Source organism: Macrotis lagotis, chromosome X, assembly GCF_037893015.1.
Source record: "Macrotis lagotis isolate mMagLag1 chromosome X, bilby.v1.9.chrom.fasta, whole genome shotgun sequence".
Lineage (NCBI taxonomy): Eukaryota > Metazoa > Chordata > Mammalia > Peramelemorphia > Peramelidae > Macrotis > Macrotis lagotis.
The window spans coordinates 703,114,426-703,185,021 of NC_133666.1; the positions used below are offsets into that span (position 1 = coordinate 703,114,426).

At 45.7% G+C, this 70,596-nt stretch overlaps 3 protein-coding genes and 1 pseudogene across 4 annotated transcripts in view; 2 read left to right on the plus strand and 2 right to left on the minus strand.

The window, feature by feature from the left end:
- Positions 1 to 9,747: 9,747 nt before the first annotated feature.
- Positions 9,748 to 38,245, plus strand: LOC141497102 (uncharacterized). Of its 2 annotated transcripts, XM_074199698.1 has the most exons (5): positions 9,748 to 9,846; positions 10,385 to 10,479; positions 10,684 to 10,810; positions 11,055 to 11,150; positions 21,308 to 38,245. In XM_074199698.1, the coding sequence occupies exons 2-5, from the start codon at positions 10,438 to 10,440 to the stop codon at positions 23,251 to 23,253; spliced, it is 2,211 nt and encodes a 736-aa protein (XP_074055799.1). In that variant the 5' UTR covers positions 9,748 to 9,846; positions 10,385 to 10,437; the 3' UTR covers positions 23,254 to 38,245. The 2 variants fall into 2 exon arrangements, with proteins under 2 accessions (XP_074055799.1, XP_074055798.1); XM_074199697.1 differs by lacking the exons at positions 9,748 to 9,846; positions 10,385 to 10,479 and having other exon boundaries at positions 10,575 to 10,810.
- Positions 38,246 to 39,398: 1,153 nt separating this feature from the next.
- LOC141497201 (large ribosomal subunit protein uL29-like) lies at positions 39,399 to 39,773 on the minus strand (annotated as a pseudogene).
- Positions 39,774 to 49,013: 9,240 nt separating this feature from the next.
- On the minus strand, positions 49,014 to 56,283 carry LOC141497121 (uncharacterized). The gene is made up of 4 exons (XM_074199731.1): positions 56,076 to 56,283; positions 55,622 to 55,748; positions 55,215 to 55,310; positions 49,014 to 51,122 (listed from the first exon to the last, which is right to left on the minus strand). The coding sequence occupies exons 1-4, from the start codon at positions 56,109 to 56,111 to the stop codon at positions 49,561 to 49,563; spliced, it is 1,821 nt and encodes a 606-aa protein (XP_074055832.1). The 5' UTR covers positions 56,112 to 56,283; the 3' UTR covers positions 49,014 to 49,560.
- A 13,171-nt stretch (positions 56,284 to 69,454) lies between these two features.
- The window catches only part of LOC141497082 (uncharacterized), an 857,774-nt gene continuing 856,632 nt past the window's right edge, over positions 69,455 to 70,596 (plus strand). Inside the window, 2 exon segments of the mRNA XM_074199666.1 lie at positions 69,455 to 69,638; positions 69,765 to 69,863. Of these exon segments, the coding sequence (XP_074055767.1) occupies positions 69,464 to 69,638; positions 69,765 to 69,863 (274 nt within the window). The 5' untranslated portion in view covers positions 69,455 to 69,463.

Here is a 70,596-nt window from a genome sequence, read left to right on the forward strand (position 1 = left end):
CCTGGGCACCCCAGCAGCTCTCCCAGCGCTCAGCAGGGCGGCTCCGGGGAATCCGCAGAGAACAGCTGCGGAGCTGGCAGGACTGCTGCTCTCATCTCTCCACCTTTGTTTCTTCCTTAAGGATGTGATTTCTCTCTCTTCACACTCAAGCTGGACCAGTGTGACCATGGAAACAACCCGAAGCCTGGCAAATTGCCTTCCGTGGGGAGTGGGGGGAGGGAAGTAAGATCAGGGGAAAAATTGTAAAACTCAAAGTAAATAAAATAAAAAAAAAAGACATTCCCAAATGCAATTTTCTTTTTTTATTTTTCAGGTTTCTGCAAGGCAAACGGGGTTAAGTGGCTTGCCCAAGGCCACACCGCTAGGTCATGATGAAGTGTCTGAGGTCAAATTTGAACTCAGGTCCTCCTGACTCCAGGGCCCATGCTCCATCCAATGCACCACTTTAATCCAACAGGAACCAAGGGTGTAGGAACTGAAGACACCTTTTCTGTTTCCTTGGGATGGATAGGGATGGGATGGATCTAAGCAGGGTTTGCAAGGCTTTATCATGTGAGTTTTAAAATGTCTGGGGCGGGGGGCCAAGATGGCAACAAGAGAGGATCTCTTAGAAGCTCTCAGAAATCTTATAAACTAAGGACTGTAACTAAATTTTTGAGAGACAGAACCCACACAGGGACCCAGAGAGGCAGTTCTACTACTCAAGGTAACCTGGAAAAGAGCAGAAAGGCTCTGCTCCCCGGGGTCGGAGGGGCGGCCTGCCAGAGGGGTGGCCCCCAGAGCAAAAGAACTTCAGCCCCCCAGAGGCAGCCCTAGGGCACTGGGAGCTGAGGCTCCCAAAAGCAGGGGGAGAGGGGGAGTTTTCTGATCTATGCACCAGGGAGCACCAGGCAAAACTTGGGGGAACAGCTGGGGGACCTCCGCCAGAGTGAGCACATGAAATCCAGCCCTCAGGGCACACAGCCAGCAGCCTGGTCTTTTGGCAGGCCATATCCCGGAACTGAAGCAGGTGGAGCAGGTAAGCAGGAGCCCCCAGGGCATAAGCCCATTGAACCTAGGGAGGAAAGTGAAGAGAGACTACAGAGCTCTGTTCTCTGCCCCTGGAACAGGACTCTGGGGCTCTGACCACATTCAGATCCTGATCCCAGTCTAGGCCCCCCCATAGAACAGCAGGGTCCCCCCACCTCAGCCACGTGGCAGAGGGGGCACTTATGGTCATTCACAGACCAGGAGGGAGGACAGAGCCTCACACGTTGAGATCCTTGTGGGAGTATCCCAAAAGCTCAGGAAGCACCCCAAAACCAGGCTTAGGCTGGGAAAATGAGCAAGCAGAGAAATAAGAGGAAGACCATTGAGAAATGTTTTGCCTGTGAGCCCAAGAAGGATCAAAACACTCAGTCTGAAGAGGAGGAAGCACAAGCTCCTGCATCTAAAGACTCCAAGAAAAACAGAAATTGGGCTCAGGCTATGACAGAGCTCAAAAAAGACTTTGAAAATCAAATGAGAGAGTTAGAAGAAAAACTTGGAAAAGAAATGAGAGAGATGCAGGGAAAACATGAAAATGGAGTCAGCAGCCTAGTCAAGGAAATCCAAAAAAATGCTGAAGAAAATAGCATGCTAAAAACCAGCTTAGGTCAAATGGATAAAACAGTTCAAAAAGTTATTAAGGAGAAGAATGCTTTAAAAAGCAGAACTGGCTGGTTGGAAAAAGAGATAAGAAAACTCTCTGAGGAAAACAAATTCTTCAGACAAAGAATAGAACTTAGGGAGATTGTTGAATTTACAAGAAATCAGGACTCATTACTTTGAAACCAAAAGAATGAAAAATTAGAAGAAAATGTGAAACATCTCATTGAAAAAAACAACAGATATGGAAAACAGATTTAGGAAAGATAATTTAAAAATTATTGGAAAACCTGAAAGTCATGATCAGGAAAAGAGCCTTGACATCATTTTCAAAGAATTACTACAGGAAAATTGCCTTGATATTCTAGAAGCAGAGGGCAAAATAGAAATGGAGGGAATCCACCAATCTCCCCGAGAAAGAGATCCCCAAAAAAAACAACCCCCAGGAACATTATAGCCAAGTTCCAGAACTCCCAAGTCAAAGAGAAAATATTACAAGCAGCCAGAAGGACACAGTTCAAATATCGTGGAGCTGCAGTCAGGATCTCACAGGACTTAGCAGCAACTACATTGGAAGCCCGTAGGGCTTGGAATATAATATACTGGAAGGCAAAAGAGCTTAGAATGCAACCAAGAATCAGTTACCCAGCAAAACTGAATGTCCTTTTCCAGGGAAAAAGATGGACTTTCAATGAATCAGGGGAATTTCAAATGTTCCTGTTGGAATGGCCAGAGCTGAACAGAAGGTTTGATCTTCAGATACAGGACTCAGGTGAAGCATGGAGATTGGAGGAGAAGGGGAAAATATGAGGGACTTGATGATGATGAACTGCATGTATTCCTGTATAGAAAAATGACATTGACAATACTCATATGAACCTTCTCAGTTAATAGAGCTGGTAGAAGGAGATTTTATAGATGAAGCACAGGAGAAAGCTGAATTTGAAGATAAAATATGGTGTAAAAATGGAGTCCATAGAAAAAAGGGAAATGTAATGGGAGAAAAAAAAAAGGAGAGGGGGAATAGGCCAAGATGTTTCATATAATAAGATTTTTCTTTATTACAATGAGCTATTGCAATGATATGGAAGGGGAGAAGGCAAGGGGGAATGAGGAAACCTTTGTTCTCATCAGAGGTGGCTAGGAGAGGAAACAGCATATGTACTCAATGGGGTATAGACATCTGGAGTAAGAAGGAGGGGGGAGCAGGGGGAAGCGGGGGATGTCAGTGATGGACGAGAGGATGAACCATGGGGGGAGAGTGGTCAGACATAACACATTTTCTTTTTTACTTCTTGCAAGGGGCTGGGATTGGAAGGCCTGGCCGGGACCATAGGGCCAGGTAGATGCTGGGCTTAAGGGGTGGTATGGGGGCTCGGGGCCTCTTGGCCCCAGGACCAGGGATCTGCCTGCTGCACCACTCAGCTACCCTACAGCAGAGTCAGAGTGAAAGGAGAGAGAAAATATAGTACATGGTAGTGGAGAAATACGAAAGGAGGGAGTTGCGATCAGCAATGGCCACGATGGAAAAATATGGAAGTAACTTTTGCGATGAACTTATTATAAAGAATGTGATCCACCTGCAACAGTTGTTGGTGTTGGAACACTGAAGCACATTTTTTGTTATTATTATTTGGGGGAGGGTGCAGGGCAAATGGGGCTGGGTGGCCTGCCTGGGGCCATATGGCAGGGTGGTCATTGGGTGTCTGAGGCCGGATTTGGACCCTGGTGCTCCTGGCTCAAGGGCCAATGCTCTGTTCACCACCCAGCTGCCCCTACTATTATTACTATTTTATCTTGGGTCTTTTTTTTCTTTTTTTGGTTTTTGCAGGGCAGTGGGGTTGGGGTGGCTTGCATGTCACACAGCTGGGTGATTGTTGGTTGTAAGGAGCCAGATGTGGGCTTGGGCTCCTGGCTCCAGGGCTGGTGCTTAGTCCACTGCACCACCTGGCCATACCTACAATTATTACTATTATTTTTTTATTTCAATTTTAATTTTTTTCTCTCCCCTTTACTTTATCGCTCAAGCGAGTCTATATTTTTTTGGGGAAGGGGGTATTTTGTTTACTCTTAAACAAGAATATTTTATTAATGTACAAAAAAACATTATTGGGAGTGACTAGGTGGCATAGTGGAAAGAGCACTGGCCTTGGAGTCTGGAGTACCTGAGTTCAAATGTGGCCTCAGACACTTAATAATTACCTAGCCACATGGCCTTGGGCAAGCCATTTAACCCCGTTGCCTTGAAAAAAATCTAAAAACACAAAGCCTATGTGCTCCCAATATATTTAGGGGCAGCTAGTGGATAGAGCACCATCCCTGGAGTCAGGAGGACCTGAGTTCAAATCCGGCCTCAGACACTTCATAATGACCTAGCTGTGTGGCCTTGGGCAAGCCGCTTAACCCTGTTGCCTTGCACAAACCTAAAAAAAACAAAACAACAAAAAAAAAAACCCAACAAAACATTATTTGTACAAGATGAGAATAAATATTAAATAAAAAAATAAAATGTCAGAAGGGTCATGGTGTTCCAATCTGGCATGTGCCCCAAGGAGCATGGAGCAAACACCTTCAGAACTCTAGGCCAGCTCACTTTGTAAAGATGCCATCTATGAACCTGAACTTGGTGGGACCAATTGTATATGGAGACTGAGTTAGAGTAAGCCACTTTCCCCAGGGACTAAGGTTGTACACTCCAAGCCATTTTATTCTGTGTGACCCCTCTGTGTTCCCAACAAGCTGAAGACCTTCCTTCTTCACCTGAAAGTCACTAAAGAACACTTGGGTTATCCAATGGCTGACACTCACTCTTTTCTTATGACTGGCATGTTTCTTTTTCAAGTCCACATTTCTTAGATGATATGCTATTCTTTTTTTAAGGTTTTTGCAAGGCAACGGGGTTAAGTGCCTTGCCCAAGGCCACGTGGCTAGGTAATTATCAAGTATCTAAGGCCGGATTTGAACTCAGGTCCTCCTGACTCCAGGGCCGGTGCTCTATCCACTGCATCACCTAGCCGCCCCTGATGACATGCTATTCCTGACTGTTTCCTCATGTGTTGTGTATCTTAGACTGTTATCACTGTTTCTTCATTTTTCATTCTTCAGTGGCTGTAGTAGTCTATGCCATAGAGTACCACCTATAAAACGCTGGTCTTAAAACTATGAAGCTTTGTGCCCGGTAAAAGCTTGGGAGCCTTAAAAACACTGTACAGTTTCCATAGGTCTAGTCTATTCTTGTTTAATTATGAACCCATTTCACTGTCCATTTACATTGTCTGTCCTGACAGACATCTTCATTGAGAATAAACAAAGCACCAAGATCAACTACCACACTGATGGTAAATTCTTCAATTTGAAAAGGGTACAAATCAAGACCAAAATGGTGAGATGGTGCATGATTTTTTTCTTTGCAGATGATTGTGTGCTCAATGCAGTGTGGCGAATAAATTGTCTTCCTACAGTAAGAGACTGAGGCAGAACTCTGAGCCAATGGCACTTTGTTAGACTATCCACAAGCCCCTCTAATAATATGGACCTCAGACCTGAGATGCCCCTTCCTCTGGGACCTTGTTTTTAATAGGATTTGATACCCAAATATGCAAAAGAGGGATGGGGAAATACAGCTCATCTCAGGTGGAACTATGACTCGTAATTCTTTCTTTCTTGGATTTTCTACTGAAGATGTGTTTTGGTGTTTCCTAGATCTTTTTTGGAGTAATTGTGTTGAAGAGTTTCACTATCTTGGCTTGTCCCTCTGTTTACATATTTGTTGTCACATGGAGTCATCAATGTCTATTATGATCCATTCTAATTTTTTTTTTTTGTTTTTAGGTTTTGCAAGGCAGTGGGGTTAAGTGGCTTGCCCAAGGCCACACAGCTAGGTTTGAACTCAGGTCCTTCTGACTCCAGGGCCGGTGCTCTATCCACTGTGTCACCTAGCTGCCCTGTCCATTCTCATTTTTAAGGGACCTAGTGTTTGGGTAATGTTTTGTACTTATAATTCTCTTTCTAAATCTTTCCTCCATAAATTTATTTTTCCAGTTTCTTCTTCTATAATGCTCATTTCATTTACAAAATCAATTTTTTGTTTTTTCAAGGCAATGAGATTAAGTAACTTTCCAGAATCACACAGCTAAGTAATAATTAAGTGTCTGAGATCATATTTGAACTCAGGTTCTTCTGACTTTAGGGCTAGTATCCTATCCATTGTGTCACCTAGCTGCCCCCACAACATCAGTTTTTAAAAAAACGTATTTCAATTTTTCCCAAAAATTCTAGTTGAACTTGTGCCCAAACTATTTTCCTTTGAGCTTTTGCTTGAAGATGTTTTGGAGTTATTTCATCTTGTGGGACTTGTCTTAGGCATTCCTATCACTACAAAATCTCTTTAGAATGGACAATTGGCTGATAGAGAATTTGAATAGGGGTCCTCACTCATTAAATCATTTTTCTCAGTAGTCTTTGAAGCTGAAATTCAATGAAGTATGGATCAATTTTTTGCTACTTGTGCTATCACCAAGAAAACACTGGTTCTTCAGTCAGCACCACACCATTCACAAGTGGACTCATTGATTATAGATGATGGAGTTTTGAATATTGTGGATAAGTTCACTCCCCTTGGCAGTGTACTTTCCAAAGATGCACACATTGATAATGAGGTTGACATATTGTCCAGAAAAAACTCAGCAGGGGCAGCTGGGTGGCACAGTGGATAGAGCACCGGCCTTGAAATCAGGAGGACCTGAGTTCAAATGTGACCTCAGACACTTAATAATTAACAAGCTGTGTGGCCTTGGGCAAGTCCCCATTGCATTGGGGGGGAAAAGATAACTGCTTAGGAAGTGTGAGGTTTTTAGAGGACTTTACAAATTTTCTACCATATTATTCTCACAAGTCTGAGCAGTGGGTGCTACTATTCCAATTTTGCAGATGAAAAATGGAGGCAGAGGTTGAGATTTACCAAAAGTTAGCAAGCCTCTGAAGGAGACTTTGAATTCAAATTCCTAACTCTGGATTCAGTACTCTATTCATTGTACCACCTAACTGCTTCATGGTAAGATTCTTTTTTTTTTTCTTTATTCTCCCATCCTTACTTCCCAAATTTGAGCTCTGTGTTAGGGACAAATTCTGCCTACTTCAGGAGGGAATGTCTGGAGTTTAACTGGCTCTTTTGTATTCCTTTAGGTCTTGCTGTGGCTTTCTCTGAGCATAAAGCACTTTGCTTTTTAGGAATCTTGGGGGTGACTCAGAATGGTCACCCACAAACTTTAGTTTGTTCTGAGTTGAAATCTAATCTCTTTGTGTCCATTCTGAACTTTGCAAGCTCCTGACCCAGGTAGGGGCTTCCCCTCCTTTTCATCCCCTCTATGAGATTGTTGGTGTACCCAACCACATCAGCCAGTTGGAAGGTTCTGCAGGTTTGCAATGATACTACAGGCTCCCTCTTAGTCTGCAGTGCTTCCCTGCTTCTCATCAGTGTCCCCCCCACACCCCATTATTTCCCAGCAGGCCTCAGACTACATTGGGAAACCCCTGGTTTCCTAATCAGGAATCAGTCCAGTGCCCATTGTAGGATTTTGTGGAATAGTTAAGAGAGCTGGGCGCCATCATCTTGCCTGCTGTTCTCACTGGAGTCTGTATTTTTATTGATGTTTTTCATTTCTTAAATAATTATCCTATGCAATTTGTCCCTCCAGATCACATTCCCCTAACAGCCATCCCAGTGACAATTTTTTTTCCTTTAGAGAGAATTACAAGTACACACAATCGATACATTGTGAAAGTTCAAAACCATGTGCTATGTGCACATCTGTGGCCCTCCCACCTCAACCATAGGACAGGATGTAGTTTCTTTGCAGATGTGTCGTCATTCCAATCCCACTTGATCTGTGTATATTTGTTACATTTGCTTTTGATTTTTTGTAGTGTTATTCTTTCCAATTATTTTATTGTAGATACTGCTTTTGTTGATTTCCTTGATCTGCTGACTCTACTTCAGCTCACATGGATTTTTCTATTCTCAGGATTTATCACATGCATCATTTCTTACAGTAGAGAAAGAACATTATATTCACATACCACACTTTGTTGCTGGACTCCTAATTTACTTCCAAACTTAGTTATCACAAAAAGTACTGCTACAAAGATTCTGGAGTCAATATTAATGATTATCTTGGAGTAGAAGCCTCCAGTTCCAAGGGTTAGCACATCTTGATCTATACCAACATGGAAATATGTTTGCCTCGTTCCAATTTGCTTACCAATTTATTTTGAGTCTGTGGGCCCCAGCAGTTCTGAGCTCTGCACCATTGATTTTTCCGGGTTGCAGCACCCCTACAGGCTTTTGCTCCTGATGGGTTATCAAGGCTGTGGAGGCCTGAGAAAAATTCCACAGCCTAGAACCAGGGTCTTGATGGCACTAAAAAGATGGAAGAACAGGGTGCAGGGGTGAGTTTTGATGTAAGCCTGGGTGATGTCTTTGGGTCTGCGGGTGCAGTCTTGCTGTAGTTAGTGTGGAAGGTGGGAAAGGGGTCCTGGTCCTGAGTGAGCTCAGGATCAGTGAGATTCAACCCCTGGGCATGGGTTTTCTAATTTATTTTTTTTAAACTATTTTAGATTTTTGGTGTCCTAGACCAGGGGAAAAGCTGACATAGTTTTATCTTTTGTATATCATTTGTTAAGAGGTCCTGGGGATCAGAAAAAAGTCTAATCCATCGTCTTGTTCCTCATACTCACCAGGAACATTTTCATTCCAAAATGTTTCCAGAGTGGTCAGGGCTTAGGATGCAGATTTCTGGGCCAAAGGACATCAAGTCTTCAATTCAATCAACATTAAACAACCAGCATCTGCCAGGTACTTTACTGAGCATGGAAGAGACAAAGGCCCAATGGATGCTTCCGTTCCACTCACCGACAGACCCGGGCACAGATCCAGGAGCAGAGTCACTGGAGGAGAATTCTAAGAGCAGGTGACATTGGGGAGCTTGCCTAGAATGGGGCTGCTACCTTGGTCCTTGCCTTCCCAACCCACAAAGCAAATTCCACTGATAAAGGCCAGTGCAAAAGCAGGCGAGCTGTGCCGGGGGCAGGGGGTCCTGCAAATCACAAAGAAGAAGCATGGAGTCTCACCAGCGGTGGGATGGTCAGTTGACAAGGAACCTCCCTGTCACATTCTTTCCTAACAACTTTCCAAACTGGGTTAAGAATTTTAAGCCTAAAAAGTAAAAACCTTATGTTTTGGCTTAAAAAATTCTTAGTTAATCTAGCATTGCCAAATGGAAAGGCCGGTTGCGTTTGAATTTACCAGTAACGCTTGGACGGCAGAGCAAGCGTTTTGTTAGAGCTCGTTTCATCTATGGAGAATAGCATCTGTGTCCAGACAAAGAAGTGTGCAGTTTGAAGCGAGACCAAAGGACCGTTGCCTTTAATTTAGAAAAACCCTGCTACCTTATTGTCCGATCTGGCTCTCTCATACTTGATGTCTCTTCCTTAAGGATATGAGTTCTCTCTCATCACAATTTGGACCCATGCAAAGGCTGGCACGTTGCCTTCTGTGGGGGTGGGGGAGGGAAATAAGATTAGGGGAAAAACTGTAAAACTCAAAACGAAATCTTTACAACTCAAACACCTTTGGGGGCAGGTGTGGTCGCTCTGGACACTCCTTGTGCAGCAGGGACCGGCGGGCGCTCGGCCGGGGCTCCCACAAGTCCGGGGGAGAGCAGCACCGAGCAGGGGGCTCTCCGGGGGGCTCTAGGGAAGGGGGGACCCGGCGGGGCCCTGCGCCCCCGGGGGCCAGGCCCGGCCTCCCCGAGGGCGCCCCCTCTTTTCTCAGGGGAAGGACAAGGGCTGTGGGGCCTGAAACCATCCCTGCGGCCCCCCAAGCCGCTCCGGGCCCTCCAGGGCCTCCCTAGGGGCGCGGGCCTGGGCGGGAGTGGGCCCTGGGGCGCCCCGCACGTGGCTCTTCCTCCCTTTCCCGCCCGCACGCAGTGGGTGGGGCTCGGGGCCCCGCCCTGGTCTCCCTGGGTGACACACGGACTACATTTCCCAGAAGCCTTTTCACTCGACGCCAACGCTCCTTCGGCTCGGGACCGCAAGAAGGCGGGGCGCGTGACGTCACTTCCCGTTCCGACCTCTCGTCGCGTCCCGGCCGCGCGCTCGCCACCGTCTCGCCTCCTTCCTCAGCCGCCGCCGCGGCGGTCCGAACCCACGGCCCAGGTCCGGGTGAGTGGGAGCCGGGGGCTGGGGCCGCGGCGGCCACGGGAGCGCGCCGGGGGGCGGGACGTCCGGCGCCGGAGCCTCTGGGAGAGGGAGGACGCCCTAGGAGCGGAGCGGAGCGTCCGGGGGCGGGGCCGCGCCTGCGCGCCTCTCTCGGCCCCGCCCCCTGCTCCAGGCGCGCGCCCTCATTGGCTCCTCCGCCTCTCCAGCCCCGCCCTCCCGCAGCTAGGCGGGGCCACGGCTTCTGCTTCCAATCGGAGGGCTTCCCGAGGTGGGGGCGTGGCGCGTGAGCCTGGGGGCGGGGCCAGTGTGGAAAGTGCGGCCGGGAAGGGGGACCCCGAGCTGCAGCCCCCCCTGCTGTGCCCCCATCATCCACTGGCTCCCCGCACGCGCCATGCCCCCCACCTCTGCGCCCCGCACCCGCCGTCCTGTGACCCCCCACCCCCTCCCCACCGCGTCATCCCCCAGAAGAGGCGGGGAAGCCCCTCGAGCCCCCCACCTTCCCCGGCCGCCCCGGGGCCATCTGTCCCCTTTGTACCCCTAGGCGGTGGCAGGTCACCTGACTGCTCCCCGACTCGGGCCTCCCCCGGGGCGGAGATGAGGATGGCTCCTGTGTTCCCCGTGGCCGGCAGCCCCCAGGTGAGCCAGGGCGGGACAGGTGAGGAGCCCGGGGCCCCCGGACACCCCGCACAGGGCTCTCCCTCTAACCGGCCGGCCCGGGGTCCCCACGGGAGGAAGCCGGGGAGACCCCCGGCCTGGCCGCTTCCCCACATGGCCCCCGCGTTGTGCCAGGAGGGTCGGGGGCCCGTGCCAGGGCAGGTGCCAGGCTCTGCGGTTTTCCAGGGCTCCATGACCTTCCAGGATGTGGCCGTGGACTTCACTGCGGAGGAGTGGGGGCGCCTGGGCCCTGCCCAGAAGAGACTCTACCGCGAGGTGATGCTGGAGAACTACGGGCACCTGGTCTGCCTGGGTGAGGACCCCCCTTCCCGCCCGGAATGTGCCCCACCTCGGTGAAGGACTGCGCCCTGGGCGGCCCAGGAGCGGCTGCTCCTCCACCTCTGGGGCCCCCCTTCCCCCCCATCAGAGGATCCAGGAGACCTGTCTGGGAGCCTGAGCCAGCTCCCCCAGAGCACAGCTGCCTCAGGACCCTTTGGGGTGATCCAGGTTTTCCTGCCTCCCCAATGATCCCCCACTTTCTGATTCTCCACGAGCAGGACTTGCAGTGTCCAGTCCCGATGTGATCGGCCAGCTGGAGCGAGGGGACGCTCCATGGATGGCGGCCCGAGACCCCCCTAGAAGAAGCCACCCTGGTGAGTGAAGCAAACCATGTGGAATCAGGGTGGCTGACTGGGTGGTGGCCCCCAAAGCCCAAGCCCCACCTGGGACAGAGGACCCTGGATGCTGGCTCCTCCCCCTCCTTTCCCTTCCCCCCCCAGCTGTCCTCTTCTGCCCCTTGCATTTCAGGTGGGTGGGTAGGTGGATTGGCGCATCCCCAGGGTGCAGTCAGTCATTCAGTAGCTGCCTTTCCTGGCTCCATGGATGGTTGACAAGGTGTTGGTAGAAGAACAAGGTTTAAACCCCCCAGGCTGCCTAGAAGGCAGCGATGCTATCACTGCTATAAGAAGGGGGACCTGGGTGCAGGACCAGGCTGCCTCCCCCCCACTCCCACCCCAGCCTTCATTAGATGCAAGTCTTGAGAGACTGAGAAGAAGATCCCGGGTTCAGGATGGATCTCATGCCTCTATCTGTTGGGAGTGTGTATGGGGGGCTTGGCTGTGGCCTCCAGCGGTGTTGCTGCTGGCCAAGACCCGCTCTTCCCCAGCAGTCAGAAAGGGAGTGAAGGGGAGACTCACTGACCCATGCCGACTGAGAAGAGCGTGAGCTCTGGGCCCCAGAGGAGTCAGGGAGCCCCGCTGAGCAGCCTGCCAGGGGGAGGCCATTCTGCCTACCCACACCCCATGCCGTGGGGTCCCCTTGCTCAGTCTTCTGGCTGACCGGGAGTAGATGAGTCACCCTCCCTAGGTGGGACCCCCAAAGCCACCCTGCTTCTCCTCTGGCATCCTGGCAGGTTGGCGCTCCTTGTGGCCTCACTTGTCTCTGGGTGGCTCTCTTCCCTCCACGTGGACATGGCTTTGTCGCCGTGGAACAGTTTTTAGTCTCATCGTCCTAGTTGTCTCGGTGAGCTGGCCTTTGTCAGAAAATCACTGCTAAGAGTTTTTCCCTGCAAAGTTATTTCCCTTCTAATTTTAGCTGCATCTGATTTGTTTGTGTAAAACCTTCACAGTTTTGTATCATTGAAACTGTTCATTTTATCTTCTGTACTCCCCAGTCCCTTGGTGGCCAGGGATCTCCCTTTCTAGAGATTCAGAAGGGAAAGCTCCCTTGCTCCTGGTGTTGGGAGACCCCCGTGCCTGCCAGATAGCCTCCACCAGGGGCTTCTCCATTGTCTCTTCCCCGGTTGAATCCTGGTTTAATCACTCCCATGATGCTTTCTTCTTTAGAGGGAGGTTTGAGATCTCCTGCCGGGCCCCCTTCTTTCCCATTTTTCCTGAATTTTTGTTTCTCCAGCTGAGTTTTTCCCTCTTGCTCTTTAAAGTAATCTGTTGTTAGTTTGATCGGCAGAGCACTTAGAAAGGAAATGAATGGAGGCAGTGCTCCCATCCTGATTAGGTTGGCTCAGCCTGCCCAGTTAATATTTTTCTTTGTTGATTAGGTCTCTGTTTACATAAAACTTCTGCTCCTGTGGATGTTGACCTTGGATTTGCAAGTACTTTAAGCATTTTGTCACATTCCCTGAAATTTCCCTTCGTTTTGTTTCTATTTTGGTGTCGTGAAGAAACACTGATGACGTGGATTGATTTGATAGCTTCCAACTTCAGTGGAATTATTGTTTCACTTTATGGTTGACTGAGACCCAGCTATTGCTGGGAAGGCACTGATTTTGTTTTCTTAGTCTGCCAGTTTCTTTTTACCATCTTATTGCTATAGGTAGTTCTAATAGCACTGGTGAAATAGGACGTCTTTGCTTATCCCTAACCATCCTGGGAGGCCTCTGGTTTATCCCCATCATAAGCAGTGGTGGCTTTGGTTTTAGGGAGATATGACCTCTGCTGGGAAGGAAAAAATCTATTCCCGTTTTCAATTTCTCAGAAATTTGTTTTTAATGTGCCTTTTTAAGGTTTTACTTTGTTCAGTCCACAGGCACTGATCTGCTCTTCCACCTCCTCTTTCCCCTCCCCCTCCCTCCCTCTCCCTCCCTTGGGGAAAACAAAACAAACTCAGGTAGCCCATGTGCATAGTCACCAAAAGGCATCCTTCTATTGGCATTGAGCTCTCCTGGCTTGGTTGGCCCTCCTCCTGATCCTTGCTGCTCTCCTCAGTTCGGTCATCTTCTCATGGCCATCGTTAAGGTCATTGATCCAGCCTGGACCCTCATCTTGGCCTCTGCAGATCCAGAGCCGGGTCTTTGAACCTTTTGGATCCCCTTAGTTAGGGTTTATTTTGCCCAGAACTAGTCCCTCCCTTAATCCACCTGCATGGTCACTCCTTTGCCTTCTCAGTTTTCTTCCCAGCTCTCTTTTGAGTGAAATACCTGGCTCCGTGGGTGTAGGAGCGTATGTGTGTGTTTGGTGGGGGTGGAGTGAGCAGGTGTGAATGTGCCAGCAGTTAGAGGTGAGGCTGACTCAGAGGAAACTGAGGATCCCACCAACCCCTGGCCACCACCTGGGCATGGCATTGTTGGGCCCTTTGGGTGGGGCTGGCACTTCTGCCTACCCCGGGGCAAGGCTTCATATTCCATCCATGGCCACAGGTCTGCAGCCCATCTCTCTCCCCTCCTGGTGCCCTTTTGGTCTGGGGCTGCTTCCTGGACCTTCATATAAGAGTCCAGCAAGGGGCTCAGCTCCTCCCTGGTCCTGGTGGGCCTTGTCTTCCCCACCAAGCTTTTTCTGCACATTTCCGCAGCAGGTGCAATACATCCTAGTAGGTGCCCAGTGTGCCAACCCTGCCAGCCTGTGCACAGTGCACAGCCTTGATCCCTTCACTGAATGTGAATCCATGCTGTAGCCTTTTTACTAATATTTATCATGTTTGGATCAGTGTTCATTAGTGATAGCGGTTTATAGTTTTCTTTCTGTTTTGATGATTCCTGGCCTATGGATCATATCTGTATTTGTGTCACAATTGTGTCCCCTACCCCTTTTTCAAAGAATTGTAGAATTTTAATTTTTCTTTGAATGAGTGATAGAATTCACTTCTAAATTGATCTGGTCTTAGTTTTTTTTTTCCTTTATGACTTCATTTAGGGCTTAATCAGTTCCTTTTTCTGAGATTAGGATTATTTAAATTCCTATTTTGAGTTCTGTTAATTGAGACATTTTACATTTTTTGTAAATACTCGTTTTTTTTAAGTTGTCATTTTATTGGCAAAATAATTTCCAATAATTTCCTTCTTAATTTTTGTTGATAATTCTCTTAAAAATTTCTGATGCAGGGGCAGCTAGGTGGCACAGTGGATAGAGCACCAGCCCTGGAGTCAGGAGTTACCTAAGTTCAAATCCGGCCTCAAACGCTTAATAATTACCTAGCTGTGTGGCCTTGGGCAAGCCACTTAACCCCATTGCCTTGTAAAAAACAAAAACCTAAAAAAGATTTCTGATGCTGATAATTTAGTTTTCCTCTTTCTTCCATTTAATCAATTTAGTTAACAGTTAAACTCCCCTTGAACAGTGTCTCCCCTTGAAAAACCATTTTTTTTGTTTTTTTTAATTTAATAAGACTACAATGAATTTTTTTATCTTTTCTATGGCAGTCTCAATTGAATATAATTTTTCATTGTGTTCAATCAAGGTTGTGTTTAATAACTGCTTTTCTGCTTTCGTTGGAGGGTTTTTATGCCCTAGTTGGTGTGCCCTCCATTAGCTGAGAAACATGGACAGCGTTGAGGGGTTTGGTGGCATAGTAGGAAGAGCTCTGGGTCTGGACTCGGAAGAGCTGATTCCAAGGTAGCCTCAGAGGGGGGTCGAGTGCCTGGTGCGTGGCTGTAGCTATTTGTCCAGGGAGGTGCCACCTCACATGGATGCTTCTCCCCTGTTCAATGATGGGCAGGTGGGTGGCACCATGGCTCACAGAGCCAGTTGCCTCAGTTTCCTCACCTGTAAAATGTGAGCTGGAGAAGGAAGTGGCCAACCACTGGGGTCATGCCTTCAGGATTTACTAGATTCAGCTATTCCAGGGCTGAAAGGGGGTGAGCCTCCATCCTTAGCGTCCCACCCTGAAGCCCCGGGGGTTTAGCACTGATACCAGTTGTCCTTTGCCACCCTCTTCTCACGGGTTTTACGGGTTTTGCTCTCCTCTTGTCTGAGTCCATAATCGCTGCTCCTCCGACCCTCTGTTATCTCAAGGGTCTTTTTTATAAACAGCATCATTTTGGGTTCTTTCATTTTAGGAGAGAATTTGCAACGTTTTCCCTTTCAATCTCTCTTCTGACACTTCTCCCTCTCTTTCCCCTCATTTCCTTCCCAGAGGAAAGGTGAGGAGCGCTTAAGAGAGGGTCCCCAGGCTCCATCCTTGGAGCCTATCAACTGGCCTGCCAGGCTGGAAATACCATTATCCCTGGTGGTGGATGAGGAGATGGCTCAAGGTCACCTGACTGGGGATGTCTACTGGAGGCTCCCTGTCCCTCTTGTCCTCCCTGATCCTGACCCAAATGGAGTTCCGACTCCTCCCCTACCTTCTTTTTACCAGAACTTGACTTTGCTGTTCCCTCCTCCCCACTCGCCCACCCCCAGCCCCTTTTGTTTCCTATTGAGCTAAGATGGGATCTGGCCAGCCAAGCAGGGCTCCTGTGTTATCTCCCCTCAGAGGAGCAGAGAGGTGGGGTACTCACTTGGCATTTAGCCATGTTTAATTGACTCTTGATTTTATTTTTCCATTTACAGGCTATGCTAGTTTTTCAACATTCATCCATGTGCAAGACTTTGCTTTCTCCCACCCTCCCTTGCCTCCCCCTTCCCATGGCAGTGACCAGTCTGATTAGTCCAGTAGAAGTTGTCCATTTGTGTTTAACCCCTTTGTATATTAGCCATGTTGTGCGAGAAGAATTAGAGTTAAGGTGAAAGAGGAAACCATGAGAAAGAAAGGAAAACATACAGTTCGTGTTGGGAAGGTGGAGAGAGCATCCCTTGGGTGTGGATGGCACTGTCTGTGGTGGGCCTCCTGGGGTGCTCCTTGGTCTCCGCCACTCATCTTGCAGCCTGTGCATCCATGGTGACCATGTTTCTTGTGCTCGCTTTGCTCTCATCAGTATTCATGAAGGGCCCACCATGGACTTGTAGTCTTGGTGATTTCCTGATTTTCTGGTTCTTTCCTTGAACATTCTCATTTAGAAAAAAATTAAATTTCTTTTCTCTTTTAAAATTATACTTGCTTGACTTCTTTTTGGAATTTTAGTTGACCTGGTGGGCAAGATGTGTTTTTCCTTCATTCTTTGCTGGTTCCCTACATTTTGGACCTTTGGAGTCTCTGGAACCACAGCAGCTCTTCATGGTGGGAATGGACCCAAAGTGAGCATTATATGAGTTGGAGGGATGACCGGGTTCTGTGTGGTCCTTTTTCTGTTCCCTTTGGCTCTTCTGCAGCTTTCTGGGGAGGGGGGTGTTGGATTCTTCAGGGACCTCTGGGGGCTCAGCTTTGCTGTCTGGCAGCTGTCCTCCTAGTCTTGGCTGGTTAGGAGCCTGCTGATGACCCTACTCTGTCAGCCCGCTGGATAGTCCTGCAGGTCCAGAGTCAGTCCCCCAGCGGCCAGTCCACCCTGGATCCAGCTCCCTGCCCTGGTCACTCAGGCCAGGCCTGGGACTGTTGGGGCCCCCAGAGCTCTTGTGCTGGCTACAGCGTGGACTCAGGTCTCTACCCACATCCATGAGCAGGGGGAGTACTGACCGGCTGTGGCCAACTTTTGAGACGGCTCCCTGTGGGGTCTATGGTGGTCCATCTCCCCCCACATCCTCGGTCCACTGGTTCCTCCTGAACTGGGACTCTTCTTCAGTCCTAGAAGTAGTGTCTCAGGACCCAAGAGCTCTGGGTTCAAATCTCTTCTTAGACACTTACCAGTTGGGTGACTCTGGGCAAGCAAGTTGTTTCACTTCTCTCCACCTTGCTTTCCTCATTTATAAAATGGGGATAACAGCAGCCCCTCTTTTTTAGGATAATGTTGGTGAAGTGCATGCTATCCATTATTAATACTAGAGACTTTTTCTTAAATCTTGGTTTTATTTGGACAACTTTAATACATATGAAATACAGGTCCAGTGTACAACTATTGGGGTCCCTTTGGATGGCTGAGGAATATGGTCTCATCGCCCATCCCTTCTCCCACTTAAGAAATCAAAGGGAACAGTGGATAGAGCACCAGCCCTGGAGTCAGGCAGACCTGAGTTCAAATCTGGCCTCAGATACTTAATAATGACTTAGCTGTGTGGCCTTGGGCAAGCCACTTAACCCCATTGCCTTGCAAAAACCTTTAAAAAAAAAAGAAAGAAAAGAAATCAAAGGGAAGACCCAGGCAGGTGAGCGAAGTGTCTGCCTTCCTCTGGTGGGGGCAACATTTATTAAGTGCCTGCTGTGTACTTCCAGGTACTGGAGTCTGATGGGAAGCCACAAGCAAACAAAGTGGACAAACCAACTCTCTGTCAAATAAAGGGGGGTAGGGCCTGCCTGGAGGAAGTAGGACTTTAGGTGGCGCTTACCGGAAGCGGGGAGGTCAGTGGTCGGAGCAGAGGCCAGAGAACACTCGACAGATGGCCAGGAGGCCAGAGCACTGGATGGATGAGGGTCCTGGGGGGGCATTGGGAAAGGCTCTGAATCCTGGGGCACCAGAGAGCCCCTGGAAGTTTTTGGGGAGGGAGGTGAGTTGATTGGAGCTGGGCTTCAGGGAAATCACCTTAGTGGCTGCTTGGACAACGGACGGGAGTGAGGAGAGACTTGTCCAAATCCACATCTTTCTGCCCCTAGATTGAATAATGACAAAAGAAAAGAAAATCTCAGGGGTTCCTATTCTGCTTCCCCCAAAGTTATAAGGAGGAAGAGGGGAGGGGGCAGATTTACCAAGGGCCTGCCCAACTCTGGGCCAAGGATGAGGTTGAGGGTGGTCTGATTAAAGGGGACAAGTGCTCCCTAGACTTAGATGGAGAAACAGAGCATAAAATGTCAGAGATGGGCCTCCAGCCAGGCCAGGGTTCACACCTGGCCAGGCTGCTGCCACCCTCTTCCCAAGTCCAGAGATGCCAGGCCTAGGCCCTGATCAGGACCAGCTGTCTCCCCTAATATGGTGGGCAGTGGATGGATGGCATGTAGGACAGCACTGCTGGCAGGCAGGCAGTGCTGTGATCTTCCTCAAAGACAGGAGCCGCCATGTATTCTGTTTGCACCCCCAGGAACTTTATCAGGGCTTGCTTCCCTTATCTATTTGTCCCTCCCTCTTGTGCTCTCTTCTCCACCATTGCCTCTGTGCCACCTTGCCCGTGGGCAGACACAGCCCCCAAGCTACCAGCTTCCTAAATGCCAGTTGTCTGGGAACCATTTCTTTTATCAAGGGTCAAGAGGCAGACAGCTTCATGAGAATTCCCACCAGATGAAAGCTGGCATGGCCACGCTTGCTGGTCGTGAGGCTAGACGGTCATCTTCTCTACAGTGCCCCATGGGCCCCAGCTGCTGACTGTCCGAGGCTGTACCAGAAACATCTCAAGCCAAGCAGTGTTTCCCTGTAAGAGGTTTGAGCTGAGGCTGGTAATCCTGGAGCTGGGCAGTTGGGGGTGTGGCCCTAGGAAGGGAGGTGTCCCTAGGGAGAGAACCAGGGGACTCCTGGAAGGGAATGACCCAACCCTCTTGTTACAACTCTTGACTAGGCCCCATCTCTCCTCTGATGCCATCCCTGAACTAGGGCAGGCCCTTAGTGTCTCATTCTGGAATGAATGAAGCATCAATTAAATGCTTGCTGTTTACCAACAGTCCATCTTCCCTGGAAGCTTCCCTTCTGAGGAGTAAGATGCCTCCCAGGGAAGGATTCAGCCCCAAGTCAGAGGGAAAGGTCCAGGGTCCTGAAGGGGCTGCAGCAAAGCAGGTGGTCAGGCTACTCCCTCGCTCTTATTTCCACTGATAGAATCACAGCAGGTTCTGCTGTTGAATTGCTGGACAGGGCCAGGTCTTTTCCTTCCTGAGTTCTCCAAAGCTTGATGGTCTGCCCCCAGGCCGCCTCTCCAGAGTGACCTCTCAGGACAGTCTGGAAGCCTGGCTATTCTCAAGGCTTGAGGGTTTGGGGTCCTAGAGGAACTGGAGACAAAGTGGTGGGGGTGGTTTGGCTTGCTCCCCCCTTTAGAATGTATGCTTCTGTGGGTCAGGAACCTGCAGATCATGCCTAGTCAAGTCTTCCTGACTTAGCTTGTTCACATATTAATGCACACACACAAGGTTAAGACAAGATATTAAGGGGCGGCTAGGTGGCGCAGTGGGTAAAGCACTGGCCCCAGAGTCAGGAGTACCTGGGTTCAAATCCAGTCTCAGACACTTAATAATTACCTAGTCATGTGGCCTTGGGCAAGCCACTTAACCCCACTGCCTTGCAAAAACCTAAAAAAGAAAAAAAAGAAGATATTAAGTCATGGTTTGAGGGTGGCATTGACAGATCTTGTGTAGGTGATGGCAGCTGGGAAATCAGAGACAAGAAAGAGGCCATTCCAGGCCTGGGGACGGTGTTGCTGGGGACAGCCCAACAAATATGACTTATGGGGGGCTGTTGTGCATGAAGGACAAGTAGACAGGTTTGGGGATGCCCGAGCAAAGAACCTAGAAAGGTGGGTTGGTTGAGTTATAATGAGTTTGTGTTTTGTCCTTGACCCCTGGACCTCAGTGAGTGGGGGAGTGATGGAGTCAGATCATTTTGTTATCCTTCACATCTGCTTAGGGAGGCTGGTTAGGAGGTTGCTGCGGAGGTCACATGGGTAGTAGCATTTGAATGAAGAGAAGATCATAGAGTTGACAAGACAATTGATAGGACATGAAAGATGAGGGAGAGGGGAGATGCAAAAAAGACCAATCTGGCTGATGGTCTTGACAGAAAGAAAGATTAGGAAGAGTGTGGGGTGGGAGAAGATAGATTTTATTTTAGATATAGTGAGGTTGGTGTATCTATGGGGTACTAACCCCCGGAGGAACTAATGGGCAGTTGGTGATATGGAGAGGGGTGAAGACACAACATGTGGAAATCATCAGCATACAAATGGAAATTTACCCATTGGAGCTGATGAGATAATCCAGAAAGAGCCTTAGGGGATACACATAAATATGGGGAAGAACACGGTGGACAATATAGTGATGAAGACTGAGAAGAGATACCAGACCAATGGGAGGAAACTAGAGAACTCCCCAAACCATGTCATCCTGCTGAGAATCAAGTATACTTGACTCTGAGAATTTCCATGAACTAGAATCTGAACAGAAGTGAGGACAGTTCTGTGACCCCCCCCCCCCCCACATGAGAGTGTGATCTTATAGGCTGCTGTAGGTAAGGAGACCCCTATGCAGTTACGGTTAGGGTCTTCCTCCTGTGCTCAGCCTGTGCTCCCCCTCAGCTCACCATGGGCTTCTTAAAAGAACTCTGGTGGTTTATAGTGGAAAAGAGAAGACTTTTCTGTTTCTTAAAACAATTGATCTTAGACTTATAAATGCTTGGCCTCAGAAGACAGGAACCAGGAGTAAAGGTTGGAAGTTTCCAAAGGAACATTTGGACTTGGGTAAGTTGGAAATGTCTATCTGTTGGGATAGTCTCAGATTGAAATGAGGCTGCCTGGAGAGACAAGAGGTCTTTCCTTACCAGGGGTATTTGAGACCTGTTTTAGATGTGTAGAAATACTCCTCTTAAGCACTCAAACAAAACCAGTGCTGTGTCTGAGGGTTGGTGGGACATTTCCAGGGAAGGGAAGGAGGCACCTATGCTTATCTTTAGTCATGACAAGTTAACACCATTCTCTTTTATTGGTTGTTCCTTTCATTTCCTCGGTTGGAATTTTATAGATTGTTTTCCTGGTTCTGTTCACCCTTCATTTAGACAAGTCGTCTCATGTTTCTTTGTGAATCTTAAGGTGACATTCTATTATATTCTTCTCAATGGATGCATACTTTTTTTCCCTACCACTTCACACAATTCCTGCACATAGTAGATGCTGAAAAAGAAAATTCTTAACCTGGATTGGATGAAAGAGAAGCTTGAGGGGCAGCTAGATGGCACAGTGGATAGAGCACTGGTCCTAGAGTCAGAAGAACCTGAGTTCAAGTCTGGCCTCAGACACACATTTAATATTTACTTAGTGTGTGACCTTAGCAAGTCACTTAACGTCATTGCCTTAAAAAAATTTTTTTTAAAAAAGGAAAGCTGAAAGAATGGAGAATATTTATATTTTGCATTTTCTTTCAGATGGCGATACTAGGACTGAGACTAACGCATCATCTCCAAAGTTGGGTCTTTCTATGGAAGAAGCATCCTTTGAACAACTCCCAAAGGGAGTTACCTATATCTCTAGTTTCAGAAAAGCTGGAGCATGTACTTCAAGATTAGAGGGACAAATAAAGCAGGACAATAAAGAACAGAATCTTCCTAAACGTGATGGTCATCGAAAGAGCTTCAGGCTACATCCGGGACGAAGAAGATATCACCGAATATGCTTAAAGAAGATATTTTCCAAGTATAATGAATGTGGGAAACCCTTTGATTATAATTCAGGTCTTATTGACTATCAACTAATTCATGCTGCAGAGAAACCTTTTGAATGTAATGAATGTGGCAAAGGCTTCCGCTGGAGCACAGAACTTACCGTCCATCAGAGAATCCATACTGGAGAAAAGCCTTATGAATGTAATGACTGTGGGAAGGCCTTCCGCCAGAGCTCACAACTGACTATACATAAGAGAATCCATACTGGAGAGAAGCCGTATGAATGTCATGAATGTGGGAAGGCCTTTCACCAGAGTGCAGGACTTACGCAGCATCAGGCAATTCATTCTGGAGAGAAACCTTTTGAATGTAATGAATGTGGGAAAACCTTCCGCCGGAGTTCACAGCTTACAGGACATCAGAGAATTCACACTGGAGAGAAACCATATAAATGTAGCGAATGTGGAAAAGACTTCCGACAAAGCTCACAGCTTACAATACACAAGAGAATTCACACTGGAGAAAAGCCGTATGAATGTCAGGGATGTGGGAAGGCCTTCCACCAGAGTGCAGGACTTATGCAACATCAGAAGATTCATACCGGAGAGAAACCTTATGAGTGTAATGAATGTGGGAAAGCCTTCCATCAGAGCTCACAGCTTACTGTACATCAGAGAATTCATACTGGAGAGAAACCGTATGTATGTAAAGAATGTGGGAAGGCCTTCCACTGGAGTTCACGGCTCACACAACACCAGAGAATCCATACTGGAGAGAAACCTTATGAATGTAATGATTGTGGAAAAGCCTTCCGTCAGAGCTCACAACTCCTGGTGCACCAGAGAATTCATACGGGAGAGAAACCTTATGAATGTAAAGAATGTGGGAAGGCCTTTCATCGAAGCACAGGACTCACACAACATCAGAGAAGTCACACTGGAGAGAAACCTTATGAATGTAACGAGTGTGGGAAAACGTTCCTGCAAAAGTCTTGGCTTACTGTCCACCAGAGGATTCACACAGGAGAAAAACCTTATGGATGTAAAGAATGTGGAAAGGCCTTCCGCCGGAGCTCACAACTAACTCAACATCAGATAATTCATACCAGGGAAAAACCTTATGAATGTCAAGAATGTGGGAAGACTTTCCACCAGACATCTCAGCTTATTCGACATCAGATCATTCATACTGGAGAGAAACCTTATATATGTAATCAATGTGGGAAGGCTTTCCGACAGAGTAAACACCTTACTCGACATGAGATAATTCATACTGGAGAAAAACCCTATGAGTGCAATGAATGTGGAAAGGCCTTCCGCCGGAGCATAGAACTTAGCCGACATCAGACAATTCATAGTGGAGGGAAACCTTTTGAATGTAATGAGTGTGGGAAAGCCTTCCGCCTGAGAACAAGACTAACTGAACATGTGAGAATTCACACTGAAGAGAAGCCTTATGAATGTAATGAGTGTGGAAAGGCCTTTCGCCAGAGTGCAGGACTTATACAGCATCAGAGAATTCACACTGGAGAAAAGCCTTATGGATGCAGTATGTGTGGGAAGACCTTCCGCCAGAGCTCACAGCTTATGCGACACCAGAGAATTCACACTGGAGAGAAACCTTATGAATGCAACATCTGTGAGAATGCCCTCTGCCTGAGTAAACACCTTATTCCACAATATACTACACAAGTTGGAGAGAAGCCTTAGGAAGGTAAAAAAAAACCTTTTGAATGTAATGAATATGAGAATTTCAGCCAGATTACACACTATACTTTACCATAGAGAATTTAAACCAAAGGAAATCTAGTCAAAGCAAGTCAGTATCACATTTCCCATAATGGCCATTCCAAACCATTTTCTTTCTTGGGTCTCAGCTCATTCATTTCCCCCAGTGTCTACATTTACAGCAGATGACTTTGCCACACTTTCACCCCACCACCCCTCATTCTTCAGTTCCACATCTATACAGTTCTTTTAACAGTCAATTGCTTTCTCTTACACTTTCTAGAGACAGAAAATCACAAAATCACTTAAGTAGAGGCATGGCCTTCTGCTCATCTTGTCCAGTTTTTATGCTTAGAAGAATTTTAGCTAGAGCATATAAAAAAAAATGAAAATGCTTTCCCTATCAGAGAGCTCCAATGTTAGCATAAAGAACCTCAAAGAACCTATAAGTCCAACTTACACCTAAAGAACACCTTCTACAATAGACTTAATAAGTAGTCATTCATGCTTTGCTGGAAGACCTCTTGTGGAGGTAGGAACCAATTTCTCTCAATGCACTCCTTTCCTCTACAACTTCTGTTACTCTGGATTCTGTCCTTGGAGGTCAAACAGAAAAAGTCCATGTTATGGTCTTTTGAATATATGACTACATCTTGTTCACTGATTACTCAAATACTTGATGATATTACTAGTGTTTCCCTCTCCCCCAACCCAGGATCCAGTGACTTGCCTATTCTCTGCACATTCTCCAGTTTATCAGTGTCCTTACATCAATTCTCCACCATCTAAACTGAATAGAGTTCACCAAGTGGTATCTGACAATGGCAGAAACAAGGGCCAGATTATTATTATTACCAGATGCCTCTTCTAATCTCCCCACTAATCAAACAACTGAAAATGCCAATCCTTGAGACTCCAGCCTATCCAACACTGATCTCTTCTGTGTATCTCATAATCATCAAGCACTTTGGGCTCTCAAAGCTCACTAGGGAACCTCTTTATTGCTGTTCAATCCAAATCCTCCTTTACCTTTAGTAGGTAATTCATAGTGATGGTCACTATTTTCTTTTTGAAAATCTCTTACCATCTTCAGAGCTGAAAATTTTAGCTTAGATCTCTCAAATAAATAATATTATAAATAAAAAGCATGGCTTATAAAACCTCTAACAAACCTGTAAGGTAGGTGGGACAAATATCCTCATTTTATAGATGATATCAGGGAAGGAATTAAAGGATTTCTTGGTGGTCCAACAACTAGTCAGTGCTAATGTGTAATCCAGCTTGGTATTCTTTATATCCTATATCTTTCCTCCTTGATCTTTTCCCAGTCCCTAGAGCAGGGGTGGGAGCAACTGCAGGTAGGACTCAAAATTCAATAAATTTAGGAGTTTTTAGGGGTCATTTAATGTTTAACCAAATATAGCCTGTGAATGATGTCATAAGTATCCAAATGACCCTTGGCAGAAAAAAGGTTCCCCACTCCTATCCTAGAGGGAAAGCTGGGTTTTCTCCAAGATCCTCCCTTTGACTGTCTTCCTCTTATAATCTCCTTGGTGTCAGAGGACCACTTACTGTGTCATCCCTTTCTACTTGCTAGCTGTGACCATGGGCAATCACCTTTTGGGAGCCTGTTTCCTCTTCTGGGAAGGGGAGGGGTGGACTTTAGGGGATTTCTGTGTTTATGATCCCAAGTCTGGACTCTAAACAGATAACCCTTTAGTCTAGCCTTGTCTTGAGCTGTTATTTCTCCTAAAAGGACCATGATTCTCCAAGTGTCATTTTTGTCCTGTCTATCGAGTTTGAAAGGCTGGTTTTGGAAGCACTCTAGGAAATTTTTATTCAGTCTGATTTCTGCTTTACCTTTAGAGTTATTTCCTCTTCTTTAGGATACTCTCTCATTCTTTGCCTTTATAAACAACACACTATTCTTTTGGCCTGCCTCTTGGAAGGCAGAAATAGCAGGGGAAGTTGCAGAGAGGCCAGTTTCAGCTGGATGTCAGGAAAACATTGTCAAGTAGAGTTGTCCAAAAGTGGAGTGGGCCATCATGCAAGGCAGTAGCAACAATGGAAACCCCCCCACCCCCCACATGACTGGAGGAGCTCTATCAGACCCCTCTAAAGGGGATTCCTGTTCAGGGGCTGTTGAGGCTCCTTCAACTTATGTGAGCCCTGGTGAGTCACATGCAGAAATGATAAAGTGCCCACCTTAAGAAGCTTTATTTTCTACTGGGGGATACAACCTGTTTTCAGAGAAGCAATACAAGATCTCATGTTGGGGAACCTTCAAATGCTAAAGAGGACCTGGCATTTTGTTCTTTGTGGGGAAGGGGGCTCCTGAAGCTTTACTGGTGAGTGATGTGATCAGATCAGTACTTTAGGACTGTTTGGCAGCTCTGTGAAGGGTAGACTGGAGAAGGGAGAGTAATAGGATATGGGTTCCCAGTGATAGAGGGAATGGTTGAGTAAATGGTGATATGGGAGAGTGTGGGGATTATGATGTCATAAAAATGACAAGATTACAAATACATGAAAATGTTCAGGAAGTGACAGAGTAAAGAAAAATAAAAGTGGAAGAAGAGGGTTCATATTTACTGTAAATATGCTATCAACACCAAATCCAGAAGAAAAGAAGACAAGTAAAGAGCAAATTTTTTGTTAGAACTTTGTTAAATTTGGTGCGCAACTAACAAAAATTAAACAGTACATGATAGAAGTGTAGAGCATATGGCAGGACTGGGTCCTGTGTATCAATATTTTTTTGATTGTGTATTCAATTTAGAATATAAACCACTTTTCAGTTAAATGTAATTAATTAAATCACTATGGCACCTTAAGTTTTCAAAACGTTAAAAATAATGGGGTTCTTCAAGGTTCTCCAAATTGTTTCTGATGTACCAGTAATATCATTCCCAGCCTTAAGGCATGGACTAGATGGAGGTGGAATCAAGGATAGCAGAGAGAAGCTAGGAACTTTCTACCATTTTTTAAATTTTTTTTGCAAGGCAAATGGGGTTAAGTGGCTTGCCCAAGGCCACACAGCTAGGTCATTATTAAGTGTCTGAGACTGGATTTGAACCCAGGTACTCCTGACTCCAGGGCCAGTGCTTTATCCACTGCACCACCTGCCCACCCTGAGAAGCTAGGAGCTTTCATAAGCTCTCCCAGGTTCCCTCAGAAACATTAATCAAACCTCTAAACAGGTTTTAGAGTGGCAAAATCCACAAAAGAGCATCTTCCAGCAGGATCTGTCTCTGATGGAATGTGAGTGTATCCAGGACAGGGAACAAAACCAGTTTGTGTGCAGTGAGCTAAGGTGGGAACTGGAGGTTCTCAGCACACGAGAGATTTCCAGTGGAGGTGCCTGGAATCCAGGCTCAGCCAGTCAATGGCACAGCAGACAAACTGGGAAAACTCCCAACACAGCTACTTCAGACCCCCATTCAGCTGGTGTGACTAGACTGGATGACCCAGCTCAGCAAGCTGCTAGTTTTCCCAAACCAGAAGGTTTAACCCAATGAGCAAGCAACTGGTATTCCCAACATAGATGGCCCACAGAGCAAGCTGCTGGTGTTCACAACACTGAAAGCTCACTGAGGAACCCTCTGGTGGTTTTAACCTCAATGGCCTCAGGCCAGTGAGCAGGCCTCTAGAGTTCTCAGTGCAGAAAGTCTATGACCCCTCCCCCCAACACGAGAACCTTGGGCTAGTGCCCAGTAACAAAATTCAAAATGAGCAAGAAAGATCAGAGAAAAGCAAGGACTACAGAAAGTTACCTTTGGAGATAAGGATGGGCAAAATACCATCTTATGAGGGGATAGCAGAAAAGGCACTACATGTGAAGCTGCAGAGGAGAATATGAGTTGGTCTCTAAAAAAACTTACTGGAAGAGCTCAAAAATGATTTTAAAAATCAAGTAGAAAAATTGGGGGAAAGTATAGACTAATACAAGATGATTCTTAACTGCACTGGGGTGCCTAAAATCACCAGCCACCTAAAGAGTATTGGGTTTCTGAGTTCTTGGTTTGTGTGATGAAAGTTCTAACAATCACTTCTTTTCCCATTCATTTGGACACAAGTCAAAATGTGGATAACTAGGTGACATAGTGGGGGAGTCACTTAACCTGGATTGCCTTGCATCAAGGCCATCTCCAGTCCTGATCATAATTGACCACTGACCCAGATGTCTCTGGAGGAGAAAGTGAAGCTGGTGACTAGGGACAGCAGCCCAACACTCAAATCCAATTCACGTGCTTGTCATGACATCACCTCCCTGATATCAGGGTCTTCTTAGAGAATGAAGGACAAACATCAAGCCCTAGTCCCTTCCTGCAGTCTCTCTGAAGACTTAGTCTTAGTGAGAAGATGGCATTGAGAGAGCAGAATAGTAGAAAGAGGCAGATTTTGTCTTGCTCTCAGGAGAAACTTCCTAACAATGAAAGCTATCCCAAAGAAAAGTGGGTTACTTTAAGAGGAGCTGGGGATTTATGTTGTAGCTCCTTAATTAGCATATCTTCTAAACCCTTTCATCCCTCAGATCTGCCATAGTTCACCTTGGCTGAGAGTCTTATATTTCACTGAAAAATTCTTAGGCCATTTGCCAGCCTTCTGTCTCATGTCACCAAGATGCCATCTGCTGCCACCCTTCTTTAGCATGAAAACTGACCCTTCTCACCAGAGTGAATCATTCAACATGCACAGATGATCCCATTCCAACCCACCTTCTTCACCATGTTTCACCCTTTGTTATTTCTCTTTTTTACAAATCTTTCATTTCTTTTGTCTACTGGCTGTTTCCCTACTGCCTGCAAAACATTTCTCCTTCCCCACTCTCCACCATCCAAAGCTTACCTTTTGTTACTGAACTTATGAAGACCAAATACACTTCTTTCTCATTTTTTAATGCTGCAGTCTGGCTTCTGATTTCATCCAACAGAACTGTAGTGCTTTCTTTATTGCCAGATCCAGTGGTCTTTTCACCAAACTCCTCCTTGACCTCTGTAGCCTTTGACTCTGTCTGCTATCTTCTCCTTTCTTGGTTCTCCTGCCTTTCTGACCTTGCCTTGATCTGCTGCCAGATCAAAACTGTGGGCCTTGTCTGAAGCCCTCTTTTTCTATACTGTTTCACTTGGTGATTTCAATTCTTATGAATTCATCTATTTCTTTCAGATGATTCTACTGGCCCAGTCCTAATCTAACTCTTAACTCCTGTCTCACATCTCCAACTGCCTAGCCTACATCTTAAATGAAAGTCCCAAAGACATCTTCAACACAACCTGTAAAAACCCTCTCTCCTTAACTTCCCTATGGCTGTTGAAACCACAGCATTCCTTCCAATTGCCCCAGGATTGTAACCTAGGTGTTATCCTCAATTCTTTACTCTTACCCCTATCTCTGATCAATTGCCAAGACCTTCCAATTTCATCTCTAGTATCTCGCCAATATGCCCTCTTTTCTCCTCTGATGCTTCCCTACCGACAATGCTTTCATTACTTCTTCTGTGAATGATTCTACCTGCCACAAGTCTGCTCCATGTCACCTTCAGAGTGATTTCCTAAAGCAGCAGATCATGACTTTCGGTTACCTCCAGGATCAAATATAAAATCCTTTATTTTAAAGTCCTCCATAATGTTTGCCCACTTTTTTGTTTTACTTTACTTTATGCCTTTCTTCCATTATACCATTAGATACAGTGGCTTGGCTTCTTTGTTGTTCCTCACCAAGACATTCCATCTCCTAAATTCATTTTCATTGGCTATTCATTCCCCATCCCCCCCCCCCCATTATTGGAATTCTGTCCTTTCTCATCTCCATCTTCTATATTGCTTCCTTCTCACTTATAAAAAAAAAAACTTCTCCTGACTCCTCCTTAATACTAGTGGCTTCTTTCTGTTTATTATCTCCAACTCAGCCTGAATTCCAGCCTTAAACCCTAGCTATGTGACCTTGGGCAAGTCATTTCACCTTGTTTGCCTCAGTTTCTCATCTATAGAAATGACAAAGCACTCCAGTATCTCTGCCAAGAAATCCCCCAGTGGGACCATGAAGAATTGGATGCTACTGAAGGGATGGAACAATAACAGTAACAATCCTGTCTATATTGTGTTTGTGTATCGTGTTTGCATGCTTTCTCCGTTAGACTGTGAGCTCCTCGAGGGCAGGCATTCATGTTTTTGCCTTTGTCTCCACAGTGCTTAGCATATTGCCTGGCACACACTAGATGCTTAATAAATGCTTATCGACTGGCTGACTCACTGTCCACAACAGCTGCTCGTGTCTCCTTCCTAGGAAGGGTGAAAGTCAGTGAAATACTTGGTCTTAGATTCCTAAGAATTGCAGGCTTCCACTGAGGTGGAAGGGGTATCATTGGCTGTCTCATCCAAGCTAAAGCAGTCCTCAGGCTGGCATCTCAATCCTGGAAGATCACTTCAACCCTGGAGCTTGTGTGGGCAGCACACTTGTCTCCCGGGGACCCTTCCTCCATTTTTCTCCAGGCTGCATGTCTCAGAGGACTTCTCCACTCTTCCCCTATGCTAAGGATCTTCCCCCCTTTTGGCAGCTTCCCTTTGAATATAAGCTCCTTGAGTGCAGACTTTCTTTTTGCTTGTCCCAGGATTTTTGCATGTACTTCATGCCTAATGAATGTATCTTGTCTGCCTTGGCCACCTAACCTCATCATGGAAGCTTGGGGAGTATGGGACTAGGCAGGATGTAGGAGATGTGACTCCACTTGAGTGGAGGACGAATTCAGAAGCCAGCTCCCAGCAGAAGACCACTTCTAGCTGGCATTCCTAGAAACTGACTCTGAAACCCTCCAAAAAGCATCCAGATCAGTTTTAGTCTGGCTAAGTCTAGGGCCAGGCAGCAGTTTAATCTCTGTTTCTCCTTTCAGATCCTTAATCCATCACAGCCACTTTCTGCTTGCTAGGTTCTGGGCTCTCAAGGAGCTCACATTCTAATGGAGGAGACAACATGCACAAAATAGGGATGGGCAGAATACTGAGTTTAAAATCAGATCTCTTATAGAAAGGCACCCAGAAGCCATTGAGTTCAACACCTTAACTGAGGAGACTAAGGCTTTTGGAAATTGGGATGTGTTTGAGGTCACAGCAAAGTGATTTATACCCAAGTCCTCTGACACCAGAGCCAATGACTTTCCACTGGAACAGACTAGAAGGAAGCCAGGAACTTGAAGGAAGAATTGAGGACATTCTAAGTGTGGGGGCCAACAAGGGAAGGCTCAAAGCTTGAAGTACAAGTATTGAGTGTGAAGGAGAGCAAATGGGCTATCTGGCAGGATTGTAGTGTTTGTAGAGGAGACGTGGATAAGAAGGCTAGAACTATAGGGAGGGACCAATGTGCTAAGTTTTAGGTGCCAAGGGGTAAATGGTGCCACTAGAGTTGATGGGGCTTGGGGAGATGAAAAGGTCAAACCTCTCATTTTTATAGCCATAGGGAGGATAGGTTCAGGTAAATAAAGATGAAGCAAGGAGACCAATTAGCAGTCCAGAAAGGAGCAATAGGGACCATAATTAGGATAGTGGTTACATGAGAGGAGAGAATATTCTATGCCTAGAAAAGGTGTGAAAATAAAAGTCACGAGATATGAAAATGGCCATGTGGGATGAATGAGAGTGAGGAGGGCATGATGACACTGAGATTGGAACCAGAGTGTCTGGGAGGGTGGCGGGGCCCTTCATGGTGAGGGAAGGTTAGAAGAAGGCACAGTCAATCACACCCTGGACTTGGGGCCAGAAATCTATGGGCTCAGATCCTACACCAGACCCTTTCTAGTTTTATGAGCCTGAGCAAGTCCCTTCACTTCTCTGTGCTCCAGTTTCCTCACTTCTCTAGATAAACAGCTTCAGTTGCTTCAAGTAGTGATGAGGACACAAGGCTCTTCACTTCCTGGGTCCCCCTCTTTTACATGCTTCCCAGCTGGTCATTGTTCAGTTGTTTTCAGTCAAATTTGACTCTTTGTGACATCATCTGGGGCTTCTTGGCGTGATTTGTCATTTCTTTCTCCAGTTCATTTTACAGATGAAGAAACAGAGGCAGAGTTAAGTGACTTGCCTAGGGAGGGACACAGCTATTAAGTGTCTGAACTCACACTTGAACTCAGGTCTTCTGACTCCAGTGATGGTGCTTTGCCCATTGCACTACCTCGCTGCCCTAGCTGGTCCATTTCCAGCCACATATCTGTGAAGCCCAGACTGGAATTCAGTATTCCAGGTGTGCCTGCCTCTTCCTAGATACTCTGTCTCTCTTCATAATCCACCCTCCCCCACCATGATAACTTCACCTTTGGGGCATACCTGGATAAAATCGGGATCTAGGTTACCATCCAGGTGCTAGTGATGAAGTTCCTATAGCCCAGAGTCCAGGCTGGATTCCCGGGGCACTGTTTTAGAGATTCCCTCCCAAGCTGACATCAAACCATGTGTGCTGACTCTTGGAGGACTTTCGGGTGGCCATTGAGGTGCTTGCTGAGTTTCAGATTCATATTACAGTTCTATAAACCAACCTACACCTCTCCATCTTTTCCATGGAAGACATGTTGTCAAATACTTTGCTAAAATGGAGGAACAACTGGAGCTTCTACATTTCCCTGATCTGCTAGCTGAGTAACTATAGAAAGTCTGGCGACTCTGCAATGACTACTTCTTTCCTAAATATTCACTAATTGTCCCTTAAATGACTTCCTAAGTGTTCCCCAGGATGTGAATTCAAATTCAGTAACTGGTAATTTACAGAACTCCATTTATTTGCCTGGGTTGGAGTTTTTGTTTTTTAAATTGGGAAAACTTGTAATAATTGTAGAGTTGCAGTAGGATGCAATGGTCAAGCTAGAAACTTTGGTCTGAGGAACCCTGGCAAAAGCTCCACCTCTCTGGGATACCATGCTCTCATCAGGATAATGGAGTTAAAAATGCCTGCTATCCATAAGACCCCACCCCAATGGTGACTTCTTGGAGGATGGTCCTTCCACAAGTTGGGCTAGACATTGTGACATGGAGTTGACCTTTGGACATTGAAGGCTGGTGTAGCAGCAGAACATGAGCTCTAGAAGGTTCTGCTGGGTCAATAGAAAAAGACTTCCTGAGATTGCTGGGGACTGACGTGAAATTGGAGACAATTTTCAATGTTAATGAGTGAAATCACACAAAAAAAGGAACTTGAGAGGAATAAAATTTAAAGAGAAAGAGAGAAGGGGGCTGTTAGAGAAATTATCCTTCTCTTGCCCAGTGGCATTCAGTGGAATTCAGTGGAATTCAGGCATTTCCAGTTCACAGGTACCTAGAAGGCTAGTTGTCATAACAAAGTAGTCAAGAGGGGAGGCTGGGTGTTGAAGTGGATAGAGCACTGGCCCTGGAGTGAGGAGTACAGGAGTTGGAATCAGACCTCAGACACTTAATTACCTAGCTGTGTAGCCTTGGGCAAGCCACTTAACCTCATTTGCCTTGCAAAAACCTAAAAAAAAAAAAGTAGTCAAGGTTTGGGGCTTTTCCTGGACACGTGCTTCTAACAACTGCCACTATGCTTTTGGGTAGGAGAAACAAACCCTCTCTTCGCCTCTTTGCTGGAAATACAAGGGAAGAATGAATATAAAAGGCTCTGAGTCTGAGAAGGTCCAGGAAGCTGCATTTATACATGTCAAGACCCAACCTCTCAGTTGGGGGGCCCAAGCCATCTACAAGTGCATCATGGCTGTGTCATCCCAGCAAAGGATTCCTTGACTCAAAGCCAACAGATCACCCCAGTTTTACATGAGAGTCTAACTAAAGGCAGAGAAAACCCTAGAGGGGATGAAAACTCCTTTTCTCTTTGCCACAGCAGGCTGTTCCAAACTCTTCCTTCTCTAGGTCCCCAGTCTTTCAACCTTTGAGGTTTACAAGTCTTTCTCAGGTCAAAGGGAAGGGGTTGGGAGGACACAGAAGCCCCCCCAACTCCCAGGGATTCTCCCATAGGAGAACATAGGCTGAAGTTGTTCCACCCCAGGCAGGCCCAGGCCTAGAATTTCTAATTGTGAACTACTTTGAGGTTTTGATCCCATTCCACAGGGGATAACTGACTCCTAGTGCATGTCCTGCAAAGTACCTATCCCCCAAGTCCTCCCTTATTATGGAAATATGTTAAACATGATTGTACATATATAACTATATTTGATTACTCGATGTCCTGGGGAGGGGGGAGGGAGAAAAGTGTGGAGCTTATAAAGAGGTGAATGTTGAAAATTATCTTTACATGTAATTGAAAAATAACATTCAAAAAAAATCCTCCCCCATTACTGCAAAGGGTAACATCGTCCTCCCATTTCCCAGGGTCCCAACTTGGGGGTCCTCCTGGACTCCTCCTTGTCTCTCACCCCCAGATCCAATATGGTGCCAAGGCCTGTGGATTTCAGTTCTTCAGCATTTCTTATTGATTCCTCATCAATCCCCCCCCCCCCCAATCTCTCCTATATGTCTCCTCTTCCCCTCTGACACAGCCCGACCCTGGGGTAGACCCTCATCACCTCTCTCCTGGACTGCAATGGTAGCTGCTGGGGGTGGGGTAGGGGTAGGGGTCTGCCTGCTTCAGGTCTCTTCTACTCTAATCCATTCAGCCACCAAAGGGATTTTCCTAAAGTGTAGGAAGGATACACATATCTCTTGATACACTCCACTGGCTCCCTATTGCCTGGGTTCCCAGTGATGATGTTTGTCCTTTATTCTCGAAGGGGTACAGGAGGAAGTGAGAGGGCTGGGAGCACGTGGAAAGGAGGCAGCTCCCACCGAGGGCAGGAGTCCTGGGCCCAGGCCCCCAGCCCCTTCCAAGTTGTCCAGTTAAACTAAATAGCTAATGGTGAGAAAGGAATTCAAAAATTATACATGTGTTACTATGCCGTGAGAATGGGTGGAGAGGGAGGGAGGGGAGCCAAGCAGGGGAAGGGGCTGCAGAAAAGAGTGATGGGAGAAGAGCACCTTGGGTCACCCGGAGCTCTGCTCCATGCCACAACAACCCCAGAGGCCAAAAGAACAAAAATAAAATATCCCACTCGCCTCTCCTCCACCAAGAGGGGGGTGAAGTCAAATTATAGAGACATACATTTCTGACCATGCCAAACTATGCAGCTGTGGATTGAAGCCTTTATTTTTTTAGATTAAATGGGTTTTGTGTTTGGTTTCTAAAATGTGGTTTGTGTGCATGAACTAATTTTTTTCACATTTAAGTTTTATTCAATGGAAGCTAACAAAGGGGAGAATTTGAAGGAGCCAATGGTTTTAATAAATCCCCCACAAGAGAAACTCTGGCAGGGGCACCTCATCCATTAGTCTATTCTTAGCAGATTGGAGGCATGAGTGAGAACAGGGGTGTGCTTTTCTCCCCAGCTACATGCCCCATTCGGGGTTCTAAAAGGAAGGTATCTTCTGGAGGGCAGCTAGGTGGCACAGTGGATAAAGCACCGGCCCTGGATTCAGGAGTACCTGGGTTCAAATCTGATCTCAGACACTTAATAATGACCTAGCTGTGTGGCCTTGAGCAAGTCACTTAACCCCATTGCCTTGCAAAAAACCTAAAAAAAATATGTCAAACCTGAAATAGCACTGGAGAGGTTGGGGGTGGAGAGTAGTAGTCAAGCCTTAGGGATTGCTGGTGAGGTACAGGTTGGGTTCTAAACTTGGGTACAGAAGCCAGAAGATCCTGGGGGATGCATTTGGGGTGAGGCCTAGGAGTCCCCTTTGTAGCACTGTTCCTGAGAAGATTGGTCCAAGGGGAACAAATTAATTTTGGGGGGGGGGTTTGCAAGGCAAATGGAGTTAAGTGGCTTGCCAAGGCCACACATCTAGGTAAGTATTAAGTGGTCTGAGACTGGATTTGAACTCAGGTCCTCCTGGCTCCAGGGCCAGTGCTCTATCCATTGCGCCACCTAGCTGCCCCATAAAAGCTATTTTTTGAAAGAGAAATTAAATATAGTTGACTTTGATAGTGTAGACTTGAAACTAGATCAAAAGATGAGGTACCAAGATGCACTTGAAAGTGGAGCATTTTGTAAATCTAACCGTGCACAAAGTTGTAACTATTTAGATTATAGATGAGTGACTTCCATTTCTCAATCTACTAATGACATCACTTAAATAGGGATCACCAAAAGGTACTCGTTTTTTTTCATCAGAAGCTCATTAGCAGAGGGTAGGACCTTGGCTTGTCTTTAGACTGAATTTTACTATAAGAAATATTTGTGGGGCAGGTAGGTAGCACAGTGGATAAAGCACCATCCCTGGAGTCAGAAGTCCCTGAGTTCAAATCTGACCTCAGGTACTTAATAATGACCTAGCTGTGTGGCCTTGGGCAAGCCACTTAACCCCATTGCCTTGCAAAAACCTAAAAAAAAAAACCCAAAAAGAAATATTTCCCTCTTCTCTGGGGAGGCTGAAATTAGTTTTGAAAATTTTGATTTCCAAGAGTTGTTCCCTGGTACAAAAAAATAGCTTATTTCAATCTAGGATCAGTTGATTAGTTAGCAAGCATTTGTGGGGATTAAAATTGTCCCACCTACAATAAAAGAGAGTAAGGTAGAGAGTATGAGCCAATGAATGTTTATTAAAGGGTCCATGGTCCCCTTTAATGAAGTGGACCTCAGATCTTCCTCATGATCTGAGATCTCTCCTTCCTCCAAGACCTTGTTTTGATAGGTTTTGATACCAAATATGTAAAAGAGGCATGGTGAAATACAGAATCTCATTGGTTGAAAGACCTTGTTCTTGAGGGCCAAAAATGACATATTAGCAGGGGGATCGTGGATTGGGTGAAGCATGGAGCATCTCCACTGACTATCAGTTCATAAGATAGTTTAAGCAGGAGGAGATGGCCCAGGATATATATACATCCTGACTAGGTGGTCATTTGCTTGATCCAGAGATAAAAAAAATAAATTGGGATTTTCTAAGCAGTTGAGTCACCTCTGCCACCATCTTGGGCACCAAGACAAGAAAACAAGGGTGGAAGGCCTCTAACTAGCTTCTCATGATTGTGTAGGTGATTTTACTATCTAGATTTCCTAGCTTTCAAATTGATTGATACTAATTAGAATTTGAGTAGGGGTCCTCACTCTGCTGCCATGAGAAACCCCAAGAGTGCAGCCGGGGAAATAACCAAATGGCTAGCCTGTGTTCTTTTCAAATGGTGGTTCAAGAAGGATCTCTCCACTCTCCAACCCAAATGAGGCAGTGTCAACTGAAGAGGCATGAGGACCAGCTGCTGTGATCCTTCAGGATGAAGAGGTTCCTGGGCACAATCGAGTCGTCCAAGAAGATGCAGAGAGGGTCATGCTATTGCTCTCCAAGTTCCACTTCTCTTCAAGCTGTGAGAGGTGACTGGAGATGCAAAGTTCTGGTTCTGGACAAATCCCCAGTGGAGGTGGAACTCTGTATAACTTGACCATTATTTCTATGTCTTGAGACAAACAAGTTTACTGGAAATATTTGGAAGATGAAACAGTCGATTTCATATTAAAGATGCCTCCAGTTGATCCCATAGGTACCTTACACCTATATAAGGGAGGGACTGTTATCTAGGAGGAAATGCCTTGTTCTCGATGGCACTGGACCACCTTTTTTAAGTCCTAGGTCCCCTTCTAAGTGCTTGCCAGCCATCACCCAGGAGAGTCCTTCTAACATTTACCCTGGATAAAAAGTCAGTCTCATTGCCTATAGTTTATACCATTCTCTTCCCTTTTTTGAAGGCCAAGACAACATTCACTATTTTCCTGTGTTGTGGTATTGATCCCATTTTTGTTCACTCAGTAGTTAGGTCTGTTGGCTGTTTATGGACCCAAGGGTGTAGTTCTTCAGATATTTTTATCATTTGTTTTATTTCTCCCAGGGAGCCTACCTGGGTTTCCTTTGAACTCTTTAAAGCCTGCTTTCCCCAAGTTGAGGACCTCTGGCTGAGAATGCCCATACTTCCTCTATTCTATCACCGACTTGAAGTGGTCACTTAATTTCTCCCAAAATTTTTACCTATTTTCCCCTCTTTGTGAAGAGGAGCTCAAGAATAGAATTTCCCATTGTGGGTTCCTCCATCTTCTGAAGGATGCAATCATTAAAGCAAGTCAGGGAGTCATTAACTTCCCAGCTTTTGGCAGAGTCTAGACTATTATCATAGAGGACTGAGAAGAAAGTACAAAAGTGCCCCCAAAACTATGTTTTTAGGTGCAATGAAAATGAACTCAGAAAAAAATGGCAATGATACTACATTTACAGAAAATTACATATTAATAGTGTCATGGGGTGGCTAGGTGGTACAGTGGATAGAGCACCGGCCCTGGAGTCAGGAGGACCTGAGTTCAAATCCAGCCTCAGACACTTAATAATTACCTAGCTGTGTGGCCTTGGGCAAGCCACTTAACCCCATTTGCATTGCAAAAGCCTAAAAAAATAGTTTCAGACTTTTAAAAATGATTCAGAAATTAAGTGAGAAATTTGTGGTCCTATTGGTGTTAAGCAATTTTTATTCTTGCCCCCCCCAACTTGATAGTTTCATAAACAGTCCTTTTTTGTTTGTATTTTGAAATGTCTTTTTGATGACTTTGTTCTGAATAAAAAAGATAAGTTTTAAAAAATCCTGGTTTTTTTTGAATAGTGTCTATCTGTCCCTGGCACAAGACTGCCCAGCATACTGTGCCCTCATCAGTGAGGAGGCCATGCTCTATGAAGAAGGCAGATTTGAAGCAGCTCAAAGGAAACCTGACATCTGTAGAGGACCCACCCCAGGGGTTCCATGAACCATTTGTCCCCAGCCTGTGGTAGAGCATTCCAAGCTTGTGTTGATCTGATCAGCTCTAGTCAGACACGCTGTCATTTGCTCAAACATACTGATGTCATTTTGTTCTTCAATAACAAAGGACAAGAACCAAAATTCTGTCCAGAATAAAGGCCCAATCGTGTAGCGTATCCCACCAAATCTCAGTGATAACGGTGACAACAAATGCCTCCTTGCCTCAAAGGTCTTATTGTTTATCAGTTACATTTTTGGCATTTGTGTAGATGCATTTGCGACAATGGTTTGGACTGCTGGTCCCTTTTTGGGATTTGGTCCCCTTTGAATTTCTGAATGTTTCTGCTGGTATTCCTTTTTCTTTGTAACTATAGTCTCTGGGCTTTTTAAAACTTGGTGGGGGGGATATCCATAAACAATCTTTCTCTGCCATCATTTTTTTATTTAAATTTTTGGTTAGATTTACAAGACAAGTGGGAAAAGTGTTTTTGTCATTCCCTGTTAGATATGATCTCTCTGTCCAGGAATCTGTCAACTCTGGACTCTAAGCCATTGCCCAAACTTCCCAAGCCCATTTTCAGACAGTACCTTCTCATCTAGCTAGTTTTTCTGTTCTGCCTCCCTTTCCTTCAGTGGTGTTCTTTGGTGTAGAGCATAAGACTTCCTAATCCATTGTAATACTTTTTAGGTTCCTTTGATCATTTCTATTTGTGCCAACATTTATCCCAGAAACAAGATAGTGGTCATCTTTTTACTTGCTATTACTAGACTCATATCTATCAAGACAGCTTAGGTGGCACAGGGCATACAGCACTGGACTTGGAATCAGGAAGATCTGAGTTCAAATCCAACCTCAGACTCTTATGACCCTGGGTAAGTAACTTAATCTGTCTGCCTGTTTTCTCATCTGCAAAATGAAGATTAATAGCATTGCTTCAAAGGATTCTTGTGCTGGTCAAATGCAAATCTTAGGGTTATGGAAATATTATTATTTTTATTTTGCTTTCTTGAATACATGCTCCAAGATGACAACAGACTTCTCTATGGCTATTATCAAGTTACCAAATACCTGCCTCAGTACTCCTGAGCAAGGAGTTGCCAATCGCTAATCTGCTTCCTCCACTCCTACTAGCTGATACCTGACCATCACCACCTTCTATGCTTCCACCACATTCTCAGTTGACCAGTTGCTGACCTTTTATAAGCCTCACTGTCTTCTCCCATAAACTGAAGGGAGCTGACCTCATTGGTCTCTGTGTTCAGCTGAGAATCTGTGATCCTGTATAGAATAAGCAACTTCTTCCCCACTTTAGTGTGTCCCCACATCCATTTTTTTATAACAGTTTTAAGTTTTTATTTATTATCACCTGAACAAATTATGCCTTAACAGCAAATTTTCGAAGAGGGTACAGGCGTTCTTTCCTCTGCTGTTTTTTTAGTCTTCAGGCTTTCCTCATGTTTATTAAGCCTGCGGCGCATGGCATGGGTCTTCTTGGGCCAAAGGTCCAGGGGCTTGTATTTCTTGCCCTTATAGAATTTCCTGAGGTTCTCTTTCTGTGTCTGGTTGATGACAGTCAGGACCCGGGCAATAGATTTTCAGACGACTTGGATCTTAGATAGTTTGGATGCAGCTCCTCCTGTGACCTTGGCCACTCTCAACTGGGAAAGTTCCACCTTTAAATCATCTAATTGCTTAAGTAGCTCTTCTTCTTCCCACGAAGATCCCTGGCCTTGATTTTTGTCATGATCACGGATGCAAGACTCCACCACCGGCTCCGAGGAGAAAGAGCCCCCACATCCATTTTAAGAAGACTTTTTGCCCATGCTGTGGACCAGGCCTCTCCCTTTCTGCTTACACTGACTCTTTTCTCCACTACATCATCCTGATAATGCTTCTCCACCTCAGACTTCCACAGAAGCCTCACTTGTTTCCTTTTACAGCCCAGATTATCTTGTAATTACCTGGATAGAGAAAAGTGTCCCTTGAGTCCTTTTCTTAAGCTCTCTTGGCTGTTGCAGAAATATAAATATGGTATCCTTGATGCATGTCATTGGGCAGTTTCCTTTACTGTCCATAAGAGTTGAGATCTTTAGAATTTTAAAACTATTCTTACAGGGTTGCTCCTCTACACAAAGAACATAATGAACCCTTTTATAGACAATATGAATCAATTGTCGATTTTTAGGACACCAATGAAAAAGCAGCCTCTTTAAGATGCAGATTGGCACCTATCAGGACTCAATAACTTGTCAAGGATTGTACTGGCCTCAGGTCCAGGACGTGCCATCAGGTTATCCGGCCTCTGGGGGCAGTCCTAGCCATGTCACTATGCTGCCACTTATCACCTTTTTATAGTTTATCAGCTCTGCTCACCTTCCCCTTTTCTCAACAATAGTCCAACAGTCCTGCCATACCTCCAAGTTGCCAATCCATTCTATCACCTCATTTTCCCAGTTACTTTATATACCCCACTTTGTCACTGCTTATCCTTACCTTCCTTACTCTTCAAATTCCGCTCCCTACTCTTCACCTTTTCTATCATCCTTTATTTTCCTTGATCTTGCTTTGTTTTTTTTTTCCAACACAGATAGTGTGGAACAGTATCTGGCCCTAGTGATTATTCTCTGTCAAGTTCAAATTTGACCAATTTTTTCTCCCAAGTTCATCCTTTAGTCTACCCCACTTCCCCCAACCCATTCAAGTCACTTTCATGGTTTGCTTCTTTTTTAGCTTGGGTCTTTCTCACTTGATCCCTCTCGTTAAGATGGTGGAAACAGAATAGACCAACTCTCACCCTTATATTTCATCACTTCTTACAATCCAGTAGTATTTCTTTTTTTTTTTTTTGAAAGGCAAATGGGGTTAAGTGGCTGGCCCAAGGCCACACAGCTAGGTAATTATTAAGTGTCTGAGATCAGATTTGAACCCAGGTACTCCTGACTCCAAGGCCTGTTCTTTATCCACTACGCCACCTAGCCGCCCCTCACTCTTATATTTCAACAAAGATTTTTTTTTAAAGAGTACCAGACCAAATAGTAGTTAAATACAAAAAGAGACTTCAGTTAATACCTTTAGTGACACATTCAGAAACCTGCTGGCCCCCAGGAGGTATCCTAGCAAACTCAGTCCAACCCAATAAACATGTGTTAAGAACTATTGTGTGCCAAGCAGGGTCTCTAGACAGTACAGTGCATAGGGCAGCAGACTGGGAATCAGAAAATTCTGTTCAGATCCAGCCTCAGACCTCAGCTGTGGGATCCTGGGTAAGTCACTTAACCCTGTCTAACTCAGTTTCCTCTTCTGTAAAATGAGCTGGAGAAGGAAATCACAAATCACTTCAGTGCCAGGAAAACCCCAGTTGGGGTCCTGAAGGGTAAGACATAATTCAATGATAATAACAAATATGCCACACACACACTGTTCTGGTGATAAAATTGATTAAAAACAGCAGTTCCTGTCCTTAACGATTAATAATCTAACAGGGAGGAGACAACACAAAGAGAAGTAGGAAAGTGGAGGAATGTAGGGAACTGTTGAGAGTCACAGAGAGGTCACTGTATAACTGGGAATGGCCTAGTGGTCCTCTTGCCCAGGTACACCCTTGGCCTAATTCTCTGGGTTGGCTCTCTGGATCTTATCTGTTCCACCTGTTTGACAACTCCTGGAACATGTGAGAACACTAAGCCCGAGGAAGTATACTTTCTGAGTTCACTGATCATCTACTGTCCACAAGCACCAAAGCATTGTTTGAGTGGCTGTTTGGAGAATGTCATATGTATGGGAGGAAACCAGGAACTAAAAAGTGCATTTAAACTCTTGCTTGCTGCTAAATAAACAGAGAACTTGCCATCTTTGTCTCCCGCCTCTTCAAGTCACCTGGGAACTCAGCTGGACTGAGTCAAGCAATAGGTTACAATAGCTGCAAGTAGTAGATTAGCCGGCGGGCACACGACACAGGAAGGACACTAAGGAGTACCCAGCATGGGGGCATCTTGTTCCATGCAGCTGAAACCAGGTGAGGCAGCAGATGCAAAGTGGATTGCACTGAGTCCAATTTTTGCCCTCTATAAAGAAAGGTATTGGGAGGAGTTTGGTGCTTTAGTCCTTTAACCCTTTAGGGGAGAGGAAGCTGAGGGAGGCAGTCAAGATTTGAGTTAGCTCATGGTGATGAGATTAGAAATGATGAACTTAGGGGCAGGTAGGTGGCACAGTGGATAGAGCACCAGCCCTGGCGTCAGGAGAACCTGAGTTCAAATCTGGCCTCAGACACTCAATAATTGCTTAGCTGTATGACCTTGGGCAAGCCACTTTTATAGCAATGTGCCGTTAAAAAAAGAAAGAAGAATATAGGTGTGTGGCTCTGACCAAAAAGGGTTCCAATACTAGAGGTAAGGCTAGAAATTTGAATCAATAAAAGACACTAACAATAAATTTAATGTATTTAGATAAAATAATCACATCTCAGCTAAAAGTATGGGTTGACCACAAAACAAACTAGAATTTCTGCAAGAGATGAAGCAAGAAATAAAAAATAATGTAAATTAAACAAAAGGTCATTTAAAGAGGAATGACCTGGAAGAAGAATAGACAACTTATTAAGGAGCCATAAAACTTTCTCAAATAATTGATTCCCTAAAAAGGAGATTGGACCAACTAGATATTAGTGTTTCCATAGGAGAAAGTAAATTCTTGAACAAAGCTTAAAAAAATGGAAAAAATAGAAGAAAATGTAATATTTCTCCTATTAAAAATACTGTTTTTGAATATAGATCAAGGAAAGATTACCTTCTTTCTTTCTAACTTCCCACTAACAAGAAAAAAGACTGGATGCCATATCTCTAGAAATAATGAAAACCAGTCAGATCTATTTGAGTCTATTGAGATGTCCTTCAGAATCTCCTGAAAAACCAAAATGGCTAAAATTCTGAGTTTCCAGGTCTGAGAAAAAATTCACTGAGCAGGGGTAGTTAGGTGGTACAATGGATAGAACACCGACCTTGGAGTTAGGAGGAGTAGAGTTCAAATCTGATCTCAGATCATCATAGTTCTCAAGCTGTGTGACCTTGGGTAAAGAGTACTAAAATGACATCCTTATATTAGAGACAAGTTGCAGTGGGTCCAACTGGCTGATCAGACCTATAGGAGCTGGGAATGCTCTGCCACAGCTCAGCACAAATAGTCCAGGTGTGCATACCTAGCATTTCTTTTGAATAAAAGACCCTCTGGAGCCCTGAGTAAATGAATCCTCCAGGCCCTGATTGTAGTAATAGCTAGCTTTAGCACTCAGGTCCTCCTGACTTCGGACTCTACCCCCTGCACCACCTAGCTGGCCCAATAGCTAGCTTTTGTAAAGAGTTGTGAAGACCACTTATTCAGTTTTGTTAATGCTGCAGGCAGTCCTTAACAAATACATAGCCTTTTGACCTGTGTAGAAATAAAGACCATCACAGGTCTGGGAGCCTTTCATCTTCTGTGATCAAGAACTAGGTCACCATGACTTTCTGGGGTCTCCTTGCCATGACCCTCCCTTACACACTACCCCCATAAGGAGCACAGGGCTATCTCCTTTTTATTTGTATTCTCACAATTTAGGATAGAGCCTGACATATTTAATTAAAAAACTCATCTCTCTTCTTCAAAATGAAGGACATATATCTCTACTTTTTTGTCATCAATGCAGAGATCAACCCTAATTTCAGAATGGAGCAAACTTCCCATCAATTTGGGGGGATAGGTTCAGATACAGAATGAGACATGCTGATGTACAGATTTGTTTGACTTGTAGAATTTTGTTTTCCTTTTTTTTTCAATTCGGGGGATTGGGGAGAAAATTGGATTGCCCTCAAACCCCTCTTCTGGAGGGTGGAGAGATCCTTCCAAAATCTCCATATAAGGAGAGCTCTCACGCTGGCTCTCTCTTCATTTTCCATCTGGTTGTACTCCTCTGGTTTTCTCCATCATGTCCCAGGAAATCTCATCCTAGAATATTACTTCAGAGCTGGAACTCACATCAGGCCAATAGTCTCTGCAGAGGGGCCCTCACTCTGTGTTCCTCCCAGAATCTTCACTGGAAGTCACTCAGGTCCACCATCTGTTCATTTCCCTCTTTCCCTCTCCTCCCCCTTCAGCTTCTTTTAGCAAGTCTCCCCCCCCCCCCCCCATTAGAACATAAGCTCCTTGAGGGAAGGGTCTTTTGTCTTTGTGTCTCCTGTGTTTAGTACAGGACCTGGGACATAATAGTCACTTAATGTTTATTAACTAGCACACATTCTTGATCCATTCCATCCTTTCTCCTCCAACAGATAGGCCCTCTGGCATCCCCACTCCTTCACTTACCTTCATTCTCTCCCTGTCCACTGTTTTTTTCCCTACCACTTACAATCATGCCTGGCTCCTCAACCCCCCCAAAATGCCCTTACTTTATTCTTGCATCCCCATTACTGATCTAGATATATCCCCAATAACTGCTGATCTGCACCTCTCTTTGTTGTTGATAAACTCAAGGCCAATAATTTGTCCTTTTACTTCCCTTCTCTGCTCCTTACAATCCAGTTTCCAACTTCTTCATTCCACCATAATGGCTCTAAAATCACCCATGATCTCTTGGTTGCCTAATCTAAATCTCCTATTGCCTACTCAATTTCCATTCCCCTTGACCTCTGCAGCCAAGTTGACCATCTTGTCTTTGATCCTTTCTTCTAGGTGTTCAGGACACCTACCCCTCATCTGGTTCTTCTCCCACCTAAGTCTCTGCTAAATTTTCATCCATGTTATACCAGCTAACGGCAGGGGTCTCTCCTGGGCTCCCTTCTCTTTTCCCTCTGCACCATCTAGGTGACCACATTAACTCCCATGGATTCAATTATCATCTCTGTGCAGATGATGCTCAGATTTATCCCTGTGAACATCTCTAGATCAGAGAGCAACTGTAACTGCCTGTTGGACCAAACTCCCAAACCTTCCCTTTTCCAAACACCTGTACTTACAAAGGCACAAGCACCACCATTCTTCCAGTTATCTGGGCATTGTCCTAGAGTCCTCACTCTCATTCAGAATATCCTATTTTCCTAACATTCCTTCCATATGCCTCCTTTCTCTTCTGGTCATAATCACCAATGAATGGGCTTCTGGTTGGTCAGCCTGCCTTACCTTCCCCCCAAAGTGACATCCCTAAAGCAGGGGTCTAAACATATTATTCTCTCTCACCACCCCCCACTCAATAAATTCAACTGACTTGAATAAAATATAAAAATCCTGCTTCACTTTTAAAAGCCCTTCACAATTTGGATGCTCCCTCTCCAGGCTGCAACATCACTTCCCAGTCTATAGTTCCCATTGGCCTCCCTCATATCATTCCATCCCTGTCATTTTACCCCACACTGGAATGTTCTCTTCCCTCCAATTCTTTGCTTCCTTGAATTCTCAGCTCCAATTTCTTCAAAGCCCTGTTAATCCCCTTCCCTCTAGAATGCCTTCCAATTGTACCCTATAGATCATTATGTACCTATTTATATGGGGTCCCCCCCCACTTAGGGACAGCCCCAGAACTTGGCCCGGGCTTCTTGCTGACTTGCATCTCTAGAGGATCCAGCAGGCAACCTTCTGGCTGTGCATCTAATACCACAGTCTTTCCTCACATTCTGACTCTCTACTGTTGCCTGTGTCTAGAATTATCTTCTTCCTCCTAAGTCCTTCCTAATGCTAGTGCCCACCCTCCAAGAGCCTCTCCAATTTACGCTATATACATGAGGTTTCCAAAATCTTAGGCTTTTCACAGAACTGTTGACTTTGGGGATCCCTATGGATCTGCTGTAAGAGCAGGGACTGTCTTGTGCCTTTGTAATCCCAGCCCAGAGCCAATGCTTACAAATGCTGGTCACCTAACCCAAGAGCTCAGGGTCCTGGGTGGCGGGGATGCTCGAGTAGCCAAGCTTTTGGCATCCATTCTGCCTAGACAGATTGCCCAACTGCTAGCATGCTTGACTTTTCATCTCAGCAGTGATGGTTGCCTAATCTCCTATTGCCCTCCCTCAATCTCCATTCTCCCTCTGACTGCCGAAGAACAACTTCCCTGTCAATCACAAGTTGTCCAGACCCTTAAGTTCATTCTCCTGAACCAGTACTAACGAGCATTCGGATAGGCCTTTCAGGGTGGCAAAAGGCTGAACATCTTGTTGGATCCTCACCACAGCCTGGGAGGCCTATTGTTTCCATTTGATAGAAGAGGAAAGATGCACCAAGAGGTTACCTTACTTCTTAGGGTCACACAGTGTCTCCAAGGTCTATGCAGTACTTTCTCCCTTCCTCTTGACCATCTCAGCCCCCTCCGTGACTAGAAGACTTACGGGTGTTTCAGGCATTTTCCCTCTTCTGCCATTCACTGAGACTTGATTCATCTCTGCCCATTGTCCAATGGCCCTTCACTGCCACGACTCATGGCAATTTCCTCTCATGACCACCTCCATCCAAAATTCACCGATATGGCTGCTGCTCAACAAAGGCCTCACTCCCCACTGACACTTTTATGCTTCCCTTTTACCACCATCACTCAACCTCTGCTCTCATGACATTTATTCTACCTCAAATTCTTATTCAGTCTGTATGTTTCTCTTTTCAGTGTTTGGATCAGTCACCTCTTGAACCTAACATCTGTCTTCATACTAGGGGACTTCAAATTACATGTTCATGTTCCCTCAAATACCCCAATTGCTCAGTCCCTTGGTCTTCCCAGTCACACATAGGTGTGGTCATGGCTCTGATGTTGCTATTTTAGAATTGTTCAAGAACAGATTTTCCTTTACAGCAACTTTTGTTGCTTCGTCTTTCTGTCTATCTGAACCCTGTTCTTTGTCCTTCTGTTACTTCCTAACCTTCCTACACTCTCCTCCCTTCCATATCTCAATCTGTTGGTGAGCCTGATTAGGTTTACACAATCCTCTACTCTTGAAATCTTTGTGTCTGTGTCCCATTGCTAAAAACATCTAGGTGGTGCAGTGGATAGAGCACTGGCCTTGGAATCAGGATGAAAGGAGTTCAAATTTGGCCTCAGATACTTGACACAAGTTGTGTGACCTTAGGCAAGTCACTTAACCCTGACTGTCTCACACCCAGGGCCATCTCCAATCATCCTGATTCATATCTGGTTGCTGAATCCAGATGGCTTTGAAGGGGAAAGTGAGGCTGGGAGCTGAGCACAGCACCCACACATTCAAATCTAGCTCACATGCTTGTCATGGCATCCCTAAAGACATCATTATCATAATCAAATCATCTCATCAATAACCACCACAGATTGCTCCCAGCATCCACTTTTTCCTGGTCAAACATATGCACAACTTAACAGAACTTAAGGTCAGCATGAAACCGTATTGACTAAGATCAGTACTAATTTTTTTTTTTTTTTAGGTTTTTGCAAGGCAAATGGGGTTAAGTGGCTTGCCCAAAGCCACAGAGCTAGGTAATTATTGTCTGAGGCCAGATTTGAACTCAGGTACTCCTGACTCCAGAACTGGTGGCTCTATCTACTGCACCACCTAGCCACCCCTGTACTAAACTTAATTGGATTCTCACTGCAATGCAATCTTTCTAATCCTCTCTAATCTGTTCTCTATCCTACTCACAAAAGCTATTCCAAAATTTCTCCACTCAAATCTCTCCTGGCACCCCAAGTCCTAGCCTCTCAGCTGAGGACCTCATATCAACCTTATTTAAAAAAATGATTCATCCCATTTCTGATATCCTTTCCCACTACCTCTTCCTTTATTCCAATCTCGAAGAGGCATTCTCCTTGTGAAGGTAAACTACTCCATGTATCCTTGACTCTTTCCCCTCCCATTTCCCCTTAGATTGATCTATCCCTCCCTCAACTTCTCCCCATCTACTGGCTTTTTCCCTGAAGCTTAGAAACACACCAGTCTTTCTCAATCCTAACCCCACTCACCAGATTCTACCATCCTTACTATCCTAGATCCTCCCCTTTGAGGCTAAAGCCCCTGATAAAGCTATTTTGTGCATCTAACTCTATTCTTATTCCTTGACAAAACAGTCGACGCTCAGTGTCTATTTTTACTCCCTTTTAAGCTTTCTGCAATATAGCTTCATCATTTAAATGACACTCTTCAAAGTTACCAGTGATTTCTCAATAGTCAAATCTTATGGCCAATTTCTGAATCCTCATCCCTTTAGACTTCTGTGCAGTATTTGGCACTGACATTTTTGAAACAACCCTTCAAAATGTACTTCTCTGAGTTTTCATGAAACCTTTATTGAGAATCCTATGTAACTGGACCTTCCATTTGCCCTTGTGTATCTTCCCCTATTTCAAGCCTATTAATATGGGTTTAACCCTAGGTGAGGGGTCTTTGAATCTTTTCTATAAATGTTACTTGATGACCTCATCAGTCCCTCTGGGCTGTTATCTCCATGCAAACAAATCCCAGATTTATATAAGATCTCATTTATCTTAAAGTCTAGGACATGTGCACTAACTGCCCATTTGTCACTTCAAACATATTCTTAGGGTAGCTAGGTGGAGTCAGGAGAACCTGATTTCAAATCCGGTCTCAGATACTTGACACTAGCTGTGGAACCTTGGGCAAGTCACTTAACCCTGATTACTTCCCCAGCTGTCACCTCTGTGATGTCATCATCTTTCATAATGAAGGACAAATTACACACTCCCTATTGCTGCTAAAGTTACAATCTTTTTCAGGCAGTAAGATTCAAATCTAGATATCATTTTTTTACTTCTCATTTTTCTGTCATATTCAATGAGTTACCACACAAATAAAATTCCACCTCCTATTTGAATATGATTGCCAAGAATGCCCACCCTCCAAAGCTCCCCCTCATTTCAGAATATGTTTTCCTTCAGGACTCAGTTCAAAATGCTAACTTTTTCAAGAGAGCTTTACCACTCTCCATTCCTCCAGTTCCTCCCCCCCAGCTGCTCATATCTTTCTCTCTAAAGTTACCTTCCATCTACTTGTGATCAAATATACAGCTATTTAAGTGTTGTCTCCCCCCCCTCCCATGTATGCTCCTCGAAGGGAGGAACTTTCTGCTTTTCTTTCTTTTTTGTATCTCTAGTCCTAGCACAGTATCTGGCACATTAGAAGTTGTTAATGTTTTCTGAACGAGTAAATTCATATAGTTGCTCTCCCTTGTGAATTCCCTAAAAAGGATTAAGGGCTCTGCTTCAGATGAAGGGCTTTTTACATTCATACAACATGAATTCTGATACAGATGGGGAGGAGGGGCAGTTCTGGCAGAACTATTCAGTCATTCCACTCATAAGGAATTCCATTGTGAATTTTCTGGTACATATTAACTTGATAACTAGGAAATGCTTTCTCATATTTATGAGATTTATATGGTTTCATTCCAGCATGAATTGGGGGTTCAGAAGTTTTATACTCTGGTAGAAGATCTTCTAACCTTCTTTCCAATGATAGGGTTGTTCCCTACTGAGGTTGCTGATTTTCAGTAAAGTCTGATTTGGGATAGAGGTATTTTTCACAATCATTATATTTTTATGTTGTTTTCCCAGTATGAATTTTCTGATGGAGAGTAAGGTTTCTATTTGAGCTAAAGGTCTTTCCACATTCACTACATTCATATGGTTTTTCACCAGTATGAATTCTTTGGTGGAAAGTAAGGTTTCTACGCCGATTAAAGGATTTCCCACATTCATTACATTTGTATGGTTTTTCTCCAGTATGAATTCTCTGATGTTGAGTAAGGTAGGAGCTTTTGCGAAAGGCCTTCCCACATTCATTACATTCATATGGTTTCTCTCCAGTATGAATTCTCTGATGTACATTACGTTGTGAGCCCAGGCGAAATGCCTTTCCACACTCATTACATTCATATGGTTTCTCTCCAGTATGAATTCTCTGATGTAGAATAAGGTGTGAGCTCTGACGGAAAACATTTCCACATTCCTTACATTCATAAGGTTTCTCTCCAGTGTGAATTCTCTGATGTTGGGAGAGATCTGAGCTCTGGCGGAAAGCTTTCCCACATTCATTGCATTCAAAAGGTCTCTCTCCGGTGTGAATTCTCCAATGGAGAGTCAGGTTTTTGCTCCTCCTGAAAGCCCTCCCACACTCACTACACTTATAAGGCTTCTCTCCAGTATGAATTCTCTGATGTAGTGTAAGGTCTGAACTCTCACGGAAGGCCTTTCCACATTCATTACATTCAAAGGGTTTCTCTCCGGTATGAATTCTTATATGTATATTAAGTTTTGCTTTCTGGCGGAAGACTTTCCCGCATTCATTACATTTGTAACGTTTTTCTCCAGTGTGCGTTCTCTGATGCACATTAAATTGTGAGTTCAGGAAAAATGCTTTACTACATTGTTTACATTTGCAAGCTATCTCTCCAGCATGAACTAATTGATGTTCAGTATGATTTGTGTTTGGCAAGAGAATCTTTTCATATTCATTAACTTCAAATCGTTGCTCTTCAGTTTGAATTGACTGATGCTCGAGCAGCTCTGAGCTCCTGCTGAAGGCCTTCCCACATACATTAGATTCATGTTCCCAACCTGGATGAATCCTTTGAAGTCGTGAAAGTTGTGAGTTCAGGAATAAGGTACCACATTCATTGAGTTCAGGAGGTTTCCCTGTAGAATGTATCACACAATTCTCAGTAAGGTCTGAATTGTAACTAAAGGAACGCTGAAATTCATTATACTTAGAAAATACTTGTTTAACACAGATTTGGTTATAATTCCTGATATCTGAATACAGACTAAAGCTCTTTTGATCTATATCACATTGATGTAGATTGCTTCCTATACTTATACTCTGTTGTGGAAAAATGATTGGTCCTAGACTGAAGTTTCTGCCATATTTATTATAGTCATGCCTTTGTACTTCATGGGGAAGTTTGTTCTGGATAAATTTTGTTTGCTGAAGAACTTTTTCCTCATTACTCTGATGCCTTTCTGACCTGGCATCAAAATTGAAGGCCTTTCTCAAATTGAAGGCAGCAGCATCATCTCTCCTGAGTCTTTCCTGGTAGCAATTTTCCCTGGAGAGGTCCAGTTTTAAAGATGAAGCCACAGTTTCAAGTCTAGCCTCCCAATCTGAAAGAAACAAAAATAATATGAAGATTTCCTGTGCTTTATGCTTTTCTATCTTAAAAAATGATTATTAACAACTTGACAAGCATCAATAAACATGGGTATTTCCATATGTGTAGAACAAGGAAGAGGGCAAAAAGAAATTGTGAATGTCTATTACGTACACTATATGATTTCTTTAAGTAGGGCACAGAACTTGGAACTGTACCCATTATTTCAGGAAGCCCCAAGTGAGGAAAATACCCCTAAGTCAAGTTAGCACTATCTTTGCAACCTCTGATCTTAGAAAGCTGTGTGAGGCACTGAGAGGTAAAGCAACTTGCCCAGGGTCACATGGTCAATAAGGATCAAGGACAGATGAGCCAATATCTTGGCTGTGAGGTTGGTCCTCTAGTCATTATCCTATCATACTAGAACCAACAATACCTAGCTTTGTATCTGCTTCTGGACTTTTTTTTGCTTGCCTATATTTTCACATTTTTCACTTATGTTCTTCTAGGTTTTTTTTTGTTTTTTTTTTTTAGGTTTTTTTGCAAGGCAAATGGGGTTCAGTGGCTTGCCCAAGGCCACACAGCTAGGTCATTATTATTATTAAGTGTCTGAGACCGGATTTGAACCCAGGTACTCCTGACTCCAAGGCCAGTGCTTTATCCACTACACCACCTAGCTACCCCTTACCTTCAGTATAATTAAACCTCTACTCTTCACATAACTTTAACTACAGTTTTAAAAAACCCTTAAACTCTCCTTTGTAAGAAATATCTACAACCATGACAAACAAATTCAACAATGATCATGACTAAAAATTCATTTCCTGTATGAGTTCTCCGCCAAGAGATGGAAAGTGGGATTTGTGGGGCCTAGAGGTAGGGACCTTAGTATCTACTAGTTCAGTCCATACCCACAATAGAACTGAAAAGATGTCATACAGTCTCAGTTGGAAGACCTCCAAGGGGGAACCTAACACTTTTCAGATTGACTCATTCCACTTTTGGATAGATCTAAATGTTAAGAAGTTTTTCCTAGATATCAAGCCTAAATCTGCATCCTTACAACTTCTACCCACTGTTCCTAGTTCTGTCCTCTGGAGCTAAACAGAATAAGCCTAAAAAATATTTCAAATGTAGCTATTATGTTCCCCAAGTCTTCTTTTATTCCTTTGACAGATTCTCTTATGTCATAGATTTAAGGTTATTTATCATCCTACTTGCTATCCTCTTCAGCTCAACAATATAATTCTTGAACCCTACCAACCACTCAAAACTGACCCCAAAACTTGGATGCTCTGAAGAGGGAAGAGTACAGTGAGCCTTTAGCACTTAACATAATACCCACTATATTAATACTTTTAATAAATGCCTACTGACTTGGGAAGCTGTACTCCTCTTAATGCCACCCACTGGTACCTTAGCTTGTTGGTTGCCACATGACACTCATATCTGAAACCCATTCAAAAGCCCAGATCTCTTTCAGGATAGCTGCTGTGGTCCACTCAGACCTTCCTCCCCCCCAATTTTATGCTTCTGAAGTAGGTATTCTGTATCCAAGGACAAGACTTTACAATATTTCTACTCAACCCCATTTTATTAGATTACACCCAATGCTTCTAGTCCATCAAGACCCAAATTCAGCATCTGTCATCCATTGGATTAGCCCTCCTTTCCAATTCCCTGATATTGCCTGTAAACCTGATGAGTTTCCCATACATGTCTTCGTGCAGGTCTCTGGTAATAGGCCAAATACAATGTCTGGAGGAAAAAATGTCACAAAAATCCAGAGAACGGATAAGTTCCAGAGAAAGAGGAGGATTACCAGATTCAATTATTGTTGAAACAAACAGTAAGAGGACTGGGAAAGAGCAGTTCCCATTGACTATCAAGGTTCCAAGCAAAGACAGATAACACAGGATGAATAAAGAGCTTCAGGCACACTGCCAAGTATGGCAATGAGAATGACTGAAGTTAGGTGAGGAAAAGGCAAAGATAAGGAACTTATTGGTTTTGTTATGTTTTAATACATGAGGAAGGCTCAATGGAGGATGAGAGTATTCTTTCAGGTTTACTGACAACTGAGAAAAAGAAAAGTTAGTTACTCAGTAGCTATTGTGTTTATAGGCTGGAAAGGACAGCTAATACAGTTAGTACTCAATATAAATAAAAGATTATAAGAGAATATTAAATTACCTTTGTTAAAATGAAATCACCTGGCCCAAGTAAAGTCAATAAGAATTAAGGGCTTAACTATGTGCAGGGTGCTATTCTAACCACTGGGGGATACAAAGAGAGGCAAAAATCATCCACAGTTCTCAAAAGGCTAATGATCTAATGGAAGAGATAACATACAAACCATGCACAAATAAGTTTCAGAACATATTAGAGGTAATCAAAAGAATTATGAGAGATTGAGAAAGGTGGATTCCACATGTGATCAAGGAAATCAAGAGAGGAAATCAGTGAAGTCAGTAAATAAAGATGAGGAAGAAGAGCGTTTTCAGGCATGGGAGGCAATCAGAGTAAATGTCTGGAATTGGAATTGGAAGCAAGGTCTTGTTCATAGAACAGTCAGGAAGTTGGTGAGTATGAATTGGGGCCTAAAGTGTAAGAAAGGTAGGAAGGGAGAAGGTATGAAATGTTTGATTGCAAAACAGAGGATTCTTTATTTAATACTGGAGGTGACTGAGAAACACTGAAGTTAGGGAGTTAGAGGAGGGGGCTGACATTAGATCTGGACTTTAGGAAAATCACTTTAGTGGCTGAAAGATGATGAACTGGAATGGGGAGAGATTTGAGGTAGACCCACCAACTTCTGTTGTAGTAATAGTTCAGTTATGAGATGATGACCACCAGAGTGAGGACAGCATCAGAGAAGAGGAATACCGCAGAGATGCAGTAGACATAAAACGAAGCAGAGATGCTGCAGAGAAGTAGTGCAGAGGCAAAGTGAAGCAGAGATGCTGCAGAGTGCTATGGAGCAGAGATGGTGGGGAGGCAGAATGGATTAGAGATGCTGCAGAGGGGAAAGGGAGCAGAGATGCTTCAGGGGTGAACCGGACCAGCTGCAGGAGGGGTGAAATGTACCCGAGGTGACGCAGAGCCGACTGGAGCGGAGCCGCTGCACAGATGCTTCGTCAGAGAACAGATTAAAGGAGAAGAGAAGAGTGTCTGATGCTAAAGGGTTTGGGGATATAAAGGGGAAAGAGGGAGGTCAAAGGGAATAGGCTTAATATATGGGTTCAATAAACTAAAAGATCAGTGTTTGTACAAAGGGTGCAGGGTCCCTCTTGAATCCCTAACTAGGTCAAAGTTGAGCTTTCTCCAGTCTCAAGAGTCAGAAACCCTGCCCAGCAAAGAAAGGCAGGGAGAGTTCTCCTCCAGGAAGGGTCTCTTTTTCTAGCAGAAAACCAGGTACTTGCCTCTCTCTGTTCCCAGGGGAATTTCTTCTCCTTTGTTTTCTGCCAGTTAGTAACTACTTGGGTCTGTAAAGCTCTCAGTCAGGTAGCTCACCTGGCCCCTGCCTTCCAAATGACAAAGTGCTCTCTGGGAGTTGCTAAGTCAACAATGACTAAGGGGCTTTATTGCCCACAAGTAAACAGGACCTGGCTATTCAAAGGAACATACACATTAAGAAGAGAGAAGGGACAAATGAAGAGAAAGGCTGCTGAAAATATGGGAATTCCAAAGGAAGCTGGGCAAAAAGATCGATCCCCTCTAAGGGCCTCTCTCTCTCCAAGCTCAGCAGGACACAAAGGCACATTCAATGATACTCAACCTTTCTCAGAATCAAATGCGACTATGAAGCAGCTCATGCCACATATCCTTTGTTTGTCCTTATCCTCCTGGGGGTCTGACACAGGAAGTCCCCTTCCCACCGGACTGAAGTGTTTGCCCATGAAAGGCAGCATGGCATGATGGAGAGGACACAGGCCGATCAAGAGGTCCTAGATTCAAAGTCTGCCTCACATACTTTCTAGTTGTCAACCTGATAATGTCTCTCAACCCCTTTCAGCTTCAGTTTCCTCATCCATGAAGTGGAGACAGTACATAGCAGGCCCCATGAGGTCGGCCACTGAGCAGCTGCATGGGGTCACCCACTCACCTGGAGCACAGCTCCTTGGGATACTTCCTCGTGATATCCAAGGTGCTTCTCCTCGCTCCAACTGCTTGATCACATGTGGTTTGGAATCTGCGAGTCCTGCTCAAAGGAACCGAGAAAGGGCTGGAGTCAGAGAAGACCTCAGCATCCCCTCCTGAACAGAGCTGGTCTGGGTCAGACCCCCACCTGAGGGGTCTTAGGTTGGCTCTGGGTTCAGAGAGAACTCTCCTTCTCTGGCCCAGAAGTCCTTCAGGGCTTCAGGTAGGTAGCCAGCTGATCAAGGCCCTGAGGCTACGCAGGGATGAGGGACCTGTGAGCTCGGACCCCTCTGCCACTTGCCCTTTAATCCTTGCCCTCTCCCCTGAGCCCAGATTCCAAGGGGAGTGGGAGCCCCGGGGCAGCCTCCTCACCCAGGCACGCCAGGTTCTGGAAGTTCTCCAGCATCACCTCGCGGTACAGCTCCTTCTGGGCGGGCTCCAGGTGCCCCCACTCCTCCTGGGAGAAGTTCACGGCCACGTCTCCAAACGTCACAGAGTCCTGCAAGGCCCAGGACACACGGATGAAGCCCCCGCTTGGACCCGGACTGCGTGGAAGGGGAGGAGCCGCAGGGCCCCGGGAATGGCGCTAGGTCCGGGGGGCACAGGGGCTTCTGCCCATGTCTTGGCTTGGGGCCCCCGAGGAGGGCATCGAGCCTGTTTCCTCGCCTCGGCCCCGGGGCCCCACAAGTGTCTGCCGCCCTTCCCCCATCAGTGGGGCTGGGTCCGTGGGGGGTCCTGCCTGATTCATGGGGCCGTACCCCGCTCCTGGACCCGGGGGAGGTGCGGGGGGGGTCTGGGAGGGCCCGGCCCGGCCTCGGGGTCTCACCTGGCGGGCAGCGGCGCCCCCCAGCACCGGCGCCATGTCCTCGACCCCCGCCGCTCACCCGGCCGTCCCGGGCCGCAGAGAGGTCAGAGGTCAGGGGTCAGCCCAGCCTCGCCCGGGGCCACGGGGGGGGGGCCGGAGCTGGGGGGACCCGACCGCACCGCGCATGCCCAGGGCCCGGCAGGGACGTCGCCCCTCCCCCGCCCCACCGCCGCGAACCTGGCGCCCGGCTCCCCCACCCCAACTGCCCGGCCCCGGTCCCCGGGCCCCTCTCCCCCGGCCGAGACCCGGGGCTCGGACCCGGAAACGGCTCAGGCCGGGCCGGAGCGGCCCCGAGGCGGCCGCGGTGAGCGAGAGCCCCGGCGGCGGCGGCGGCGGCGGCGGCGGCGGCGGCGGCGGAAATGACGCCGCCTCGGCGCCGCAGCCCCGCCCCCGCCTGCACAGCCTTCTGGGAAATGGAGTTCGCGGGCCCCTCTGCGCCCCGGCCGCGGCTCTCCCGGCGTGCCCCAGGGGGCGCCCTCGCCCTGGGGGGGGGAAGGGCCGGAAGGCGCCCCCCCCCCCCCCGGGAGGGGACCCGCCTTGGGGGCGGCAACAGCCCAAAGAAGGCCCCCATGGAGGGGGACGCCCCGGGAAAATTCACCGACCAAAAATGCGCCATCGGACCGGGGAAAAGGATGATTTGTGACCAAACAGGAATGAGAGGCTGCGAAATGCACGGTTTTGCGGGATTACGTGAAAAAGGTCGCGCGCTCATGAAACCAACGCTGCCAGGGCTGGGAGGGAAGCAGGAGGCTGGGAAAGCCTCTTCAGTCTCATCACAAGCGGTCAGATACATGTAGATACATATACACACACACGTACGTACGATCACATGAAAAATGCCCCAAATCACTACTGATTAGAGAAATGCAGGGCACAGCAACGTGAGGTGGCATCTCCCACCCATCAGATGAGCCCAGACCAGAAGGGGAGGCTGACCACCGGACTGGGGCACTGAGCTGTGACCGGCCAACCCTTCTGGAGAGCCGTCCGGACTCTGCCCAAAGAGCAAGAAAACGGAGCCTCCCCAGCAATTCCAACTCCAGGGCTGCATGCAGGAGCAACTGTAAGAAATGGAAAAAGTCCTACACGTTCCAAAATAGTCACAGCAGCCCCTTTTATACTGGCAAAGAATTGGAAATGGAGGGGCTGCCCATCCCTTGGGGGGCGGCTAAACAAGACAGGGTACGTGACTGCTATGGAATATCATTGTTCTACAAGAAACCCTAAATGGCCAGACTGGAGAAGCAGGAATGCCTTCGGGGAGAACAACATGACGTGATGAGACGAACAATCCGGATGGAGCAGCTCCTCTCAGTGGTCCAGAGAGCTAAGACAGACAACCATATCAGACTGGTTATGGACAATGTTATCCTCAAAGGAAGAAAAGGAAAACAAAACAAAATACAAACAAAAATCCTTCAGAATCTGACGAGCACTTTATAAAAATGATCCCATGTAAACCTAATTCCCCATGCCAAAAATGACTAACTTGTAAATCTGTTTAACAAAATATGTATGTAAAATGCTAACCCCACTGTTCCCTGCTGAAGCAGGGGGGTGGGAAGGGAGAGTGGAGGGAAATTTTGTAACTTGGAAATATGCATGTACAAATGGATGAAAATAAATCAAGTAAAAAAAACACACCCAGTCCTGGCTAAGACCCCAAGGGGTCCCCCCAACCTGGTCCTCGATGGCCATGGTAATCAAGTATTTCATAACCCAGAGACCCCAGGTTCTGGCGGACACTAGGTGTAGAACAACTTCTTGCACCCTAAAATGCATGATTTTGAGGGGACAAAGAACACCCCAAATAGCTAAAAGAGAAACTGAGGCAGAGCCTCAGCCAAAGCACTTGAATAAAGACCCCAGCCCTTCCCCAGGGCCGGAGTCACCCCTTCCTTCCAGTGTCCTTTTCCTGAAGCTGGATACCAGATGTCTTTCCTGACAGGGCTTTCTCAGCCAGGCTCCTCTGTAGGTTGGGCAAGAGGAGGTGGTACACACTAGATCTCTTGGCTTGATCTAGATCTCTTGGCTTGATCCCAGAATTGGAGCAGATGGGATGGAGACAGTCGTGTCCATTCGTGAGGGGCCCTTCTATATTCCCATGTAATTTCTACAAAATAGGGATTAGACATTTGTTCTCATTCCTATTATTAGATGATTGACTAAATATGTCTTCCCAGAGGAGTGTAGTGAAGTAATTGCTAAGTCATTACCTCTTACAGAATCCTAATGAACCAATAATGATCAGAAGTGGAGGAGGAGCCCTTCATAAATCATCTCATAATTTAGACAGAAAGGATGACACTAGAAGCAAATTAGGAGAGCAAGGAATGGCTCACCTGGCAGATCATGACCAGACAAGAGACTAGGTGTAAAATGTATAATTCTAATTATATTTCAAAGTTTTTGCACAAAGAAAACCAGTGGAAAGCTGGGAAACAATCCTTATGCCTATGTCTCTGAGAAAAGCCTCATTTCTCAAATATACAAAGAACTGAGTCAAATTTCTTATCAAGCATTCTTTTAATGGGGAGAAGAGGATCAGGTGGGAAACAGGAATGCTTTCAGTCACCAATAGAATTGCATCTTGTATTGGACATCCTAGCCATGGCAAGAAGAAAAAGAATCAGAACAGGGAATGAGGAGAAATACTCTCTTTCTGCAGACAATATGATGATAGACTTGGAAAATCCCAAAGATTCAACTAACAAGTTGGTGAAACAATTATTGAGCAGAGCAGCAGGATGGGAAGTAAATCCTCAGAATTCATCAGTGCTCCTAGAGACCCCAACCAGACCCTGCAAGAAGAAACTCAGCAGGGCGGCCAGACTGGAGAATGGAGAAAGCTGAGCCTTGATCCGGTCGGAGGTTCTGGACTCTAGGGGCACAATGAGCCCTTGCTCTTGTAGCTCCTTAGAGTCTGCAAATGTTCCCCTCCCATGACCGCCTGGGGCCCCTTGACGGCTGCCCTCCTTCATGACTCCTAGGGGTCCCTTCAGGGCTTCCCCCTCCCATTTCCTGGGCCCCTGCTCAGGGGCAAGGCTGCAGTCCTGTGGCCCCCGAAGGGGCTGGCTTTACTCCTTCCTTCTGCTAGTTCTTCTCAATGTTGGATTTATTATTTAATATTTCATGGTATAGGGGCAGGTAGGTGGCACAGTGGATAGAGCACCGGCCCTGGAGTCAGGAGTACCTGAGTTCAAATCCGGCCTCAGACACTTAATAATTACCTAGCCGTGTGGCAGATGGGGAAACTGAGATAGGCAGCCATGAAATCATTTGCTTGGGGTTCCCCAACATTCCAGAAATATCAGAGGAGGGGTTTGAATATAGATCCTTGAGCCTCCAAGCCCTAGACTTTCTTCATTATATTACAGTATGAAATGTAAGAAGGGTCCAAGTCCAGTGTTCAATGTTGGAGTTCACAAGCTCATCTCCCATGTTATAATTTGGGGGAGGCACAGTGGTATATTGTGGTGACCACAAACTAATTCTGTTAGGGTCCACAGTGTGGGCCTCGGGAGGCATGGGGTGGGAGGAGTATTTCATTGTCCTCTGCCCTAGCCAGGCTGCTTCTGGAAGTCCTTGGTCCTCCCAGGGGGCCATACCTGCTAACACCTGCCCTCCAAGGTGCCAACCAGAGGGGCCTGAGGCTGCAAGGTCCTGTTGGGGATCAACAAGGGTCTCTATGATAGGCTAATCTCTGAGGATCCAAGTCACTACTCCAACACCGAAGGACAAAATACATTCAGGATCACCTGGGGAGAATCAGGGAACAGAGGCAGGGTGTCCTGTTTCCAAAGACTGGCTGTGAAGGAGCATTCTGCCCCAGAAGGCAGGACAAGGAGCAGTAGTGGGGCACAGAGAGGCCAGGTGAAACTCCATGTCATGGGGATCTTCCCATAGAGCAGAGCTGCCTCTGGAAGGGGTGGGTGTTTCCTCTTTAGACAGTCTCCAGGGGCGATAGGTGGTGCAGTGGAAAAAGCACCGGCGCTGGAGTCAGGAGGACCTGGGTTCAAATCCGGTCTCAGACACTTAATAATTACCTAGCCGTGTGGCCTTGGGCAAGCCACTTAACCCCATTTGCCTTGCAAAAAAAAAAAATTGTAGACAGTCTCCAGCCACTGGTTGAGCATGGTGGAGAGGGCAAAGTTCCCACTGTCTTCCTAGAATTAAAAAATCTCTGGTTTGAAATAGATTTTTCCTGGCACTGTTGGTAATTTGGGTTTTTTGTTTTTCCAAGAAGTATTTGTTCATGTGTTTTTTGGTTTTACTACATCTTCTTTGGGGAATGGTTTTTATTCTTATAAATTTGCATAAGTTAGAATGTCAGATTTTTAGCAGAATATTTATAGCAAATTTTATTATTGGCTGCATCTATTTCTTTCCCTTTTTTTCTGGATACTTTGCTTTTTTTAATTGTTCAAAAGCAATTTCCTGGGGCTCTCTTCCCAGCTCTACCCTAAACTAGGCATGGTTCTCCTTGATATTTCTGCAGTTCTCTGATGAAGTCCTTTGGGGCAGCACTCCTGCTAGTCCTCTCTTCCTACCAGCCCCAGGGAGAGGATATTTCAGCCATCTACTCTTGCCTTTATTTCTGTAGATAGTTTTATAGAACACACTAGGGGTCTTCTGAGTCTCTGCAGTTCTGATGCTCAAGTGATGGCCAGCTCGGTCTGTTTCTTCCTGTCCACATCTTCCACTCAGTGGTCTTCTCGGAGGTGCCAAAGTCCAGCTAAAACCTGAGCAGCTACACACTGAGGTGTTTCTACTTCTTCCTTACCCACCTTATCTCCTTCATTTCCTCTTCCTGCTCTAGAAAGGTGGGTCAGCATCTGTGAAACCAGGTGCAACAGGAATGATTGGAGAGACCAATTTCACCTTCTTGTCACTGTCCCAACTGGAGGATCAACAGTTCAAGTTTGTAAGGACTTCAAGGCAAATACTTTTGCCTTTTGAACACTATGGCCAGGTCATTGGAGTGCGCTCTCTGCAGTAGAGTGTGAACGCACAGCAGTTTAGTTGGAGAAAGGAGCTCAGCATCTGGTATCTTCTCTTGCCAGGTGACCTTCAGAATCTTCCTAAGACAAGTTACCTAGAAACAATTGCGACAGTGGATACAGCACCAGTCCTGGAGTCAGGAGGATTTGAGTTCTAATGCAGACTCAGACATTTAACAATTGCCTAGCTATGTGACCTTGGGCAAGTCACTTAACCCTATTGCCTTGCAAAAAACAAACAAGTAAATAAAAGCAATTCAGTTTCTTGGCAAGTTATACATGTGCAATCATGTAAAACATTTCCATATTAGTTTGTTGGTGCTTGAAGTTTTTTTTTCTTTTTTATCCCAGTGTTGAATATTTTGTGCCAAATTTGTGTCAAAATACAATTTTTTCAAGGGACAAATTATAGCTGCAGTTTATATTAGTTTCTTCCTAAGTATCTTATAACTCAGGTCTTCCTGACTCCAGGGCCAGTGCTCTATCCACTGTGCTACCTAGCTGCCCCAGTATCTTATAAATGAACTTAAAACAGCCAAATAATAAAACTCACAGAAGACATTTATTTTTTCAACGTAACATGTTCCCACTCTGAAAGAGTAAGTCATTTTGTACAAGACTTGAATTAAAAAAATAAAGGAAAGAAAGTGAAAAATAGTATGCTTCAGTCTTTATTTAAACAGCATCAGTTCTTTCTCCAGGGACAGATAGCATGCTTCATTATGTGACCTTTAGATCTTTGTGCTGCTGAGAATAACTAAGCCAATCACAGTTCTGTATAGAATGTTTTCCTGGTTCTGCTCATTTCACTTTGCATCAGTTCAGGGAAATCTTTCCAGGTTTTTTTCTGAAATCATCCTGCTTGTCATTTCTTATAGTACAATAATATTCCAACATAAATATAGGATTATATGACAAACAAACAACTTGATTGGCCATTCCACAATTGATGAGCATCCTCTCAATTTCTAATTCTTTTAATGGTAATTTATTTAACTTGAAAAGGCTACAAGCCAAGACTAAAGTGAAGAGTGTATGATTTTTTCATTTATTTGCAGGTATCAAGAAACTATAAAACAAAATCAAAAGAATGAAAAAATAGGAAAAATATGAAATATCACTGGAAAAACAACTGACCTGGAACATAGACCAAGAAGAGACGATTTCAAAATTATTGGACTTCCTTCTGAAAGCCATGATAAAAAAAAATAGCTTAGATATCAACTTTAAGAAATTATTAAGGAAAACTGCACTAATATGCTAGAACTAGGGGGTAAAATAGTGATTGAAAGAATCCACCAATTACCTCCTAAAAGAGGGAGGTGATGCTATAACAAGCAGATGAATTGGATCTGAATGAGGCAGGGCTGTGCAAAGTCCCCAGAGTCTCAGGAAAAACTATTGCAACCAATCAGAAAGAAACAATTCAGATATCTTGGAGCACAGTCAGGATAACACAAGATAAAAGAATCAGAGGCCCTGGAATGGGATGTTAAGGAGCAGAAAACGAAGTGAAATCCTTCAAGAGAAAAGTGAATATTTAATGAGAGGGGTGATGTTCAAGCATCCCTGATGAAAAAAAGCATATTTGAACAGAAAATTTGATTTTCAAATGTAAGACTCAAGCCGCCCCAGAGGGAGAGTGGAGCCCCCAGCCCGACCAAGCCTCAGTGCAGACCCGGTCCTTGGAGATCAGGAGCAGACCTGGGGAACCGCCAGGCAGAGAGTGCAGGCAGAGAGCCTCTGGGCAATGAACTTCTGGGCAGGGAGCCGCTGGACAGCTGCCTCCAGATTGCTTAGGCCATGGACAATAAGGGGGCTGGGTGAGATCCCAGAGATCTCTTTGCTGTTCCTGAGGCAGGACTCTGCGGCTTTGCCCCCTACTCAGATCCAGGTTGCCGTCTGACCCCAGTCGCAGGAAAAGGAGCAGAAGCACAAGGAAGTTCATAGTCTGCAGTGGAGCCAGGACCCTCCTCACAGCCCCAGGGCAGAGGGGAAAGCTTGTGGTCATCTACACACCAGAGCTCAGGCCAGGAGAGCAGTCAGAGCCTCTCATAAGACCTTGGAGAAATTGAGGACTTGCAGGTCCTTGGGGATGTCCCCTCAAAAGCTTGGGACAGTGGGTCCTCTCCCCCTGGAAGATGAGCCCCACCGTAACATAGAGTTAACATCACATCATAGGCTGGGGAAATGAGCTAACAAGAAAAAAATCCAACCATAGACAATTACTTTGGTCTTATGGAGGATGAAAATATACAGTCAGAAGATTAAAGTCAAAACTCCTCTATCCAAAGCCTCCCAGAAAAATATGAATTGGTCTCAGGCTATGAAAGATCTTAAAAAAGAATTTGAAAATCAAGTAAGAGAGGTAGAGAAAAAATTGGGAAGAGAAGTGAGATGCAGGAAAATCATGAAAACCAAGCCAGCAGTTTGATGAAGGAGACATCAAAAATCCTGAAGAAAATAACATCTAAAAAACTGGTTAGGGTCAATGAGGAGAAAAATGCCTTAAAAAGAATTGGCCAGATGAAAAAGGAGACCCAAAAGCTCTCTGAAGAAAATAATTCCTTCAAATGTAGCACAGCTCTAAGGGAAGCTGATGACTTTGTGAGAAATCAAAAGATGATAAAACAAAACCAAAAGAATGAAAAACTAGAAAATGTGAAATATCTCATTGGAAAAACAACTAACCTGGAAAAATGATTCAGGAAAAACAATTGTTGGCTACCTGAAAGTTCTGACCCCCCCCAAAAAAGAGCCTAGATGTCATTTTTTTTTTGCAAGGCAATGGGGTTAAGTGGCTTGCCCAAGGCCACACAGCTAGGTAATTATTAAGTGTCTGAGACTGGATTTGAACCCAGGTACTCCTGACTCCAGGGCCAGTGCTCTATCCACTGTACCACCTAGCTGCCCCCCAGACATCATTTTTCAAGAAATTTTCCAGGAAAACTACCTTGATATCCAAGAAGCAGAGTGTAAAATGGAAATAGAAAGAATTCACTGATCTCATCCTCAAAGAGTTCCCAAAATGAAAACTGCCAGGAATATTATAGTTAAATTCCAGATCTCCTGAGTCAAAATATTACCAGAAGTCAGAAAGAAACAATTCAAATATTGTAGAACTACTATCAGGATAACCTAGAATTGAGTAGTTTCTACATTAAGGGCTCGTAGGGCTTGGAATATGATATTCTAGAAAACAAAGGAGAATCAACTACCTGAGCATCAACTACCCAGAAATTGAACATCCTCTTTCTGGAGAAAAGATGGACTTTCCATGAAACAGGGACATTCAGACTTTCCTGTTGAAACGACCAGAGCTGGACAGAAGGTTTGATCTCCACGTACAGGACTCAGGTGAACCATAGAGGGGGTGGATGAGAAGGATTAACTATGAGGATCTTAATGATGTTTTACTGTCTGTATTCCTGCATGGGAAAGAAGATACTGATAACTCATATGAACTTTCTCATTTATAAGAGCTGTTATAAGGAGCATAGACAGGGCACAGGAAGGCACTGAATGTAATGGTAAAATATAGTAAAAAGATGGAGTCAATGGGTAATAAAGGAAAGTACTGGGAGGAAGAGAAAGGAGAGGAAGAAGGAGCTAAGAAATTTCACATAAGAGTCAAGAAAAAGCTTTTTCAATGGAGTGGAAGGGGGGAAGGGGAGGGGGAGTGAGGGAGTCTTGCTCTCTTCAGAAGTGGCTCAGAGAGGGAATAATACACACACTCCACTGAGGATAGAAAGCTATCCTACCCTAGAGGGAAAGGGATGGGAGAAGGGGAGTGGGAGGGGAGGTGACAGAAGAGTGGGAGGGGTACTCAGATGCCACAGCTTTTGAGGAGGGACTGGGTGAAAGGAGTGAGAGAACAGGATAAATGGGGGGGGGGAACAGAATGGAGGAGAATACAATTAGTAATAGTGATGTGGGAAAACACATTGAGGTGACTTCTCTGATGGACTTATGATGGAGAATGTGATCCATCCCAGAGATGGAGCCCACGGTGTCTGAACACAGGCTGAAGCACACTTTTTACCACTTTATTTTTCTTGAGGTTTCTCCTTCTTCGGGGGAAGAGAGTTATGTTTACTTTTACAACAGGACTGCTGTAGTAATGTGCTGCATGGCTACACATTTTAAATCTACACCAGGTAACACTTTCTCAATAGGGGGGAGTGGGGTGGGAAGAAGGGAGAGAATTTGGAACTCAAAGGTTTTGGAAGTAAATGTTGAACTTGTTTTTGCATGTAGCTGGGGAAAAATTAAAAATAAAATAAAATTTTAAAATGTAAAAAAACAGGCACAAAAGAACATTAATACTGGACAAGATAGGGGAGAATAAGTGGTGTGTGTGTGTGGGGGAGACAGTGTACTTTATTCTCATTGGAATTGAGAGGGCATAACCTCCACACTAAATTGTATGAAGAAATATATTTACCCTAGAGGAAAGAAGGATAGGAGGGGGTAAAGAGAAGGGGGGATGATAAAAGAAAGGAGGGCAGATTGGAAGTAGCTGTGGTCAGAAGCAAAACATTTTTAAGGAGGGAAGGGATGAAAGGTGAAAAGAAAGATAAATGGGAGAAATAGAGAATGAAGGGAAATAATCATAACTGGGAAACAAAATTTAAAATTTCTCTGATAAAGACCCCATTTCACAAACATATAGAGAACTAAGTTAAATTTATAAGAACACAAGCTATTCCCTGATTAATAAATGCTTAAAAGGATATGAACAGGATTTTTTCTTTTCTTTTCTTTTAGGTTTTTACAAGTCTATGGAGTTAAGTGAGTTGTCCAAGGTCACACAGCTAGCAAGTATCAAAGCTGGATTTGAACTTGGGTCCTTCTGACTCCAGGGTTTATTCTACCTCATCACCTAGTTGCCTCTGAACAGGCAGTTTTCAAAAGAAGAAATGAATTTATCAATAGTCACATGAAAAAGGCTCTAAATCGCTAGTGATTAGAGAAATGCAAATGAAAACAACTCTGAGATCCTGCTTCAGTTTGATTAATATGACAAAAAGGAAAATGACAAATACTGGAGAGGATATGGAAAAATAATAATGCAATGATGGAGTTGTGAACTGATCCAATTCCAGAGAGCAATTTGGAATTACCAGCAAATGACTATACAACTATGCATGCCATTTGATTCTGCAAAACCACCACCAGGTCTAAATCCCCAAAAGATTTAAAAAGTGGAGGGCAAGGAGAAGGAGGGAAGGACATTTGTGCAAAAATATTTGCGGCAGCAATTTATGGTGGCAAAGAATTGGCAATTGAAGGGATGCCTACCAATTAAGGAACAGCTGATGTTGTGGTCTGTGGTCTTGATATAAGAAATGATGAACAGAAAAAAACTAGAAAGATTGAAGTAAAGTGAAGTAAGCAGAACCAGAACATTCTGTAGTCGCAATACTAGAGGATGAGCAGTAGTGAATGATTCAGTTATTTAACGCAATACAATGATCTGGGTCAATGTCAAAGAATGTATGATGGAAAGGGCCATTGCCTCCAGAGAAAGAACTGCTCAAGTCTGAATGCAGATTGAAGCATTCTAAAATTTCAACTTTGTTTTTTATGTATTGTTTTCCATCATGACTAATTTGGAAATGTGACTGCACATGTATAACCTATATCGAATTGCTTGTCTTCTCAATAAGGGGGAAGGGGAATGAGTGATTGAAAGAATCTGGACCTTAAAATTGTCTAAGTCTTTTTTTATATTTCTAATTAAAAAAAGTTTCTCAGTCTTCAGCTAATAATTATAAATCTGAATGCTGTCTCTGAGTGTAAATATGCCAAGACCTGTCTTTTCCATCTGTTTGTTGACTTGGTCTGTGTCAGTACTACTTGGCCAGCTTTGTAATAGTACTAATAATTTCCTTTACCTTAGTCAACAAGCCACAAGAAAAGAGACATCTTGGATGAGGAGAGAGCAACCCAATGGTGGTGTGTAAACATTCCCTTTCCAGTCTAAGTGGGATTCTTATCAATAGGAATTTGAAGCAAATAGTATAATTTGTGAGAGGATCATAATGTGGAATGATGTCATCTATATGAAATCTCATTGGTTGCCAAACTCAGTTTTATGCTTCTTTGTCGTTTCTGTATAAAATGTCCCCAAAATTTTGTATCAGGGTTGGTATCTTTAATGATATTATCCACCCATAGATTGGGTAAGATACTAGAGAATAAAACTTCATGGATAAAACTAACTTTCTGTCATTTCATTTTTAGCTTTAAAAATTATGGTTAAAAAATTTTTAAAGAATAATAAAAAAGATTTTTTATATATTTTGATAAAAATAAAATATTTTAAAAATTAAAAGTTTATGGGGGGGGCGGCTAGGTGGCTTAGTGGATAAAGCACTGGCCTTGGAGTCAGGAGTACCTGGGTTCAAATGCGACCTCAGGCACTTAATGACCCAGATGTGTGGCCTTGGGCAAGCCACTTAACCCCATTTGCCTTGCAAAAAACCTAAAAAAAAAAAAGTTTATGGGGCTGAGTTTAAGAACTTCTAAAACACATATATAATTAATCTCATGATTTTTCAGGGGTGGGGGAAGAGAGCATCTGGGACTCCAAATTTTAAAAAAATGTTAAAAATAAATTAAAAAAAAGAGTAATTTATGAAATAGTAACAAAAGTCAGAAGACCAATGATTGAGTCTGGAACAAACAGATCTATACTGACAAATGTTGCCACGGTTAGCATGTCACTTTGAGACTATTACCTTCAATTTCAGGAAAGAAAGCTGTTATCTTGTTATGTCATTTTGGTCTCTCTTATATTTCATTTTTCCTTAAGGCTGTAATCTCTCTCATCACATTCAACTGAGATCAATGTTACCATGGAAACAATGGAAAGACTAACAGATTGCTGTCTGTGTGTGTGAGGGGGAGGGAAGCAAGAATGGGGGAAAATGTGGGCAGTTAGGTGGCAGCGGATAGAGCACCCGCCCTGGAGTCAGGAGGACCTGAGTTCAAATTCGGCTTCAGAAACTTACTAATTACCTAGCTGTGTGGCCTTGGGCAAGCCACTTAACTCCACTGCCTTGCAAAAACCTAAAAAAAGAGATAAAAAATACGAATGGGAGAAAATTGTAAAACTCAAAATAAAATCTTTAATAAAAAAATAAAAACATAAATTAGCCATGCTGCAAAAAATAAATGAATAAATATGGATATAGACTAAAAAAAAAAGAAAGAAATGAAAAGACCCATGAATAATAAAGTAAAAAAAAACCCCATTTCACTTTGACAACCACGGGGGGGGGGGTTGGGGTGTGGTCATCCTCATTCTGTGACAGCCGGGTGCCCTGCGGCCAGGAGGACCTGGGTTCGGACTTGACCTTGGTAAGTCACTGAAGCCATCTCCTGTCACTCTGGGGCATTCCTGGGGAGGCTGGTGTCTTGGCACAGCCCCCAGCTGCCATGCTCGGCATGGCATCACCTCCCTGACCTTCAAGGCCGAAGGACACACGTCCTCCTCACCCGTTAAGTGGCTACACTTGAACTCAGAAGGGTCGAGGCGCCTCCTCAGGGGAGGGGGAGGGGCGGGCCTGAGGGAGGGGCCGCGAGGCCCCGCCCCCTCCCAGCCCCGGCGGCCGCTCACCGGGCGGGGAGGAGGAGGAGGAGGCGGGAGTGGGGAGAAAGGGAAAAAGCGCACGTGGCCTTCTCCCCTGCCCCCGTCCGGGGAGAACTACGGTTCCCAGAAGGCCTCGCGCACTTCCCACGGAAGGACCCGGCTGGGCGGGCGCAAGCGCAGAACGCTGCGCTCCCCTCCGGCCACGGACGCCGCCTACAAGTCCCAGAAACCTCTGCCCGCCCAGCCCGAGGCTGAGGCCCCCGCCAGGCCGGGGAGCGCAGGGCCGCGGCCGTGCGTCGTCACTTCCGCTCCCGCAGCTCCACCCTCCGTCGGCCGAGCTCCGCTCGGGTCCCGCGTCCCGTCCCGGGCCGCCGCGAGGGGAGGCGCGGGTGCGGCCGGCCGCGGCAGCGGCCACAGCGGAAGGGACCGCCGGGGAGCCGCGGGCCGCGGGAGCCGGGGGGCCGCCGGCCGGGTCGGGCCGCGCCTGCGCCGTGGCCGCCGGGCGCTGGGCCGGGCCAGGCCCCGCCTCCTCCGCGGACCCTCCCTCCCATTGGCCCCCCCCGAGCGGGCCCAGGCGCGCGGCCCAATCAGCGGCGGCGACGGGGAGCATGACCCCCACCTCCCACCTGAGAGCCCCGCCCCGCCAGGTGAGCGCCCCGCCCGGCCCCGCCTCGGCCGCTCCGGGGGCGAGGGTCGCGCCGCCCCCGGGCCCACTCGCTCCGCGCCCCGCCCCGCCCCGCGCGGGGCCGAGGATGGGGGAGGGGGCGCCGCCGCCCGCTCACGTGGCTTGGCTCCCGCAGGGGTCCGTGACCTTCAAGGACGTGGCCGTGGACTTCACCTGGGAGGAGTGGACGGACCTGGACGGGGAGCAGAGGGAGCTGTACCGGGAGGTGATGCTGGAGAACTACCGCAACCTGGCGTGCCTGGGTGAGGGTCGGGGGGCCCCCGCCCCGCGGGGGGAGGGGAGGCGGGGCGGGGCGGGAGGAGTCGGCCCCCCCCCCGCGGGCAGCCCCCCGCCCCGGACCCGCCCCTCAGCCCTTTCCCATCCCCCAGCAGGTCTCGCAGGGTCCAAACCGGATGTGATCCGGCAGCTGGAGCAAGGCGAAGCCCCCTGGAGGCCGGGCGCAGGGCCCCCCCGGAGCCCCGACGCAGGTGAGCGGGGGGCGGGGCGGGGCGCTCTCCTTGGGGGGCCGGATCCCCCCCTCCAGGCCCGGGGCGCAGCGACGCCCCCCTCGCTCCCGTGCCCGGCTGCCAGGGCTGCAGAGAGAGGCCAGAAGCTGTCCTCCAGGAGAGCCGGGATGGGGAGCAAGGCAGGGAGGCCGGGGCACCGAGGAGGGGGCCGCAGGGAGCGGGTGGCAGGGAGCGGGTGGCAGGGAGCGGGTGGCAGGCCGGCGCCCACGAAGGGAACGTGCACAAGAGAGTAAGCTCCAAGAATACCGGAGAGGAGGGGGCCGTGAGAGGTTCGGGAGCAAAATGTTGCGGTTGGTTTTCATCCCAGCCTGCCTGACGCCCCTTGGCTCCTGTGAGCTTTCTTGGCAGGTTGCCATTCCTTTTCCAGCTCATTTTGCAGATGAGGAAAGGGAGACAAGTGACCTGCCCAAGGTCACACACCTAGTAAATGTCTGAGGTCAGATTGGAACTCAGGAAGATGAGTCTTCTGACTCAAGCCTATAACCAATGCTTTGTATGTGATCATAGAGGTCTCAGAGCTCCTGGAATTCACTGAGTAGTTGGCTTCCCTGGTCGGATCTGCACTTAGGGTCTGGAATGACCATTCGATCGGATTTTGCGGCAGGCTGTTTTACCATTTAGCCATTATTGCATTAAGGCAGGCAGGAGTCAATGAAGGCCTGCACCAGGGAAGTGGCCATGAATCAGAAAAGAA

Excerpts from the sequence above, each read along its gene's own strand:
- LOC141497102 (XM_074199697.1), top strand. The coding sequence starts at position 10,612 with ATGGCCCCCGCGTTGTGCCAGGAGGGTCGGGGGCCCGTGCCAGGGCAG. Across the intron at positions 10,811-11,054 it reads CGGGCACCTGGTCTGCCTGG|GACTTGCAGTGTCCAGTCCC; the intron begins GTGAGGACCCCC and ends CTCCACGAGCAG. Across the intron at positions 11,151-21,307 it reads CCCTAGAAGAAGCCACCCTG|ATGGCGATACTAGGACTGAG; the intron begins GTGAGTGAAGCA and ends ATTTTCTTTCAG.
- LOC141497121 (XM_074199731.1), bottom strand. The coding sequence starts at position 56,111 with ATGGCGCCGGTGCTGGGGGGCGCCGCTGCCCGCCAG. Across the intron at positions 55,749-56,075 it reads GGGGCGCCGCTGCCCGCCAG|GACTCTGTGACGTTTGGAGA; the intron begins GTGAGACCCCGA and ends TGGGCCTTGCAG. Across the intron at positions 51,123-55,214 it reads CCCAAGGAGCTGTGCTCCAG|ATTGGGAGGCTAGACTTGAA; the intron begins GTGAGTGGGTGA and ends TGTTTCTTTCAG.